The sequence below is a fragment of the Triticum aestivum genome, chromosome 3D (assembly GCF_018294505.1).
Source record: "Triticum aestivum cultivar Chinese Spring chromosome 3D, IWGSC CS RefSeq v2.1, whole genome shotgun sequence".
Lineage (NCBI taxonomy): Eukaryota > Viridiplantae > Streptophyta > Magnoliopsida > Poales > Poaceae > Triticum > Triticum aestivum.
The window spans coordinates 602,452,880-602,524,968 of NC_057802.1; the positions used below are offsets into that span (position 1 = coordinate 602,452,880).

General features: G+C 46.1%; 2 protein-coding genes across 2 annotated transcripts; one reads left to right on the top strand and one right to left on the bottom strand.

The window, feature by feature from the left end:
- The first annotated feature begins 35,464 nt into the window (after positions 1 to 35,464).
- On the top strand, positions 35,465 to 38,309 carry LOC123075830 (uncharacterized). The gene is made up of 4 exons (XM_044498344.1): positions 35,465 to 35,869; positions 36,773 to 37,197; positions 37,295 to 37,842; positions 37,981 to 38,309. The coding sequence occupies exons 1-3, from the start codon at positions 35,711 to 35,713 to the stop codon at positions 37,836 to 37,838; spliced, it is 1,128 nt and encodes a 375-aa protein (XP_044354279.1). The 5' UTR covers positions 35,465 to 35,710; the 3' UTR covers positions 37,839 to 37,842; positions 37,981 to 38,309.
- An 857-nt stretch (positions 38,310 to 39,166) lies between these two features.
- Positions 39,167 to 41,389, bottom strand: LOC123080871 (uncharacterized). The gene is made up of 3 exons (XM_044503816.1): positions 40,980 to 41,389; positions 40,645 to 40,880; positions 39,167 to 39,955 (listed from the first exon to the last, which is right to left on the bottom strand). Exons 1-3 carry the CDS (start codon positions 41,287 to 41,289, stop codon positions 39,371 to 39,373), a joined length of 1,131 nt encoding a protein of 376 aa, XP_044359751.1. The 5' UTR covers positions 41,290 to 41,389; the 3' UTR covers positions 39,167 to 39,370.
- Between the last annotated feature and the right edge of the window lie 30,700 nt (positions 41,390 to 72,089).

Consider the following 72,089-nt stretch of genomic DNA (forward strand, 5'->3'; position numbering starts at 1 on the left):
AGTCTCCCACTTGCACTAAAGTCAATAATCTAGTTCACATCGCCATGTGATTTAACACCAATAGTTCACATCACCATGTGATTAACACCCATAGTTCAGATTGCCACGTGACCAACACTCAAAGGGTTTACTAGAGTCAATAATCTAGTCCACATCGCTATGTGATTAACACCCAGGAGCACTAAGGTGTTATCATGTTTTGCTTGTGAGATAAATTTTAGTCTACGGGTCTGCAACATTCAGATCCATATGTATTTTGCAAATTTCTATGTCTACAATGCTCTGCACGGAGATACTCTACCTAATTGCTCCCACTTTTAATATGTATCTAGATCGAGACTCAGAGTCATCCAGATCGGTGTCAAAGCTTGCATCGATGTAACTCTTTACGACGAACTCTTTATTACCTCCATAACCGAGAAATATTTCCTTAGTTCTCTAAGGATAATTTTGACCGTTGTCCAGTGATCTATTCCTAGATCACTATTATACTCCCTTGCCAAACTCAGGGTAGGGCATACAATAGGTCTGGTACACAGCATTGCATACTTTATAGAACCTACGGCTGAGGCATAGGGAATGACTTTTATTCTCTCTCTATCTTCTGTCGTGGTGGGGCTTTGAGTCTTACTCAACTTCATACCTTGCAACACAGGCAAGAACTCCTCCTTTGACTGTTCCATTTTGAACTACTTCAAAATCTTGTCAAGGTATGTACTCATTGAAAAAACTTATCAAGCGTCTTGATCTATCTCTATAGATCTTGATGCTCAATATGTAAGCAGCTTTACCAAGGTCTTTCTTTTGAAAAACTCCTTTCAAACACTCATTTATGCTTTCCAGAAAAATTCTACATCATTTCCATCAACAATATGTCATTCACATATACTTATCAGAAAGGCTTTAGTGCTCCCACTCACTTTCTTGTAAATACAGGGTTCTCCAAAAGTCTGTATAAAACCATATGCTTTGATCAACTCATCAAAGCGTATACTCCAACTCCGAGATGCTTGCACCAGTCCATAGATGGATCGCTGGAGCTTTGCACACTTTGTTAGCACCTTTAGGATCGACAAAACCTTCTGGTTGCATCATATACAACTCTTCTTTAAGAAACCCATTAAGGAATGCAGGTTTGACATCCATTTGCCAAATTTCATAAAATGCGGAAATTGCTAACATGATTCAGACAGACTTTTAAGCATCGATACAAGTGAGAAAATCTCATTGTAGTCAACACCTTGAACTTGTCGAAAACATTTTTTGTGACAATTCAAGCTTTGTAGATAGTAACACTACTATCAGCGTCCGTCCTCCTCTTGAAAATCCACTTTATTCTCTATGGCTTGCCGATCATTGGGAAAGTCAACAAAAGTCCACACTTTGTTCTCATACATGGATCTCATCTCAGATTTCATGGCCTCAAGCCCTTTTTGCGGAATCTGGGCTCATCATTGTCAGTGTCAAAACCGGCGGATCTCGGGTAAGGGGTCCCGAACTGTGCGTCTAAGGTCGATGGTAACAGGAGACAGGGGACACGATGTTTACCCAGGTTCGGGCCCTCTCTATGGAGGTAATACCCTACTTCCTGCTTGATTGATCTTGATGAATATGAGTATTACAAGAGTTGATCTACCACGAGATCGTCATGGCTAAAACCCTAGAAGTCTAGCCTATATGATTATGATTGTCTCTACGGACTAAACCCTCCGGTTTATATAGACACCGGAGGGGACTGATACGTCTCCAACGTATCTATAATTTTGGATTGTTCCATGCTATTATATTATCTGTTTTGGATGTTTAATGGGCTTTATCATACACTTTTATATTATTTTTGGGACTAACCTATTAACCGGAGGCCCAGCCTAAATTGCTGTTTTTTTGCCTATTTCAATGTTTCGCAGAAAAGGAATATCAAACGGAGTCCAAACGGAATGAAACCTTCGGGAACGTGATTTTTGGAACAAACGTGATCCAGAGGACTTGGAGTGGACGTCAAGAAAGAAGCGAGGAGGCCACGAGGCAGGGAGGCGCGCCTGCCCCCTGGGTGCACCCCCACCCTCGTGGGCCCCTCGTAGCTCCACCGACCTACTTCTTCCTCCTATATATACCTACGTACCCCAAAAACATCCAGGAGCACGACGAAACCCTATTTCTACCGCCGCAACCTTCTGAACCCGTGACATCCCATCTTGGGGCCTTTTCCGGCGCTCCGCCGGAGGGGGCATTGATCACGGAGGGCTTCTACATCAACACCATAGCCTTTCCGATGATGTGTGAGTAGTTTACCTCAGACCTTCGGGTCGATAGCTATTAGCTAGATGGCTTCTTCTCTCTCTTTGGATCTCAATACAAAGTTCTCCTCGATTCTCTTGGAGATCTATTCGATGTAATCTTCTTTTGCGGTGTGTTTGTCGACATCCAATGAATTGTGGGTTTATGATCAAGATTATCTATGAACAATATTTGAATCTCCTCTGAATTCTTTTATGTATGACTAGCAAAAGAGCCTGTGCGTTGCAACCGGAGAAAAAAATACAACACACACTCTTAACCGAACAACCATCACTCAAGACCACAATAGGTCCATCTTCTTTACTTTAGCGACGCCTCATATTTGTGTTGCCGCTTATACTTCTTCTCACCCTCGCCGGCGGTGGCCTTAGTGTTCACACAAACCAAAACGTGTTAGAATGTGGTTAATCCTAAGACGTCTCTCTCTCCCTCTCCCTCTCTCTCGCTTTCTCTCACACTCGCGATGAGAAATCTCTTGTTTTCCCATGCTACGTATTCAGAGGTATGCATGTGTAGTTCTCGATGTTTTCTTTTCCCTATATGATTATTGTGGGTGTTTATTTGCAATTCGGGTCGCCGCCCTGTATGAAAGAAAAATGGATCGTGCGCTATAGTTATAAGTTTGCTTCCAAAACAATATTTAAAAAATATTTAACAGGTAAAGTTAACATCATATACAGATTTCACACATTTTTCTAATCAAATTTCATATATAACATATTAAAATCGGAGTTACGGTTTAAAAGATACGTATAATTTAGAAAACCATTTGTTTGAATTAAATATCTTCCAAAATTATATTTATAATTACTTAACAGCTTAAAATAATCTTATATTCATATTCTACATATTTTTCTAATCAAATTTCATATATAACATGTTTAAATGGGAGTTACGGTTTAAAAGATATGGATGATTTAGAAAAGCATTTGTTTGACTTAAATATGATCCGCGGATGGAATACTAAAAAGTCAGGGTTTTTTTTGAAAAACTATAAAATAACGGTTTGATGTGACTTAAATCTGGACTGCGGGTTGATTTCATGAAAACGCAGGGGCTTTTTTGCAAATTGGCACGACGGACGGACAGAAACCCTACATGCTTTATTATTAGGTAGAGATTGGTTATCTTTGCAAGTCTCTTCGAATTATTAGTTTGGTTTGGCCTACTAGATCGATCTTTCTTGCAATGGGAGAAGTGCTTAGCTTTGGGTTCAATCTTGCGGTGCTCGATCCCAGTGACAGTAGGGGAAACGACACGTATTGTATTGTTGCCATCGAGGATAAAAAGATGGGGTTTATATCATATTGATTGAGTTTATCCCTCTACATCATGTCATCTTGCCTAATGTGTTACTCCGTTCTTATGAACTTAATACTCTAGATGCATGCTGGATAGCGGTCGATGTGTGGAGTAATAGTAGTAGATGCAGAATCGTTTCGGTCTACTTGTCGCGGACGTGATGCCTATATACATGATCATGCCTAGATATTCTCATAACTATGCTCAATTCTATCAATTGCTCGACAGTAATTTGTTCACCCACCATAATACTTATGCTATCATGAGAGAAGCCACTAGTGAAACCTATGGCCCCCGGGTCTATTTTCCATCATATACGTTTCCGATCTATTTTATTTTGCTTTCTTTACTTTTAGTCTTTATCATAAAAATACCAAAAATATTATCTTATCATCTCTATCAGATCTCACTTTTGCAAGTGGCCGTGAAGGGCTTGACAACCCCTTTATCGCGTTGGTTGCAAGGTTCTTATTTGTTTGTGTAGGTACGAGGGACTTGAGCGTGGTCTCCTACTGGATTGATACCTTGGTTCTCAAAAACTGAGGGAAATACTTACGCTACTTTGCTGCATCACCCTTTCCTCTTCAAGGGAAAACCAACGCTGTGCTTAAGAGGTAGCAGGGACTAGGGTTATACAAAGTCGGTTACAGAGAAAGGAATCTTCATATCCGAACGCCAAGCTTGCCATCCACGCCAAGGAGAGTCCCATCCGGACACAGGAGAAAGTCGTCGATCTTGGATCTTGAAGGCCCATCAGTCCGGCCCATGTCCAACAGGATGGACGCCCGAGGGCCCCTTAATCCAGGACTCCCTCAGTAGCCCCTGAACCAGGCTTCAATGACGAGGTGTCCGGCGCGCAGATTGTCTTCAGCATTGCAAGGCAGGTTCCTTCTCCGAATACTCCAAAATAGTCTTCGAACACAAGAATCGTGTTCGGCTCTGCAAAATAAGTACCACACACAACCGCAGAGAGTATAATATTTCACGAGTCCAATCTGCTGACAACTTTTGTAACACGACATCACGTCCTTGCCTGGTCAATATTTCGAACCATTTTTCTAGCCTGCCGTTCCATATTTCGAGATGTCGTTTCATTGGCATGTGTTGTCAAAGCAGAGATCGTGTCCCCTTATTACGGGATTCTCATCAATACGGGCATGGGTAATCCAACCGTGTCGTCTCCACGGCCCTTGGGAATAGGCGAGTTTTAAGGCGAGTGGGGAGGCGCTTGATATTCGCTGCCTTTATAAGGGGATAAGGATTCACCCTTTTCACCCACGCCTTCTCTCTCTCTCTCTGCCCCCCATTCTCAAGCTCCAGCGCCCAAGTTCTCATCTTTTCCGCCTCAAGAAAGCAATCCGACCATGTCCGGATCCGGAGCGCAGGGCAAGTGGATGGTCTCCTCCGTCAAGGAGAAGGACATTACGAAGCTCCGGAAGGCGGGGTACTTGGCCAAGGAAATCGCCCATCGGCTTCCGGCCGAGGGGCAGATCATCCCCACTCCGGAGCCCCATGAGAGGGTGGTGTTCATCCCCCACTTCATCCGCGGGCTGGGATTTCCTCTCCACCCTTCTACTACGGGCTGGATTTCCATGATCTAGCCCCAAATTCTTTCCTCAACATCTCGGCATTTATTGTCGTGTGCGAGGCTTTCCTCCGCATCCCACCCCACTCCGGATTGTGGCTAAAGATCTTCAATGTGAAGCCGAAGGTGGTGGGTGGCCAACATGCAGAGTGTGGAGGCGCCATGGTGAGCAAGATGCCCAACATCACATGGCCCGAAGGCTCCTTCATGGAGACCGTCAAAAGGTGGCAGCAATTGTGGTTCTATATCACAAAGCCCCGCGACGCCACCTGGGCCGCGGCTCCCGAATTCAAGTCCGGAGCCCCAATGCGCCTCACCTCCTGGCTAGAGAAGGGCCAGAACTGGGCTTCGTCGGACGAGCTGCCTGCGCTAATGACGCGCATCCAGAGTATGGTGGACAAGAACATCAAGCTTGTCAATGTGATCCAGGTGATGCTAGTTCGCCGGATCCTTCCATGCCAGAGCCGGGCTTGCCATCTATGGGAGTTCGATCCGGCCGAGCACCAGACCTTGCAACGGCTCTTCGGAACTACGCACGAAGATATCTAGAAGGTGCTCTTTAAGGCCAACGAGCCGTGGCCGAAGACGACCGAGGACCGTGGGCACGCCCTGTCCCATCCCGCCAGTCCGGTAAGTCTTTCGCATTTCAAGGTGTATCCTTTACTTGCTCATTCAGGGAAGATGCCTAAGCCTCCCTATTTATTTTCCAGGGCTGGTCAAAGTAGGCAGAGCAGATTCAGTGTCCAGCTCCGCTGCCTGAGGAACCAGCCATCCCGCTTCCGACGAAGATGCTGGTTCCGGCGCCCTACCAGGCGCCGGAGAAGAAGGCCAAGAAAAAGGCCAAGGAGACCAGAAGTGGTCTCCGCCACAAGGGCACTTCGGACGTGACGTCCGAAGAGGGCGAGACTCACTCCTCCGCCACCGAGGACGACGACGAGGAGGAGGAGTGATACGTCTCCAACGTATCTATAATTTCTGATTGTTCCATGCTATATTATATTCTGTTTTGGACATTAATGGGCTTTATTATACACTTTTATATTATTTTTGGGACTAACCTATTAACGGGAGGCCCAGCCCAGAATTGCTGTTTTTTGCCTATTTCAGAGTTTCGCAGAAAAAAGAATATCAAACGGAGTCCAAACGGAATGAAACCTTCGGGAACGTGATTTTCGGAACGAACGTGATCCAGAGGACTTGGACCCTATGTCAAGACATCAACCAGGAAGGCACGAGGTAGGGGGGCGCGCCTACCCCCCCCCCCCCAGGCGCGCCCTCCACCCTCATGGGCCCCACGTTGCTCCACCGACGTACTTCTTCCTCCTATATATACCTACGTACCCCCAAACTACCAGATACGGAGCCAAAAACCTAATTCTACCGCCGCAACCTTCTGTACCCGTGAGATCCCATCTTGGGGCCTTTTCCGGAGCTTCGTCGGAGGGGGCATCGATCACAGAGGGCTTCTACATCAACACCATAGCCTCTCCGATGATGCGTGAGTAGTTTACCTCGGACCTTCGGGTCCATAGTTATTAGCTAGATGGCTTCTTCTCTCTCTTTGGATCTCAATACAAAGTTCTCCATGACTCTCGTGGAGATCTATTCGATGTAATCTTCTTTTGCGGTGTGTTTGTTGAGACCGATGAATTGTGGGTTTATGATCAAGTTTATCTATGAACAATATTTGAATCTTCTCTGAATTCTTCTATGTATGATTGGTTATCTTTGCAAGTCTCTTCGAATTATCAGTTTGGTTTGGCCTACTAGATTGATCTTTCTTGCAATGGGAGAAGTGCTTAGCTTTGGGTTCAATCTTGCGGTTCCCTTTCCCAGTGACAGTAGGGGCAGCAAGGCACGTATTGTATTGTTGCCATCGGGGATAACAAGATGGGGTTTATATCATAGTGCATGAGTTTATCCCTCTACATCATGTCATCTTACTTAAAGCGTTACTCTGTTCTTATGAACTTAATACTCTGATGCATGCTGGATAGCGGTCGATGTGTGGAGTAATAGTAGTAGATGCAGGCAGGAGTCGGTCTACTTGTCGTTGACGTGATGCCAATATACATGATCATACCTAGATATTCTCATAACTATGCTCAATTATGTCAATTGCTCAACAGTAATTTGTTCACCCACCGTAATACTTATGCTCTCGAGAGAAGTCACTAGTGAAACCTATGGCCCCCGGGTCTATCTTCCATCATATTAATCTTCCAACACTTAGCTATTTTTATTGCCTTTTATTTTACTTTGCATCTTTATCATAAAAATACCAAAAATATTATCTTATCATATCTATCAGATCTCACTCTCGTAAGTGACCGTGAAGGGATTGACAACCCTTTATTGCATTGGTTGCGAGGATTTATTTGTTTGTGTAGGTGCGAGAGACTCGTGTGTGGCCTCCTACTGGATTGATACCTTGGTTCTCAAAAACTGAGGGAAATACTTACGCTGCTTTACTGCATCACCCTTTTCTCTTCAAGGGAAAACCAACGCGGTGCTCAAGAGGTAGCAAGAAGGATTTCTGGCGCCGTTACCGGGGAGGCTTACGCTAAGTCAAGTCAAGATTTGAACTCCCGACAACGAGCCATTTCTGGCGCCGTTGCTGGGGAGTCTACGCAAAAGTCAACATACCAAGTACCCATCACAAACCCTTATCTCCCGCATTACATTATTTGCCATTTGCCTCTCGTTTTTCTCTCCCCCACTTCACCCTTGCCATTTTATTCGCCCTCTTTTCCGCTCACCTTTCCTTCGCCATGTCGGAACCAAAAAGAGTTGGGGGTTCTCTCCCGAGCTTTAGTACTTTGGACGATCCTTCTATTCTATCTAAACTCATAAATAATGCTATGGGAAAACCTGCCGGAGTTGTCAATGAGAGTCCTAATAATTTTGATGAAGATGATTCCGGAATTTTTCGTTATTTACTCGATGAATCTTTGAAAGTTGCTTGGGATAGACTGTTAAGGACCGGGCTAACTATGTACCCCAATACCAAATTGAAATTTACTCGAAGAACTTTTATGTTGCCCTACCTTCTTCGTTTAAGCATGTCTTAGATTCTATATTTGAAGAAGGCTTTCTTGAAGGGGATGCCGTATATACTTATGAAAAGATGAAAACCACATTTGGGCACCCCATGAACGAGAAAGTTGAATCTACATATGTTTTGCTCTCCTACCAAAACGAATCTATCAAAGAGATAAAAGCTAGCCTAGATGCAAATTTCCGCAACGTGCTTAATCTTTCTTCTACCATTAATAGCCACGTGCTTTATCAAAATAGAAAGATTAATTCCATATATAACAAGTTTGCTCTTTTCTTCCCTAAAACCAAACATGGCAATACCTAGATCTATCCTTGCTTTTATGCCTAGCTAGGGGCGTTAAACGATAGCGCTTGTTGGGAGGCAACCCAATTTTATTTTTAGTTTTTTTTTGCTTTTTGCTTCTGTTTAGGAATAAATATTTGATCTAGCCTCTGGTTAGATGTGTTTTTATGTTTTCATTAGTGTTTGTGCCAAGTTTAACCTACAGGATCTTCTTGGATGATAGTTATTTGATCTTGCTGAAAATTCCAGAAACTTTCTGTTCACGAAAATAATTGTTAAAAATCACCAGAACGTGATAAAATATTTATTCCAATTGCTGCTGATCAATAAACAAATTATCTAGGTAGTCCTATTTTTTCTGAATTTTTGGAGTTCCATAACTTTTGTGTTAGTTACAGATTACTACAGACTGTTCTGTTTTTGACAGATTCTGTTTCTCGTGTGTTGTTTGCTTATTTTAATGAATCTATGGCTAGTAAAATAGTTTATAAACCATAGAGAAGTTGGAATACAGTAGGCTTAACACCAATATAAATAAAGAATGAGTTCATTACAGTACCTTGAAGTGGTGTTTTGTTTTCTTTCGCTAACGGAGCTCACGAGATTTTCTGCTAAGTTTTGTGTTGTGAAGTTTTCAAGTTTTGGGTAAAAGATTTGATGGATTAAGGAACAAGGAGTGGCAAGAGCATAAGCTTGGGGATGCCCATGGCACCCCAAGATAATCTAAGGACACCAAAAAGCCAAAGCTTGGGGATGCCCCGGAAGGCATCCCCTCTTTCGTCTACTTCCATCGGTAACTTTACTTGGAGCTATATTTTTATTCACCACATGATATGTGTTTTGCTTGGAGCGTCTTGTATGATTTGAGTCTTTGCTTTTTAGTTTACCACAACCATCTTTGCTGTACACACCTTTTGATGAGAGACACACATGATTCGGAATTTATTAGAATACTCTATGCGCTTCGCTTATCTCTTTTGAGCTATATAGTTTTTGCTCTAGTGCTTCACTTATATCTTTTAGAGCACGGCGGTGGTTTTGTTTTATAGAAACTATTATTCTCTCATGCTTCACTTATATTATGTTGAGAGTCTTAAACAGCATGGTAATTTTCTTAAATTGGGAAATTAATCCTAATATGTAAGGTAATCAAGACTAGTGAAAAACTTTCTTATGAGTGTGTTGAATACTAAGAGAAGTTTGATGCTTGATGATTGTTTTGAGATATGGAGGTAGTGATATTAAAGTTGTGCTAGTTGAGTAGTTGTGAAATTGAGAAATACTTGTGTTGAAGTTTGCAAGTCCCGTAGCATGCACGTATGGTAAACGTTATGTAAGAAATTTGAAACATGAGGTGTACTTTGATTGTCCTCCTTATGAGTGGCGGTCGGGGACGAGCGATGGTCTTTTCCTACCAATCTATCCCCCTAGGAGCATGCGCATAGTGCTTGGTTTTTGATGACTTGTAGATTTTTGCAATGAGTATGTGAGTTCTTTATGACTAATGTTGAGTCCACGGATTATACGCACTCTTACCCTTCCATCATTGCTAGCCTCTTCGGTACAGTGCATTGCCCTTTCTCACATTGAGAGTTGGTGCAAACTTCGCCGGTGCATCCAAACCCCGTGATATGATACGCTCTTTCACACATAAACCTCCTTATATCCTCCTCAAAACAGCCACCATACCTACCTATTATGGCATCTCCATAGCCATTCCGAGATATATTGCCATGCAACTTTCCACCGTTCCGTTTATCATGACACGTTCATCATTGTCATATTACTTTGCATGATCATGTAGTTGACATCGTATTTGTGGCAAAGCCACCGTTCATAAATTTTTCATACATGTCACTCTTGATTCATTGCTAACCCGGTATACCGCCGGAGGCATTCATATAGAGTCATACTTTGTTCTAGTATCGAGTTGCAATCATTGAGTTGTAAATAAATAGAAGTGTGATGATCATCATTCATAGAGCATTGTCCCAATAAAAAAAGACAAAGGCAAAAAAAAAGAAGAAGGCCAAAAAGAAAAAAAAAGGGACAATGCTACTATCCTTTTTCCACACTTGTGTTTCAAAGTAGCACGATGATCTTCATGATAGAGAGTCTCTTGTTTTGTCACTTTCATATACTAGTGGGAATTTTTCATTATAGAACTTGGCTTGTATATTCCAACAATGGGATTCCTCAAATGCCCTAGGTCTTCGTGAGCAAGCAAGTTGGATGCACACCCACTTAGTTTCTTTTGTTGAGCTTTCATGCATTTATAGCTCTAGTGCATCCGTTGCATGGCAATCCCTACTCCTTGCATTAACATCAATCGATGGGCATCTCCATAGCTCATTGATTAGCCGCGTTGATGTGAGACTTTCTCCTTTTTTGTCTTCTCCACATAAACCCCATCATTATATTCTATTCCACCCATAGTGCTATATCCATGGCTCACGCTCATGTATTGCGTGAAGGTTGAAAAAGTTTGAGATTACTAAAGTATGAAATAATTGCTTGGCTTGTCATTGGGGTTGTCCATGATGAGAGCATTCTTGTGTGACGAAAATGGAGCATGACTAAACTATATGATTTTGTAGGGATGAACTTTCTTTGGCCATGTTATTTTGAGAGGACATAATTGCTTAGTTAGTATGCTTGAAGTATTCTTACCTTTATGTAAATATTAAAATTTTATCTTGAATCCTTCGGATCTGAATATTCATACCACAATTAGGAGAATTACATTGAAATTATGCCAAGTAGCATTCCACATCAAAAATTCTGTTTTTATCATTTACCTACTCAAGGACGAGCAGGAATTAAGCTTGGGGATGCTTGATACGTCTCCAACGTATCTATAATTTTTGATTGTTCCATGCTATATTATATTCTATTTTCGACATTAATGGGCTTTATTATACACTTTCATATTATTTTTGGGACTAACCTATTAACCGGAGGCCCAGCCCAGAATTGTTGTTTTTTGCCTATTTCAGAGTTTCGCAGAAAAATAATATCAAACGGAGTCCAAACGGAATGAAACCTTCGGGAACGTGATTTTCGGAACGAACGTGATCCAGAGGACTTGGACCCTACATCAAGACATCAACCAGGAAGGCACGAGGTAGGGGGTGCGCCTACCCCCCCAGGCACGCCCTCCATCCTCGTGGGCCCCACGTTGCTCCACCGACGTACTTCTTCCTCCTATATATACCTACGTACCCCCAAACTACCAGATACGGAGCCAAAAACCTAATTCCACCGCCGCAACCTTCTGTACCCGTGAGATCCCATCTTGGGGCCTTTTCCGGAGCTCCGCCGGAGGGGGCATCAATCACGGAGTGCTTCTACATCAACACCATAGCCTCTCCGATGATGCTTGAGTAGTTTACCTCAGACCTTCGGGTCCAAAGTTATTAGCTAGATGGCTTCTTCTCTCTCTTTGGATCTCAATACAAAGTTCTCCACAACTCTCGTGGAGATCTATTCGACGTAATCTTCTTTTGCGGTGTGTTTGTTGAGACCGATGAATTGTGGGTTTATGATCAAGTTTATCTACGAACAATATTTGAATCTTCTCTGAATTCTTTTATGTATGATTGGTTATCTTTGAAAGTCTCTTCGAATTATCGGTTTGGTTTGGCCTACTAGATTGATCTTTCTTGCAATGGGAGAAGTGCTTAGCTTTGGGTTCAATCTTGCGGTGTCCTTTCCCAGTGACAGTAGGGGCAGCAAGGCACGTATTGTATTGTTGCCATCAAGGATAATAAGATGGGGTTTATATCATATTGCATGAGTTTATCCCTCTACATCATGTCATCTTACTTAAAGCGTTACTCTGTTCTTATGAACTTAATACTCTAGATGCATGTTGGATAGCGGTCGATGTGTGGAGTAATAGTAGTAGATGCAGGCAGGAGTCGGTCTACTTGTCGCGGACGTGATGGCTATATACATGATCATACCTAGATATTCTCAAAACTATGCTCAATTCTGTCAATTGCTCAACAGTAATTTGTTCACCCACCGTAATACTTATGCTCTCGAGAGAAGCCACTAGTGAAACCTATGGCCCCCGGGTCTATATTCCATCATATTAATCTTCCAACACTTAGCTATTTTTATTGCCTTTTATTTTACTTTGCATCTTTATCATAAAAATACCAAAAATATTATCTTATCATATCTATCAGATCTCACTCTCGTAAGTGACCGTGAAGGGATTGACAACCCCTTTATTACGTTGGTTGCGTGGATTTATTTGTTTGTGTAGGTGCGAGGGACTCGTGCGTGGCCTCCTACTGGATTGATATCTTGGTTCTCAAAAACTGAGGGAAATACTTACGCTGCTTTACTGCATCACCCTTTCCTCTTCATGGGAAAACCGACGCAATGCTCAAGAGGTAGCAAGGAGGAAAGCAACTCTCCCCCTGAGGGGGGAAGGAAGAAAAGGGCGGCCTCCACAAATCTGGAGTCAGAGGTGTCCAAGAAGGGGGAAGGTCTCCCTCGCAGATAACTCCGCGTGGGACATCGATAGCAGCACAGAGCGGCGCCCCCGGGATAAGTCCCTGGCCGAATCGTGAGTACTCAAAGACCCTGACGCATTCATATATCCAGCCTCTTTACTTCCTTGTTTTAACATGTTAAATCATGCACTTGCAGTCCGGCTCGCTGCGACCTCGAGCGATCCTCATCTTCGGGGAATTCGCTGGACCCGAAGGCGATGGACAGCGGGTCCCTTCAGGCGGCCTCCTCTCCTAGGGCCATGGATGACACCGAGGTGTTGTCCCGAGGGATCCCAGGCCAGGGAGAGATGCAGGAGGCCGTCAAGGCGGCGCCAGAGGGTAAAACCTCTGTGGCACCCCGGCTCAGAGAAACCGGAACGCCCCGTATTCCAGCCCAGAGATCGAGGAGAAGTCTTGTGGAATACGGCACTACTTAGCATAGAACAAACCAGCTTTCTATTATTACACGAATATGAATACAAGGTCTCCGATATTAAAATGAATAACGTCGGCATGACGACACTACGCCATCCTCAATTGCTCTATGCAAGCAGCAGAACAACTCGAAGCAGCGGAAAAACTTCTAGCAGCCGAACAACGACGACGGTGGTGAACTCCACTCCGCAGGGACTCTGGCTGGAACGCTTATCCTAGCTCGCACTAACGGAAACCACGACAAGCAATCAAGCAATCACAGCATGACCTGCAAACTGGCATGACATGCCAGGTCAGTACATTGAATGTACTTGCAAGCTCACAGTAACCAGAAGAATTCAAGACAAACAACAGCATGGCAATTACAGGTTAAGCAGGAATTATCATGAGATCGGCAGGATAACATGGCATGAACAACATGATACAACTAGAACAATACGATCATGGCATGAACATATAAACATGATGACACTATCATGCAACATGATGACGTTATCATGCACCAACTTACTCTGTTCAGGTTATCTCGTAACCATCACATGCATCACATACCAACCTCGGACATCACAAGATCATCTCAGGATCAAATCAAGCTTGGTATAAACAATACCGGAGTAATCATTAAATGACCACAAGGAGCTTGATCTTTACCCATGATTCTCGCAAATCATCACGAATATCCAACAACTCGGTATCCTCGATACCACGGTGATCATTCATGGATCACAAACGGAACCACTCTGGTTCAACGGGTTACCTCGTAACCAAACGGTGATCATTCACGGATCACACAACCAACTTATCTCATCATCGAACCGGGGTTGTTATTAAGCACATTATTATTATTACTGTTGACCCATAGTGTGACCAACTACAAACTAGGCCCTTATCCGCTGGCGCAGCTATCGATAGATTTAGTATACACTCTGCAGAGGTTAGTACATTGTACCCAGACCACGGAACCCATGGCCTCGCACTCCCATTCGGGTGGACCAACGGCATTCCGACAAAACCGTCCTACTGCCATGACACCCTCCCGGCCACTCCGACAAACTCCCCTCTGGGATAAGTCCTGGGTGGCCCCGTGCCTACAAAAGGCACCAACGACCACTATCGTGGCAAAACAAAACGGTCCCAAACGGGGACAAAAGCGCTTATCATCCAACTACGGGCACACAAGGTTATGTCTGCTTACCGGGCCAGGGTACCGCACGCCCATAACCTTCCCTCGTTGGAGGAACCGGCGAGAGGCATGACAATAGGCCCAGTTAGGGCCTTCCCATAAAGACAAGCGTGGTTGCACTGGTCAGCTCGATATGGTGGCACCATGACTCAGCCAACAGTTGTTCAAGTTCAATTTAATCCGGTTAAACTTGAATGCAAATATGCTGAGGCATGATAAAATAACATAATGCAATTACAATGCATGAGCATGATATCAACATAAGCATGGGGGTGCAACATAACTATCATCCATATCAACATTGAATCATATCCAACTGAGCATGGCATAATGACGAGCATGAATATCATAAGTACATCACTACTCATAGTATAACATGACCATTAGCATCAACAATAAGTACCATGCAAGAACACATCAATAACATAACCGAGTAAACACATACCCAACTAACAACAAGGAACAATGCATATTAACGGTACTCGGTAACTGACGTTAGTCATGCACCGAAGAACATGACCAACCCAACAAGTACTACTATCAAGCATGACCAATATGAAAGTAATACTAGCAGGTAGAACAGAGTGCAAGAAAACATAGCATGACGGTAATCACCGATCCATAAGCATAACCGAAAGAACGACAGCATTAGCAAAACAATCATACAGTTATTAAAGATTCAAGTTGAAAACCAATGCTACTGCATGGCTATCATGGAAATGGTGGTTGTGGCTTGCCTGGGGTGGAAGAAACCACCGGGACAAAGTGCAAGAAGCTTGCGGAAAGAATTGCCAGAAAACATTCTCTCGCGGAGGGGGCTGATTAAGTGCAAGGGCAAAACGGTCATTTTCAGAATGTCAAAATATCATGAACATATTACCAACAGAACGGGCTCGACGAGACGAAGATGTGGGCTTTGGAATCACCTCATTTGGAGCTGTGAGCAAAAAGTTATAGTTGTTTTTCTGCCAGGGACCTATCTGTAATGAAATCATCACAAACAAGCCCTCAGCTGGAAAAACCGAAAACGCCTTTTTCCGAAAATACGTTTTCCAGAACAGAAAACGCATTCTTCTCCGAAGAAGACCAGAGTAAGCTTTAGTGTGCGGGAGACGTATTCACGGGAATACGCCTCCACTTATCCACGTCAGCTGAGGTGCGAGGTCAACGCTGGGACGCTGACGGGTGGGGGCCACGGGTCCCACCGCCCAGCTGGCAGGGAGAGGCCGTCATCTTCGTCTTCTCCCCCAGCCCGCCCGCGGAGCAAAGGACTGGGCTCGGCGCCGGCGAGGCCTGCCAGCGACTCCGGCCACCCAAGGCGGCGCCCGACCCACCGTTGGACTCACAGGGCCGAGGGGATCCCGTCCAGCTACAATGCAGCCGCGGGGGAGAGCTCGGCGGAGCGGGACGCCAGCCGCGGCGGACGGCGGCCTCGGGCAGAGGTGGAACTCGGGGATACCCAACTAAGCCATGTGCGCGCGCATGAGCTCGGAGGCAGGCGACGAGAGGGAACAGGAGGAGTGGCTCATGGGGAAGAGGCGGCCAAGGGAGCGCAGGAAGGAAGAGGACGGCGAGCTCCGAGCCAAACCGCCACTGTTCGTCCGTGGGCGTGCGGCGGCTTGCGTCGGTGAGGAAGCGGACGAAGGGGGAGAGGGGTCCAGGAGAACGGCGACGACGAGAGGAAGCTAGGGGACATGCCTGTGCTCGCTGAGACGCCGAGCAGAGGAGGGGCCCGAGCAAGAAGACGCCCTGGAAGCGGCCAACGCCGGCAGAGCGCGCGCATTGCATGCCAAAACTCATGATCACCGCGTGAGCTGGAGAGGAGAAGGCGCCAAAGGATGGCAAACGTTGTCTAGTGGTAAGTCCTTCCTGGGTATGTTCCTACTGGAGTGGTAGATCGGTTAGAAGTCCTCTGGTTAAAAGGTAATCACCCTCTGAAGTTTACTGCAGTAAACTTGGACGTGCACTGGTGATCCACAGGAACTTGATTAGAAGCAATGAAGTTGTCTAGGATGATTAGCTTAGGAGGGACTATAATCCTGGAGAGTTTGAGGAGATTTGGATCAAGATTTAATGTAGTTGCTTAACAACCACATAAACTGGTCCAGAAGCAAGAACAGGAAGAAGCACTGACATGGAGAAGCCACTTGAGCTCAAATTTGGCAAGGCTTAGTTATTTGGTCATACAATGATGCTGTAAAAATTTCATACCAATTGGATTTACCAAAATGGTACTTGCTTCACAAACATCTCCTCTGGACAGAAACTTGCAATAATTTTGGAGAAATATTGGCTCAATGAAATGGTGCCAAATTTGGTGGAGAGTGGTTATTTGGGTAGGAGAACAATCTGGTATTTTCTCATAATTAATGAAGCAATATAAAATGCACTTGCTTCACAACCTGAAAATATTGCCAGAATCAAATATTTGGTCCTGTGCTCACATAGAGGATTGGATGAGGCTTAAATTTTGAGGAGGGTAATTATATGAGCACATGAAGAGGCATGCCAAATTTCAACTCATTTTGATAAGCCTAGCTAGTACTTCCTTCACAAAGCATTCTGTCTGACAGAAAGTTTGAAAAATTGCTAAGGAAGATTGGCTAGGCAAATAAAGTTGAATTTTGGCATGAGGTAATTATTTGGACCTAAGAAAATGCCCAGCAAGTTTGGGAGCAATCAGGAAAGGATAGGTGGCACTTCCTTCACAGAAAGCCACACTGGACAGAAATGAAGAATTTTTTTGGAGATTTATTCTTGGGCTAGGACAGGAAAGTTTGGGCATATTTGAGCAACATATGACCCAAAGGAATTATGAGAATTATTTGGGAATTTTTGGATGGACAGAAATATAGGTTGCTTCACAACCTAGGGCAGACACGGTTATTCCTTTTATAGAAAAAGGAATATTCCTGAGAAAAAGATTTTAGGGTTTGGTCAAGGAGTGAAGTGACATGACCTTGGCAAGGTTTTGGGAATGATGAGCCACTTGGGAGGGGGGATGAGGATGATTTCCCAGGTGGCAAGACCACAGAACCACTCCAAAAAGAAAAAAAAAACAGAGAAAAAACAAAATAAATCAAAAGAAAAATAAAAGGGCAAAAATCCAGGCTGTTACAACCTCGGCCACCGGACACATGGGGGAGCAAATCCCCATGGAGACTGGCGATGGGGGCATTATCCAATTCGCCGCCCAGCCGAATACGGTCCCGGAGACCTGTACGGCTCCGGAATCCGGCAAGCAGCCTCCTTCGAAAGAAGGAGGTGTGCCCATTCCGCCGGTGACCTCTGTCCAACCAGAGGCACCGGATACTCTACTGGAAGCGCTGCGAAGTGCTTCCATTGTTGAGGAACACCGTACCCTCATGGGTACGGTGAGTCAGAAGATTCAGTCCGCGAAGAGCGGACTGACCGAAGCCTGCACAAGCCTTCTAACAGGCTTTGAGGTAAGCAACGCAATTATGTAAAAAGAATATCACAGTATAGAGAGTAACCCCTGAGACTCTGTCCGGTGTTCGGAAAGAAAAAGCCTGACAGAGGATCAAATAATTTTCGCAAGAGACTAACCATACATGTCTATGTGAATAAGCAGGCGTCGTTGCTGGCTGCGACCTCCCACGCTGCCGAAGTCTCCGGACTGAAGCAGAGTCTGGAGCGGGCCGAGGAAGAGCTCGGCCGTGTAAAAAAGCAGCTGGAGGACAAGCAAGGTATGCCATGACCTTCTGTATATCAGAAAGGATAGATGATTTGTATTGACCGTAGTGCCATGATATTTGTAGGAGCGGCGACCGAGGTGGAGGCCCTTAAAAAGGCGCTGGCCGAGGCCGAAAAGAAAGCGGCAAAGGAGCAAGCCCCCGTGAAAAACACGAGGCCAGGGTTGATGAGGTCCAGCAGGAGCTCCAGGACGCCGTTAAGAAATGTGAGTCCTTGGAGCGCAACTTTGCGGATCAAGAGACCGAACTCGCCAAGGCTCGCCACAGCGCACAAGATGCCCGGGTTGAAGCCCAGGGCGCTCTCCAGGAAATCTAAGACGCCATGAAATTCGCGGCGGGTAAGGCCTTTATTGTGCAAAGCAAGTATGCGAAGAAAAGGTACTTCTTACTGACCCGGATTTGGAGTTCTCCAGGGGCGTTTGCGGATCTGCCGCGCAGTGTTTCTGACAATGCAGAGTTCTTCCGAGCCGAAGAGGGGAGCTCAACGAAGAAGCTGTTCTGGTCGCAATACCTTGCGCCAGAACATCCGGTGCCCTTTTGCGATCAGCTGAAACAGCTGGTCGAACTGCATAGGGTGGCCGAACTAGCCATGAAGGATTTGATAGTCCGGCTGTGGCCTGCCGAAGCCATACCCAGCAGGTACTTCGGGATCGTGAAGCGGCTGGTCAATGCCTGCCCCCGGCTTGACGCCATCAAGCGGTCTGTCTGCATCGAAGGTGCGTGGATGGCCTTCGCCCGTGTCAAGGTGCAGTGGGCAAAGATGAATGCCGTCAAGCTCGCGACAGAGGGACCGCCCGCTGGCAAGGAGCACCGCATGCCCGAGTGGTATTTTGATGATGTCCTGGAGGGATCCCGCATTGTAGCAGAGCAATGTGCTAAGGACATTATCTTTGAATGAATACATTCATGTTATCCCGTCCTGTGTTATGGAACAAAGCCGTTATGTAATATAATGCTTGTTTATTATTTGAAATTTTACCTTCTGTGCGGCCGTTTTTATTCAATCTGAGAGTTGGCCAGTCGTCGACTTCAGCCCCCACGTAGGTAGTACGGGGGTGTTCGGCATGAAATCTAAACACTCTTGATCCAAAAGTTTGGTCCTTGAAGGAGGTGTTTAGCGCAACGAACCAGGCAATCGGACTATGTGCCATTATCACCCTCACTTAGCCATAGGAGTTTGACAATAGAATGTAAGGCGCAGCCCCTAGTATTCGTGAGTCCGAACTAGGGTGATGTAAACACCTGATCGGGTATAGACCGATTCGTCGCATAATGCGGAAAAATCCGCAAAAGATTTGTAACCTCTGAACAGCTGACCGGCTCACGCCACATCATGACAGTCAGTTTTCGGCTTTCTCTATTAAGGTGCTCATCCGGATAAACCAGGACACAATCGTAGTAGTTCTCCTTTTACTACCCTAGCCTATATAGCGGAACGTAAGGTAGTAAGCACAGGAGCCGGGCAACCCAACTATTGACCAAGGACATGATTCGGAGCCGATGCATATAATGCTAAAATTCGGGGTGCTCAACTATACTATAAAAAAGTGTTCGGACTTTGTTGTCGTAGTATGGGGCACAATGAAGCCCCTGGCAAATTAAGGCGTACCAAAGTGTACGGGTGCAATTGATAAGATTATCAAGAAAAAATGAAGTAGTAAGCTAGTGCCACAAAAGCTGGGCCGCAAACTGTTTCCATTATATTTTGATTAATACGTCAAAGTGTATTTGTACAAATAGTGCGATAAGCAACCTGGCTATTTAGCATGCCAAGACCAAGGGGGAGCTGCATGCGGGTCCTGAAAACAGGTAGAATGATCGTCGAGAAGAACATCTAAAGATTCCCCCACACGTCTGTGCTACTTGCCACCTTGGTGTATCCGTCCTTCGAAAGAACCGATGAGCATGCCGCCGCGAGGGGCCTGTGGAAGAGAAACCTGAAAAGTATAAAAAGGAAAAGTGAAAGTATGTGTGTCCAGGGGAGGTCGAGCCGTATTATGGACCACAATCTAGTTATGCCTCCGTCTATGCCCATGGTATTTTAAGTGCGTAGTTATGTACACGCGGTACGAACGCCGCCGTTTGGTCAGGACTAGGATGGAGGCCGAATTGCTAATCGAGCTCTTGACGAGCTGGACTGTCCTGCTGCAGAGTATTCCGGACTCGCTTGACAGTGTCCGGGAGCTTGGCTGCCGAATTAAGGTTCTGCTTGAGAAGGCCGCTCTGTACTTCTGCTGCCAGGGCTGCAGTGTGCTCCTCGGTACGAAGGGAGCGTTCCGTATTTTCATTGACTATTATGACACCGCGTGGTCCGGGCATCTTGAGCTTGAGATAAGCGTAGTATGGCACCGCATTGAATCGAGCAAATGTGGTTCGTCCGAGCAGTGCGTGATAGCCACTACGGAAGGGGACAATATCGAAGATCAACTCTCGCTTCGGAAGTTGTCCGGGGATCCGAAGACGACCTCCAGTGTGATTGAGCCCGTACAGCGGGCCTCTACACCCGGTATGACTCCTTTATAGGTAATTTTTGTGGTCTTGATCCTTGAGGGATCGATGCCCATTTTGCGCACTGTATCCTGATAGAGCAGGTTCAGACTGCTGCCGCCGTCCATGAGGACTCGCGTGAGACGGAATCCATCAATGATTGGGTCGAGGACCAGTGCGATTGGATCACCATGACGGATACTGGTCGGATGGTCCCTGCGATCGAAGGTGATCGGGCAGGACGACCATGGGTTGAACTTTAGGGCGACTGGCTCCATCGCGTAGATGTCCCTGAGCGCGCGTTTGCGCTCCCTCTTGGGGATATGGGTAGCGTATATCATGTTCACCGTTTTAACTTGGGAGGAAACTTCTTCTGTCCTCATGTGTTCGATGGACGGGACTCCTCGTCATCGTCCTCGCTTTGCGACCCCTTCTCCTTGTTCTCGGCATTTAACTTGCCGGTCTGTTTAAAAACCCAACAATCTCTGTTGGTGTGATTGGCCGGTCTATCAGGGGTGCCGTGGATCTGACATGGACGATCGAGTATGCGGTCCAAGCTGGATGAGCCCGGATTGTTTCTTTTATATGGCTTCTTCCGCTGACCGGACTTGGAGCCACTGAATCCGGCGTTGACTGTCGTGTCATCAGTATTGTCACCGTTGCTTCGACGCTTGTGTCTGTTGCGTCGGGGCTTGCCGTTGCTATTTCTGGCTTCAGAAATGCCAGGTTCGCTTGTACTGTTATTGCTATGGGCTCGCCAGCTGTCTTCGCCCGCGCAAAAGCGGGTCATAAGCGTCGTGAGGGCTGGCATGGACTTCGGTTTTTCTTGGCCGAGGTGTCGGGCGAGCCATTCGTCGCAGATGCTATGTTTAAAGGCCGCTAGGGCTTTGGCATCCGGACAGTCGACGACTGGTTCTTTTTAGTTAAGAACCTAGTCCAGAATTTCCTAGCTGACTCTCCGGGCTGTTGAACTATGTGACTTAAGTCGTCGGCATCTGGAGGTCAGACATATGTACCTTGGAAGTTATCACGGAAGGCGTCTTCCAGGTCCTCCCAGCTGGCAATGGAATTTTCTGGCAGGCTGTTCAACAAGTGTCGAGCTGGTCCCTTGAGTTTTAGTGGGAGGTATTTGATGGCATGGAGATCATCACCGCGGGCCATATGAATATGGAGAAGAAAGTCTTCAATCCATACCGCGGGCCATATGATTCAATGTTTACGAGTTTAAACCCTTCTAGGAATTCGTGCTCCATTACTTCATCAGTGAAGCAAAGGGGGTGCACGGCGCCTCTATATCGGGCCACGTCGCGACGTAGCTCGGATGGAGTTCGTCTGCGGTTTTCGGCCCGGGCGTGATTATGCTTGTCGCGTCTGGCTAGATAGCCGTCGTCGCGTATCGGGGCATGCCCCCGCGATCCATAGATTGATCTGGTCTGTCCTGCTCTGTTGTCCAGGTCTTGCCGCAGGTCGTATGTATATCCCCGAGCTGCTTTATCTTTGCCTTTACGGCGAGGTAATAAAGGCTGGTGTTCGGCTTGAGTTGCCGCTTTGTCCCGGCCACGTGGTGGTCGATCAGCCGCATTACGCGCTGATGGGACGGGTCCAAGTGCCTCGTCCTCGAATTGAGGTAGCAATTTGCGCTTCGGGTAACTTTTGGTTGGGCGCTTGAGGCCGTATTCCTCGGCTACCAGGACATTAGTCCATCTATCGTTGAGCAGATCTTGATCAGCTTGAAGCTGCTGCTGCTTCTTTTTCAGGCTCCTTGCCGTAGCTATTAGCTGGCGCTTAAAGCGCTCCTGCTTGAGAGGTTCCTCAGGCATGATAAAATCCTCGTTGCCGAGGCTCGCCTCATCCTCGGAGAGCGGAAGATAGTTACTGTCCTCCGAGTCTTCATTTACGGCCTGTTCATCAGGGCTGACTCGCCCATCTTCCCATTCGTCCTGTTTGGAGGTTGGGTTAACGGGGTCTTCATTGTCTTCGGCATCGTCGAGAGTATTGTTTTCTCCTGTGCCGGTATTGTGTCTTTTTCGCGGCGTGGCTTAGAGCGGCGCCACTGACGTGTGCGCTTTGGCTGTATCTCAGGAGGCTTGTCCTCGACTGGATCTTTATTGTCATTGTTGTTATTCTCTTTGGGTGTATCCACCATGTACACGTCATACGAAGAGGTGGCCGTCCAGCGGCTGGTAAACGGCGGGTTTTGGGCTTGTTCTTCTCCGGCATCGTCATCCATACCGTCGATGTTTTCGGAGCCGTAATCGAGCATGTCGGTTAAGTCTTCGACAGTGGCTATGAAGTGGATGGTGGGTGGGAAGCGAAATTCTCCGTTGTCAGCCTCCAGTTCGAACCGGATATAATTCGGCTGAGAGTCCTCTGCTAAGGAGAGGGTTTTTAATGAGTTTAGCACATCGCCTAAAGGTGAGTGCCGGAAGATGTCCACGGAGCTGAATTCAACGATCGGCGCCCGATCAGGCTCGATGAGCGCGGATGCACGTGGTTCAGAACCTGTGGCTGGAGACGAATCCGAGGCTCGATGCGCACGGCCACCGCATCCCAGGACAGACCCGGACACGATCAATTGCCCTACCAAAACGGACATAATCTGGGCAAAACGGACGTCCGTTTGGGATCGTGCGCTGGAGTTGGCTTTAATTGCTCTCTGTTGCATCCACGGGAAACCGGGGAAGATGATGAGACATTGGCGTGGAGAGAGAGCACGCGCTAGACAGCCAGGGACCGAGGAGGGAAGGAGAGAGATGGGTAGAAGCTAGAGACAAGGCAAAGGCGAATTCAAGTCATGAGCCCGCGCGCTTTGATAGACTGAGGATGCATGCACGGCGACACGACAAGGGGGAGGTGTTGCTCAGCTCCGGTCCTTGTAGTTGTACACACGGCCAACAGGCTCTCCTAGCTTGTCCGTCACGGAGGAGCCGGCGCTCCAGCCTACGGTGAAGCCGTGCCCATGCGTCGGCACAGAGACAGAGGGCAGCCATAGACATGGTGGTTGTACGCGCGCGCGACGGCCTCGCCTTCTTAACTTGTTTGTGGCCGGCCGGCCGGCTGGTTGGGTTGGCGTTCAGCCCGTATCCTGACTTGGACGGCCGACGCACGGGTTGGTACATGCATGTCTACGTACGTTTGGTTTGGACGATGCCACGAGGCACGATACGTATGTCCGTCTGCATGTATGCATGCACGCGGCGGGTCCGTGCCGTGCATGGCATGTGCATGCGTCGAACGAACAGCTTGTCGAGCGAGCAGGAGAGCGCCATTGATCGGGCACGACGACGAATTGACGGGGTCTGTTAGTGATTGAGTGTACTGCATGTTAATTAGCTAGAGGGCCCTCGTGTCTTTCTGTAAACCGCTCTGATAATGTCATGCATAGTATCCATCGCAATTAAGCAAAGAGTAAACTAGTAACAGTCAATGGACTGGGAACACAGCACCCCGCTCCGATAATGTGCTGCACTACTGTACCCGCGTGTTGAACCTGCAGCACTTTTGTCGAGATATTTTAGTAGACCCTTGAGGTCCTCGTTTATTTTATTGGCCCTGTCCTATTTTGTGCCAAATTTTAATCATAAATTTAATTAAGAAAATGTTAATGCATGTCATCAAAAATTATATCGCTGCGTTCGTATTTGAATATAGTTTTTCGACAATATTATTTTTACTATGTATAACTTATATTTTCTTAGTTAAAATCATGGTCAAAATATGGCCCCAAATATGAAGGGACTAGTAAATCAAATATGATCCCAAATTGTAGAAACTTTAATTCATAAGAACCTTTTCAATAGAGGGTGTTTTATTTATATGATTACAAACCTTAGCAAATCTAAGGGATTTGTGATTGCAGTCACTCAAAAACATGGGAAACCACTTAATTTTGTGCTTTACCTAAAAAAACTTAATTTTGTGCTTTCTCACACGTGATATTTTATCTACCATAATATTTACGGTGGCACATAATTGTATAATTTCCTATTGCACGATGTGAATATACATGAACTACAAATATATTTCTCAGTCACTTTGACACATTAAACATGATCCCCTCGTAATATGAATTTATATCACAATCTCTTGTGTTCAGTACAATAGACAGAATTATAGAAAGAAAAGATATATATACTACTAAAACAGAGAGCAGTGGCGTCATCTGGACGTAGTCATTCGAGCTCCGTCGTAGATTCCTGCTGTCTCCTTGGGACGGTGATGTTAGGGTTTCTCGTTATGTGGCGGGATTTGGTGTCAGCTTTTTCAAATCTTTTCAAGGGTTCAACGACAACGGCTACGGCTTCAAGGCACTAGTCCTTACTCCTTAGGGGGCATGTGCACGAAGACTTCTCGATTGTCATCGACAAGGTCAAGCCGACTCCTGTAGGGGAGCGGTGACAGCGGAGAGATAGAGGCGTGTAGGCGGCTTGTTCTGGCGACTGTAATGGTCATTCGGTGTTCTTGGGATCTCGATGTAATTTTTATTATGTTTGAGGTGCTTTTTTACTTTCAGTGAATTTTGATAATAATCAACAAAAAAACAGAAAGCAGCGTTTCTTGGCGGACTGAGGAATAGGGAGAAGAGTGGTGGGGAAGAGGAACAGTGGATGAAAGGTAGGGGTGGGGAGTGAGCGTGTATGCAATAGAAGGGGGGGGGCTAAATTTTGTGTTTTGACCCTTTTGACAAAGAATTTTAGGATCTGACCCCGGTTTCAAAAAAATTCGGGATTTGACCCTTTTGCTACCGCCAGGGGCTCTGGCAGTAGGGTTAGACAACCTACCGCCAAAGCACCTAGCGGTAGGGTGTGACGGAGGGGGGCGGCGGCCGTTTGACTGCGCTGACATGGATAAGTACCTACCGCCAGGTGGCCTGGCGGTAGGCTGTCTAACCCTACCGCCAGATCCCCTGGCGGTAGGTTGTGGCAGGGTTTTGCAGTACAAACCTTCTGTAACGAAATGTGCAATGGACCTGGCGGTAGGTTCACCCTACCGCCATGGGGGCAGGTGTGACCCTACCGCCAGGTCCCCTGGCGGTAGGGTCCTGTGTTTTTCTAGTGTAAAGCTTCTGTAACGAAGAATGCAAGGGCCCTGGCGGTAGGTGCGCCCTACCGCCATGGGGGCTGGCGGTAGGGTGTCTGACCCTACCGCCAGGCGCCTTGGCGGTAGGGTCCTCTATTTTGTTGTTTCTAGTTCATTTGGTTGCTTGTTTTCGAATTCAATATGACAGCAATATCACAGCAAGTTTTACAAATATGACAGCAATATCACAGATTTTAAACAATTAAACTTGGGCATCACATAGATCCACATTAGATAACTTGTGCATATAACATTTCAAACGAACTTCAACGGAGTTCCACATAGTAGCAAACACATAGATCCACAAATAGCAAACACATAGTTCCACGTAGTTTCACAACCACTAGACAAGTTCAACCAAACGAAGTTCAACCAAACTAAAAGAGCCAAGTATCGAAGAGCATAATCAGTTGCTCCTTCCCCTCTTTGAGGTATGGTCCTCGTTACTCTTTGAACGAGTCTCTACGGTCTTCTTCTTGGGCCGGCGAGGAACCGGTTTCTGGAAAGGGTCCGGACTCAGCATATCCTTCTTCTTCGGATTCCTCTTCTTCGGCAGCTGAGATGCTTGAGATGTTTGAGTTGGTGGAGGTCCATAATCTTCATCAAACTCCTCCTCCCCGTTGCTCTCATCCTCCTTCTCCTCCCCTTCTTCATGTGTGGCCTCCTCCTCCTCATCCTCTTCCTCCTCCTCCTCCTCCTCCTCCTCCTCCTCCACCTCCCCAACCAACCTAAACGACGAGGGAGCATGGCTCGATGTGCCGATGAGACCCTGTGTGGCTACAGGCTGATAAGCTTCAACTGACCCAGCTCCAGCACACCCAAGCAGCCCTACCAGCTTGCGACAACGCTGCACGAACTTCTGCACTCACAATGAAACAAGGTCATAATAAGTATCAGATCGACTGGTTGCAAGTGAACAAGATGCATCTGTTTCGAGGAGGCTGAAATTGTACCTTCATCGTCCCCCTCACTTTGTTCTCCGATTGTGTGCTCCCGAGGAGATCACCTAGTGCATCTGAGGCTTCAAAGATGCATCTGTTCAGCTCACCAGACTACAACGGCATAAGTCAGTCATGATGACGAATGAACTAATTTAAATACAACCGTCAGTTCAAACTTACCACTCTGTTGATGAGGGGTGCAAACTCCATAAATCCACTGTGCATGTCTCTGATGCCGGTCTGGTAGGCCTCTTCCTCGGGGTCATCCCTCTCCAGCTCCGCGATGTCTTCCGCCGTCCACCGAGGCCTGAGACGAAGACGGTGCTTCTGGCCATCATCGTACCACCTCATGTGTCGGCCCAGGTAAGCATCCCAGTCAGTCACTTTCCTCTCCCCATCTTTACGGAACCTCCGTCGGTTCCACTCCGTCACATGAGTTTTATGCTCCTCTCCCCAGTCTGTGATCGACTGATTCTTCTGCCGGCTCATCCTGCAAGGCATAAGCAACAAGAATCATCATAAGCGCAATAAGATCATCATAAGCAACAAGAAACATGATAATCGTAATGAAATCATGGGCACGGAGAACAAAGCGCTCACAGGTGGAGCGCGTGGCCGCCGGTATCGGTGGGCTGGCCCGGTGGGGTATGCTGATAAATCCCAAACTGCGTGGCCACGCGGTGTGGCAAGTGCCACTCGACGGCGTACACACAGATCATGGGCACGATGCACCGCCAGAGACCACGGTCTGCATCGCACATCACGTTCAGATCAAAGTCCCACTCTCGGTCTTGTCGATACGGCCACCAGTTTACCTATTACATATACATTGGTAAGTTCCCACTCTCGGTCAAAAGTGGAATCAAAGAGAAATGTGTTGAGCGAGTTCATATACATGCGTATGCGTCAAAGCGTCCAACTCGTTGGTGTAGGTCTTGTACGAAGTCTTGTTTAGGCCCGTGTAGAGTTTGACAACGTCCCACTCGTAAGCTACGGTGGGGTTTCGAGTCTCGTCGCCGTCTTCGCTATAGTCTTCCCATGAGCGTCTTGGCATCTTCTCCGGACGCCCCACCGGCAGCCGCTCCCACATCCAAATGGAGAAGGCCCAGACAAAGCCACCCATATTGGACTTGTCTCCCGTCCTCTGCGTTGCGTCGTCAAGCTGCAAAACATCAAATGAGTATCAGACATAAGAAAATGTCATGGACACACTTTCGTAGGTAGGTAGGCAATTAGACACTCTCTTACCGAAAGGTATAGGTAGGCGAGAGATGCGGTCCCCCAACTGTACCCTGCATCCCAGTCCGCTAGGAAGAACAGATACGCCCAGTTGGCAGAGTTCCCGGAGCTGTCTGGAAACACGACCTCTGAGAGAATATACCACAGATAGGCCCTCGCGTACAACTCCACAATCACCTCATCTGCGCCTTGGGGGCATGTCTTCCGGTGCTCCGAGAGCCAGGTCAACGGCACACCGGATGTACGATTACTCTTGGCACCGGGGCAGTCACCGATGAGGGTGGTGACCCTCTCCTGCCAGTTGGTCCTCTCCACTCGACCGGTGAGTGCATGACCCTCGACCGGCATGGCAGTAATAATCCCCCAGTCCTCGAGGGTCACCGTCATCTCCCCGCATGGCAGATGGAAAGAATGGGTCTCCGGTCGCCACCGGTCAATCAGAGCTGTGAGAGCTGCGTGGACAAGCGTCGGTGGCTGACGCTTGAACTGCAACATGAAACCCAACAGACGGGCTTTCTTGAAGAACGGCGCGTAGCGCTCGTCGTAGTCCATATGCCCATGAACCCCGTGACCCCTCATGCGCAGTGGCTGGAGCATCTGTCAAATAGTGAACGCCAAAAGTTAGGAAATCATTTTCATCAATCCGAAAACTTTGATCAATATTTCATTCATATCACTTACCTCTCCGTTCTCTATGGAACGGGCACGATGACCCTTGTCGAATGCCCAGTCCAGCATGGAGTACCGTTGGCCGATGTTGTCCGCAAGAGGTGGCCGCCTTAATAGAATTTCATAAACAAAAGCACCATAAGCATAAGCATACATAAACAAACAATGAACTCAAATCATATCAAAATGCATCATATCAAAATAAAATTTTAAGCATATTCCTCCAACAACATCTACTACACATGATGGATCAAATCATATCAACATGCATCATATCAAAAAAACCTCCAACATACATCATATCATCATATTTTTAAATAAATTTTTCCAAACAACATCTTCATATCATCATATCAACATGCATCATCAAACTAGGGTTCATCTTCACACTAGATCATATCATCATATCAACATGCATCATCAAACTAGGGTTCATCCTCATATCAACATTACATCATAATTTGCTTAACAAAAAAATTTATGAACTAGGGTTCATCTTCACACTAACATATGAACTATTGATTAGAGTTCATATCCAATACCACTAGTTACTAAAGAACTAAGAACTACAACTACAATCAATCTTAGGTGAAAAAATCCAATCTAAGTTCAAAAATATGAGGGATTTCAAGCAAATAATGTGTCGAATCGGAAGCAAGTTTGCAAAAACTAATTGGAGGGATTGGAGGAGCTTACGTTTCTCTCTTCGGGGCCATCTCGATCCGCAAAAACGGTGAAGAATCAGTGAAGATCCAAGGGGGGAGTGGAGGAGATGAGAGAGGGACAGAGGGCCGACTTGGGGGAGAAAATGAGGAACTGCCGACGGGGGGGGGGGGGGGGAGGGGGAGGGGTGGGGAGATGGGCAGGGGCGCGGGGGTTTCGGGGCAATTAACTGCCCGGACCCTACCGCCAGGGGCTCTGGCGGTAGGGTTAGACAGGCTACCGCCAGGTCCCCTGGCGGTAGGGTACTTATCCACGTCAGCCGCCGTCCCCCTCCGTCGCACCCTACCGCCAGGGGACCTGGCGGTAGCCTGTCTAACCCTACCGCCAGAACCCCTGGCGGTAGGAAAAAGGGTCAAATCCCGAAAAAAATTCAAACCAGGGTCAGATCCTAAAATTCTTCGTTAGAAGGGTCAAAACACGAAATTTTGCCGAAGGAGAGGGTGGGAGAGAGAAATGGCTTGTCCTGTTTTCGTGGCATGCAGTAAAAAGGTCAGGTTTCCGTGGCATGCGGTAGAGACAAGAGGAGTGAATGCATCTCCTCTGTCCAATCTTTCGTGCTTGTCCTGTTCGTCCTCTCTCTCTCTCCATGGAATGGAATGGGTGGCCCTTTTTAATTGCGCTCTGCTGCATCAGCGGGAAACCGGGGAAGATGATGAGACCTGGCCGTGGAGAGAGAGCGCGCTAGACAGCTAGAGAGAGGGAGGGGGGGGGGGGGGGGGGGGGGGACGGCGATGCCGCGTCCGATTGTCGATGGGTTGTACGCGCGCGGGATGGCCTGGCCTTCTTTGTCGCCGCGTACAGGTTCACGACAGCGTGCCGGCCGGTTCCTCGACGGCGTTCAGCCCGTATGCCGACGAGGCGTGCGCGCTGGTCGGCATGTACGTTTGGTTTGGCCGAGGTTACGTCCGTCCGTCCGTCTCCATGCATCCATGCATGAGGTAATCATTGGCATCTGCATGCGTCGAACAGCTTGTCCAGCGATTAGGATCAGGGCGCGTTCTTGTTGCGCAATCGCGTTTGTCGGCGTCTGCGAGTGATCGACTGTACTTTTTTTAACAGGCAGAAGCACTGTTTTTTCTTACAGGAAAAACGATAAAAATGTAATGTACAAAGTGGCGCACGATTTTTAAGGAAGGCATCAAAAAAACCCCGAGAAAAGACAAAGAAAAGACGCACTCAGCCAATGCCCACACATGGCATGGCCCTAACAAATGCCAAATCCCGTTGCTTTGTGGCCTCCAAGGTCAGCATGGCAACCTCTCGGTGATCATGCGGAGACCCGTGAAGATGCGCATGTTTCTCTCTTTTCAGATAGACCACAAAAGGTGTAGATGATCCTCCCGCTTCGTCGTCGTGATATTTGCTTCTAGTTCCGGAGAGGTTTGAAATAAGGACGTTGTGTGGAGGTGGGCAGTTCATCCTGTAGTAGTGTAGTGCACGGGAACCAGTCCTAGGTGCATGGATGGAGCACGCTGCTTGAGCCACGGCGCCGATCGACTTGCTCTCCCGTGTGTGTTGTGCGTGGGGGCCCGGCCCCAACCCAGTGCATGAAAACTGACGCATGCATGTACGTTTGGTTTTGCCGAGGCCACGTACGTACGTCCGTCCCTCTACATGCATGCATGGCACGTGCATGCGTCGAACAGCTTGTCCAGCGAGTAGGATCATGGCGTCGTTGATGCCGGCGTCGGGTCGAGCATGACGAGGCCACGCCACCGGCTCAATCACGCTTGGTGGCGTCTGCCAGTGATCGATCATACTGCATACACGACATGTTGGTTAGTACTTAGTAGGTAGAGGGAGTGAATGTGGTGGTGGATCCAAGGCGGTCCCTCCGTAGGACACGTCACACGTACGTAAGTTAAGTGGAAGAATCCGATAAGCTAAAAACTCATTGCAGAGACTTAAATCTTAATACCCGCGCCTGCTATACCCAGCACATCCACGTCTTTTTTTCTTCCGTTCCGGTGCGGTGATGTCACTTCTACCGCACTACAGTAAACGCGTCTGCTACTACTGGAATAGTAAAACAGTCAAGAATTCTACATCTACTGTAGTAGTAACAGTGAATGGACTCGACCAGGGCACATGTGCTGCACTACTGTTGCGTGTATACTACTGTCCTTCCTACTTTGTGAGAGAGGGAGGGGGAGGGGGAGGGAGAGAGAGCACAATAGTTAAACCTCAGTCAAGTAAAAATCCAATTTGGATCAGTCGATTTTCCCTAGAAGGAAGCAGTCGCAGGAGTGGAGGAAGAAGCCGCTAGAGTGAAGGAAGGAACTCGTTAGAGGGCTACCCGATCACCTGTAGTTAGGGGGCGGCAACACGGTGGTGGTGCAAGTTCGCCGGAGAAAAAACCGGTCATTGCCGGGGCTAGTGGGATGGCCGGCGGCAGTGGCGGGAGGTTCAAGGGAGGGCAGGCCATCTAGGCGGTTGCGGGAGCGCCGCCGGCCGCGGGTGGTGGTGACGGTGACCTAGATTGGGGTGTACTCACCACGTCGGCCTATCATTCATGGGCCGGGCCAAGGGCCACCGACAACCAAAGAATGGGCACATAAGCTATGGCCATCGGCATACTCAAGATGGAATCCTCCGAAGACTTTGCGTATACTTCAAGGGATATTCAAATATTCGGCATGTTTATATCTAGATGCAACCGACCATGTGTAGCCCTAGGTACCCCGTCGGCCCCTATATAAGCCGAGGGTTTAGGTCAGTAGAGGCAAGTTAGATTCATTCATACGATCTCGAGGTAGATCGTCATGTACTTTGTACCCCATCTACAATTAATGCAATACAAGCAGGAAGAAGGATTTTACCTCTTCGAGAGGGCCTGAATAGTGTGTCTCAAGCCGAGACCACCAGATCGGGGCCCCTACCCGAGATCTGCCGGATTAGCTCCGACATTGGTGGCCCATACACGTCCCACTGTGTGGTCATGCAGGCTCGATGGAGGTATCGGTTAACAATCATACCCACACCGGCATAATCTCTATGTCGTAACATCAAAACCTCGGCTCAACCGAGACACAAGAACGTTCAAAACTCCTATTCATCGTGTGGACATAAATCCCGACGTTTCAAATCTGGCGATCGGATCCCCTACCGTATCTTTGGATCTGGCCGAGGATCCTCAAGCGGTCGCCACCCGGGAGCTGGTTTCGCACCTGTCACCGGATAACAGTAACACCTGGTCGGGCCTAGCCTGGAGCTCAAACCCGAAGATTCATCATTGGAACCCGATCGAGGTGGCCGCACAGTCCAGCCCAAGGCCGACATCAAGCCCGCCTCGTGAAGATCTCTCCGGGAAACCGACATTAGATCTATCCGGGATGAAATTTTCTGTCCCACCCACCCCCACGTGGCGTACTGCCCTGATAACTTAGGGCCAACCGACGTCAGGGATTTGGCTTAAGTTACACAAAAACCAAAAGAAACAGTCTGGCAGTTATGGATGAGATTCATGTTCGTAAAGAACAAAATCCCAGAATGTTGTAATGCGGAGGCTTTAGCAGCATTGCGATTCAATTGCCAAGACGCAGGACTCACAGACACTTTGGCATGAAGACACATTAGAACGTTCCTGAGCTATCAGACATCGTAACAAGATATTGCGTCATGGAAGACGACTGGCTAGAGCAGAAACAACAAAAGAATTCGATTCAAGACCTATTAGATTCTAGCGATGACAGGTGCCCACGTCTCAGCCGGCGCCAAAAGCGCTTAAGGGTTGACAAGACAGTTGATCAGTCGAAACGTAAGAAGAAACGGTCGGGCAAGGGACCCAAGTCTGGTTGGACGTGATTTTGGATGGACCATGTGCAATCCACTCTGTCTCCTTGAACACAAATCCAACCCACTGGCTTCAAGCATGTTGGGCCGTCAGACAGGTGACAAAAGGAGGAATAAACCTCCTAGATAATCTCAGAACTCAGAAAAGCCGAGCAAAAGCACCAAGCTGGAAGCAACAGTCCTCTGATGCGACGAGGTCCTAATGCTCTATGAGACTAACCCCTCACGAAACAAGGACAAGGTAGCTCTTCGGGAGATCAACTGCGTTAATCACGTGGTATCCTCGGACAGAAGATAGTCGGACATCCGAGGAGTCGCGGCCTTGGTCCTCAACCCTATAATAGGCTGCTATCGATTAACCAATGTCCTAATGGACGGAGGTAGTAGCTTAAACCTCATTTACGAGGATACTTGGAAAAGATGCAGTTCGACAAGTCGAAGATTGAGCCAAGTCGGATTGCCTTCAAAGGAATAATCCAAGGAAGAGAAGCACGATGCATCGGCAGGGTCATGTTAGACGTGATATTCGGTACACCCGAAAACTACCGAACCGAGGAGTTAACCTTCAACATCATACCTTTATGAAGTGGTTACCATGCGCTCCTCGGACGAGATGCGTTCGCCAAGTTCCACGTTGTCCCGCATTATGCTTATGCCAGAGCCAAACGGTGTAATCACAATCCAAAGCAACGCGGCCAGATTGCTTAAAGCTGAGAACAAAATGACATGATTGTGTGCGCCCGTCAACAAGGATGCCGTCATCCTCGACAAAAGATCTAAATCCACATCATTCAAACCAGCCGACAAAATAGTTAAATATCAAGTTCATCCCGATGACCCATCTAAAACGGCTTCCATCGAAACTCAGCTGGACGCAGAGCTCACTGAAGCACTGCGCAATTTCCTCCTGGAAAATTATGAAATTTTATCCTGGTATCCATCAGACATGCCAGGAGTACCGAGAAACCTCGCAGAGCACAACATCAACATCGAAACCAAAAAGACACACAATGGGAGAAAACTAGCCAAGCTGCTAGAAGCCGGAATCATCCGAGAAATCAAACACCCAGAGTGGCTGGCAAATTTGGTCATGGTGCCAAAAAAGGAGAACTCATGCCGCCTTTGTGTTGACTTTAAAGACGTCAACAAGGCCTGCCCAAAGGACCTGTTCCCGCTACCACGGACCGACTAGATCGTTGATGCCACAGCCGGGCATGACTTCTCTGCTTCCTCGACACCTACTCAGTCTATCACAGATAAAGACGGAGGGATCCAACCAGGCGTCCAATGAGTTCATGACTCCCTATGGGCAATTTCGTTTCAACACAATGCCCTTCGGCCTAAAAAACGTTGGCGCTACTTACCCGCAAATGATTTAAACATGTCTAGAGCCACAAATCGGCAAAACAGTCGAAGCATGCGTGGACGATGTGGTCGTGAAAACTAGACAGTCCAGTAATCTTGGGGAAACATTCAAAAATCTCCAAGCATACAATATAAGTTAAATCAGAAAAAATGTGTCTTCGGTGCGCCATCCGACAAACTGCTCGGCTTCATCGTATCCCATAAAGGAGGGAAGCAAATCCTGACAAGATCAAAGCACTGGCACGATTAGAGGTGTCAGTGATGACGAGATCTATTTCCCGGCATTGGCGACGGCGCCTAGCCCTGGCCAGCAGCGGCGGAGAGGGGAAAGAAGATCTACGGTCACGATTGCCCACGAGCACGCGGCAAACCGGCGCAAACTTCAGCCGGTCGCACGGCCAGAATCATTCACCTTTCCTGATTTTCCCTAAACACAAGAATTATTTTGTTTTATGCCACGCACGTAAACAAATGGTCGTCCATCGAGAACGCCCAATCTCTCTATGTCTCTCTCATCGTGGATCTCTCTCGCCCACTCTCATTGGCAATGGAGAGCAGTAGTGGGAGAGTACCGTGGGAGGAGGAGGATCATATATCATAAACTGGCAGCAAAGCAGCAGCAGCTAAGAATCTTTTCTTTTGATCCGCCATGATCACATGCATGGGCATGGCAGAGTACTAGAGTGACTCCTCCCTACCCTCTCCTCTTTATACCTCTCTCCCCGGTTTCCCGTTGCAGCTCGCTCTCTCTCTCTCTCTCTTGCCAAGCTTGGTTTCCCGTTGCAGCTCTCTCTCCCTCTCTAGCCAAAGGTGGTGGCAGGCTTTCTCAGTCCCTCCCCACTGTCCATTGCTCTCTCTCTCTCTCTCTCCACTGTGTGCTTGACTGCTTGCTTTCGGTCAGCACAGCAGGCTTTCCCCACCCCTCCTCTACACACACACCGACGCGGCCACTCCATCTCACTCCCACTCCCACCTCGTCGCCTCCGCCTTCCTCTCATCCCATTCATCCACCAAGAAAGAGGAGCCCCTTGTCTCTGCTGTGCTGACCGAGATGCTGGGTCGGAATCGGAGGGGTAGGGGGAGGGGAAGGGGTAGGGGAAGAGCCGGGGCGGAAGCGGATCCGCCGGGCGTCGGCGTCGAGGAGGTGACCACGCAGCTCGTGTTCGAGCAAAACAGGCCCATTTGCGCGCCTCTGCAGCAACAACTTAGTGTGAGTACTTCTTTCGCCTTGTCTCACAATCTCCACCACCGCCGGTGCAAAACTTGGCGCCCTAGGCTAGGACTAGGACGCTGCTAAGCTCGGCGGTCCTCTCACCTTTTTCTTGTCTTCTTGGGAAAGTTTGTTTGCTTGTTTGTTCAAGAACCATGAGCAGGAGGAAGCTGCCGTAGTGCCTGTGCCTCAACCTGTCATTGCCCCGTGCGTTCATGGCTTAGGCTAAATAATTTACTGGTTTGGGCGTGCGTGATTTGCGGGTACCACCGGCCAGCGCAATAATGGTAGCTTTAGTCTGAATGTTGCTCTGCACTTGCGCTGGTTCAGTTTTGACATTAGGATCTTTAGTCTGAATAATATTGTCCTGTAGTTGCGCTGGTTCAGCTTCGACAGTTTCCTTCAGCTTATGCTGTTCTGCTTCTGCACGTTTGGCCATGGCATGAGCAGCTAGATCACGCTGCATTCTGGCGTGACACAAACAACCTGTCCGCATCAATTTCTTGGAATAATGTTTTTCTTTCTGCTAGCTTACATTTACCTCACAAGGTTGCTCCTTTCAAACACCTAGTGCTACTAAGTACCAGTTGCTTGATGAGTGTATGCCACGGGCCACAGGCACTTAGTGATATATGTAAGCACACATCGGTTTCAAAATTTTCATAGACGGGTAATGGAGTTTTCCTGGCCATATCCCATATGTTTCCTTTAGCAGTTCCATTTAGTAAGAGTAGTGAGGTATCAGTTCTGCTTTGTTGCTAATCATCTTTACATCATTGTTTGGACCATGAAAATTTTATATTCTTGTATCATTATTGTTTCTCTCCTGGCAGTATATATTAGCAGCCAACTAATATATATGGTAATAAATATATAATGCTGAATTTGTTTCTTGCATTTTAGGATGTCCCCGTACTCAAATTTAACCTGGGAGCAGAAATTTTGGAAGTTGAATACCATAGGGTCATCACAGAGATTAACAAGAGAGCTAGCAAAATAGCCCCTGGGCTGTACATGAACAAACCAATAACACCCATCCAAAATCCACAAAACTGTCCAAAGCCCTATAACTATGATGATCGAACCAAGTGGGGACATAGCTACTATACCGTTGAGATGAGGTTCCACCGCAAATGTCCGCATCCATTTCGTGGAGTGAGGATTCAGATCATCTTTAGGGACTATGATGGTTATATGCTGGGGTATGGGAGGCGTATGAATGGACACTGGACCAACTGGTACTACTGCAGCAAGAAAGAGTTCCCAATCCCTTTCTTTATTCAAGAAGGCGCGATAAAACTACCATTCCGAGAAGACTATGTCATGAAGTAAGTAAATTTTTCAACATTGTCCTTATCTCATCAGTTCAATTGTGCGTGCTTATGTGCTTAACAAACCATTGCTCTCACTTTAAACATCACGTAGGCCTCTTATTGGTGGAGCTGCAACGTTTATGAATATCTTTAAACAATTTGCACGATACCCGGAAATGGGAAACTCACAAGAGCTATTAGAGGCGTTTCTCTCCGCTGTGGTGGTTCTGTCAGAGGCAAGGCGCATCATTTGGGTATTTAGGGAAGTGAAGAATCGGATCCGACGAAATGAAGCACCATCAGATCTTGACTGTAAGGTCCCTGGAAAGGAACTCCCCACTGGATTGGCTTGGACCTCAATTGGAGACTGGACCATGGACAGTAAACAGGTTTTAGGTTCTGCGTTCAAGGGAGAATATACGCCACGTACCGGTCAAAAATTCGCGGAAACTGTGGTACCTGTCAAGACGTTTGGGCAACTTATCTCACAAGATGAAGAATCTGGACACCTAAGCCTACTGATGCGCGTGGAGAATATAGCAGCTCCGGAGGGTGGGTGGGTGCTCACAAGGTTGAAGATGAAGGTGAATAATCCTGGACTTCGAGTCATTGACCCAGGATTCCCTGACGATCCAGAATTATCTGATGATGAGTGATCAGGTTTGCACTTCAAGTACCCACATGTTAATCAAATCAAAGGAAACTAATTCTGCTTGCATCTTACTTACTAGTACAACCTAATTCTGTACATGCGAACCTCAGGTTCTCACACATTATCTGTTTCTTTAATTTGCCCAGTTAGCTTGCTGCTACCGCATGCCCAAGGAGGAGGAAAGGAGAAGAAAGAAGATGGCCAAGAATTGCGGGGTGGGTTTCAGTCTGATCATATCGTCGCGTGTCAATTGTCAAGTCGCAAGTTTAATTTCGTCTTAGTTAGTGTTGAACCCTAAAGTTGCAAGTTTCACTATTATCCTCTTGGAAAGAATTATGTTGTTTTCTACCTTGTGTGTACTCGAGAACGTATCGTTATGTGATGCACCTGGTTATTTCTGTATTGTATTGCATTGCATTGCTCTGCTTTTGCTTTTGTTTAATAGTGAAGCCAACAAGATAGATGGTTTCGATAATGTGTTCCGTTTTATGTGTTGTGTTGTGTATGTCCCTCTGAAAAGAATTCAGCCTTACCATGGGATTGGCACAGGCTTCCATCCTACTTATTTTTTGGTCTGCTAGCCGAACCAGAATGGTACTGTGATAACTGCTGATCGATCATTATCTGGAGCGTGTTATGGGAAGCCCTGTGAAGTTTCTTCAGAACATGTTTTCCTGCTTTTAATGTTTGCATTCTCTTTTTTCCTGCAATCTTGCTACGCCAACGATGGTGCTCACGCAAAAAAACTAGGATGAAGCTTTGCTTTGGGCAATCATGAGTGCCAAGCGTGAGTAATGTAATGCCACAAGAGTAATCTTCTTTTTACCCACCTTGTGGGGTTATGTCTAAAATTATCTTGATCAATGAAAATCGCAAATCTTTTGTCTTATTTAAAAAAGTCTAAAATTCCCTAATTCTACTACATCAGCTTGCCATGGTTAGCACGAACACTGAATATGGCGGTAAAGGTACTACACGGAAAGATCTATACTGGCCTCATATTTTCACAAAAAAAGATAAAGTGATTCTGATGACTTTGAACCGAAATTACAAGTTTAAGGACAATTTTATTTTGCCCTCAAAATACAATGTGTGCTGATTAACAACGCCTTCTCTCTCAGAGAGAACATTCCAGTTATAGATAAAATCTCTGTGAGCTTCTAAAAAAGACTAACCAAATTACAAGTGTAAGGACAAATTTATTTTGGCCTCAAAATACAATGTGTGCTGATTAACAATGGCTTGTCTCTCTCAGAGAGAACATTCCAGTTATAGATAAAATCTCTGTGAGCTTCTAAAAAGGACTAAAATCAGAACAAGACATGGTTCACGTTACTTAGCAGAATTAGAAAGAGAATCCGAGAATACTTAAAGTGGTATAAAACTTTGCCCATGCAAAAGCATCGACCACCAGTTACTAGTTACTACACAAACCACACACCAGTTCACACTAATTGACAAGCCACTTCTCTACAGTTACATAAACCAGTCTAGCAACGAAAGCAAACATAAATTTAACTAGTCACGAGGATGAGATCAAATGCTGAAAAGAGACCAGGCAACTGTAACTTCCATCCAGCAGTCGAGCGCCTCCACAGGCATGTAATGAGTGGCTTTTCCAGCATCTTCAGCTGCAATCCAAATACCTGCTATCGCTCGGCCTTCTTCCCCACCAGCACCACGTTGTAAGATAGACAGCCCCAGCTTCCCATCCTTTTCAACACAAATAACACTTCTTGATAACTTGACAAAGCCATCGGCATCAACAGGCAATTTATCACAATTAAGTTCAAGCAGTGAGATTTGGATGTCTCTTTTCTTGGAGGTGCTAGCAGTTAGTACACCTCGAAAACCATGTGGCCATCGCCCTTTAAAGACTCGAACAAAAATTGTGGCCTCCACAGAACTAAAAGCAGTGTAGTATTGCATCTCCACTGTGCAAAGCTTGCTAGTGTACTCAATAGGAAGGAAGCAGCCCAACCTGTATGAGTCCACAAATTTGTTTAAATCTTTATCTTCAGATTCAGTAGTACCCTTCACTTTGAGCTTAACCTCCAAATGTGAGTTATCATGCGACATGACAACACCGCGGCTAGGACCTGTCAGTGTTAGGTATGAATCCTGCATGCATCAATAACAAATTAAGTAAACAATGTACGTAATATATTTATCTTTCATCAATAATTAAGACTCACAATGGAATATATTCAATAAATCCAATGTTGGTAAAAAATGAGGATGTACACATTGAAACATAATCATCTATCAACTAATTACAAGTAAAAAAAGTTATTTTCATCAATAATAGGACTGTAGAGAAATATATTCAATTCATCTAACATTGATAATAATAAATAATAATAATACGATAATTGTATACTCAAACAGAGGAAAGCAAATCTAATTTGAAGATCTGCAAATGCGTTGCAAGCAGAGGCATTACATATCTCATAGCAAAAACTGGACATATGCATCATGTTAAAAATTCCCCTTCAAGATCGTACAGGTTTATTTAGCATCTTGTTATCTTCGAAACCATTAAGCAAAAGCTACTAGCAGATTTACATCTATGTAAACTCGAGTTGCGATCAGTATTGAGTTGCGATCAGTATTGCAACAACTTTGTTCAGAAACACATTGTTTGTGGGCATGAATTGTAAAGCTTATGACTTGATTCTAGATACACATACACTACACTAGTAAGACCAAGTTTGATAAGTAATGAATGTCTGGTGAAGCACAAAAGATAGTGAATTTTGCTGCCATTGCTATTTGTCCATTGTAATCCATGTCCTAGAGTGGGAAAATACCTGCTCAGTGATACTTTGGCAGTCGTCCCTTTCACGGCTGAAAGCCACATTTCGCATGCGATCCACCCCATCGCGCACGGCGACGACACCGTAGACATCGAGGGGCCACTGCAAGCCACCAGTAAGGTCCTTGACTTGGACGGAGACGATCTGCAGTGTGTCCTCCGGCATGACCATGTACGGGAAACCAGGGCGCCAGAAGTTGGCGTCCGTGAAACGCATGCAGGGGATTTGTGCTGCATCCATCAATCAATCATAGGATATTACACGAGCAATCAAGGATGCAGGCAGGCAAGAAGGAAACTGAAAAGAGATGAGCAGGACTGGCCGCTTACTGACGGCATCGAAGGGGATCTTGCCGTGCGACCAGACATCGATCCATCTCTCGCGGAACCTCTCCCACGATTCGCTGCAGAACTTCTCCCAGCTCTCCTCGCGCTCGCGCAGCTCCTCGGGCGTCGGAGGGTTTGCCAGCCCTCTCTCGAACTCCTCCCACCACTTCCAGGACCTTTCTTCTTCTTCTTCCGCCGCCGCCCTAGCAGCTTCCGCAGCCGCAGCCTCCGCCTCTGCCTTGGCAGCTTTTCCACTCGCTTTCCTAGGCCTCTTCTTGCGCTCCATCTCAATGCCCACCTCCATCACCTCCATCTCCGCTTCCGAAGAACCGATCTAATCTCGCCACCGCCGTCCGCAATTTGATATTTTTGGTATCGCAAAATGGTAAGAACCCTAGATCGGATTGGGGTCGCGTTGTATACTCCAGGGCCATACCCACATGGGCTGCGCTACTTTTATGGGCCTACCAAAGAACCGACCCACACATAGCTCATTCGTAAATAAAAAGAAAAGCGAACAGTTCAAATTAGTATGTTTTTATTTCACTAGTTAAAAATACTCCTGATCAGCGTTTGTTCTAGGGTTTTCCTTCGGCCGCCGTCGCCGCCGCCATCTAAGAAATTTAGGTCCCCTCGCCTTCAGCTGCCATCTTGGCGCTGAGAGGTGGGGGACCTCGGATCTTCATGACCTAAGAACCGACCCAGTGATCATCATAGTTGTGTGAAAATAAGTTTCCTTTCGTTCTTTGATGGTGCCATGAGGTTAATGAGTTTTCTGTCCTCTCAGGTCCAATTGTTCGAATCTGATGATTTTATGTTGTTGTGTCAAGCTTTTTTTTGTTGGTTTGATTCTTTGTGGAGGTGAAATCTTTCATCGGCACCATGGTGAAGATATAGTGATTCGACGACCTGCACTTCTAGAGGATCATCCCGGACCCAAATACATTTATTGATAAAGGCTTCCCATCTTTCTAGATGGGCGACTCAAGGCGCTTTCAAAAACCATTTTTAGTAATGTTCGTGCGGGTGAAAGAGTGACAATGTCATTGCTCAAGTCTAATTGCAGACTCTTTACCGAAGTTTTTGGAGTATTTCTTCGAGAAGAGATTGATACCGCGAAGAAGGTGTTTACAAGAGATTTCATTTTAATTCTTAGTTATAGAAGTTACTTTGTATTTTCTTAGATCTTAGGTCCAAATCATTGTACCTGTAATTGTTATGGCTATCAATAATGTTACAAGTGTTTCTCGAAAAAAAATACTCCTTCTGTTTTAATTTACTATGTATAATTTGTTATAAGTTTAAATTTATAAAGTTTCACAATGTTCATAAAATATAAATGACCATTTACAATAAAAAAATATATATGATGTGAAAATATATTCAATAATGAATCTATGATATTGATTGATATTGTAGCTGTTAACATTTTTTATATTTATATTCAAATTAAAAAAATTTAACTTAACATAAAGTTAATATGTAGACTAAATAAAAATGGATGGAGTACATTCAACTAAACGAAAATGTCAAAACATTCTTTTTTTTAGCAAAAAAAGGCGTATAAAAATGTTGATGCAACTAAAAAATCTTGCATTTGTTTAAATGTTCATGTAACTAAAAGATTTTTTGAAAAAATTAACAAATGCCCATGTGTTTAATAAAATATTCATGTGATTTTAAAAGTGCTCATACCTTTTCCAAAAATGTTAATGCAATTTTAAAAAGATTTTAACTATTAGAACCTATTCCTGCCTCAGTCCAAAGTCTAAAAACCCTTTGTTATAAAAAATCAAAGCAAAACTTAATACTAAAGTTTTAAGTGATGGGTCGCTTGACAGTTTAGTCACTAGTAGAAAAAGGGTCATTTGTCCCGGTTCATAAGGCCCATATGTCCCAGTTGGGGAACCGGGACTAAAGGATCGTTACTAATGCCCTAGGCCTTTAGTCCCGGTTCTTATACCATCAGGGACAGATGGGCCGCCACGTGGCCGCTCCGGCGAGCCCAGGCAGGAGGGCCTTTCATCCCGGTTGGTAGCACCAACTGAGACCAATAAGCTTCCACGCGTCAGCATTTCAGGGGCTGGTTTTTTTTTGAAAGGAGGTGGTTTAGGGGTTTTGGGGGTTAATTTAGGTTGTTATAGGTAGCTAATAGAGAGATGTGTCCTCTCTTATCTCCGTGCTACTGCTATACTGCTATTTCTAAACATGACTTAGATTGAAATGAGGCAACATGTGGTGCATGTCGAAAGTAATACTAATCCTAACTTGATCAAGTTTGGATTGTACTACTTTCGACATGCACCACATGCATGTTGGCTTCACTTCAATCTAATCCATGTTCATTTCACCCACAGATATATAATAACTCTTCATGCTCGCATCATGCATCATCATAATAACAAGTCCTACTAATCATCATCATACAACTTCTACTCGTTATTAATAACAAGTCATACGATCATCATCCTGATACTCATCGAACCAACCCTACTTAATTGTTCTTAGCACATGATCATCAGTATTATGTAGGACCTAAATACTCTGTTTAAGGTAAAATAGCATAAAACAATATAGACCCTGACTCTCCATTATGGAGAATGGAGATCATCCTGTCTCCAATTCTTGCGCGGCGCTTCCTTTTGCTTCCAAGAACCTCCTTATGACTGTCCATACATTTTTTCCATTTTCTGATTAGCATGTCTCCACTTCTTTTAGAAATCCGGTATGGACAGTTGAGATTCGTAGGATGACCTGGATATATGTTCAAAACACGAAGGTTGCCATTCTGATACATCAAATGAGGCACACAATCCTGTGGGATTCTCTGTTGAAAAACATAGTAATAACTTCATAGTTAGCAATGATGTACTAGTTTTAGAAGTATGTAAAAGATGCACGGATGTCGTAATAGTAAAAAATCTTACCAGGGTATCTCCATGGTAGTTACCGTAGTTCAACACATGCACTAGTGGCAAGTATTGACCATAATGTTGAGGAGTTTGATTGTAGATATTGTAATTCTCAAGATCAGTACAAAATCCGACCAGATGATTTTTCTCCTGATAAGTTAACTCGGAGCCATCGGTGTAGTGGGTTTTGTCTACCATGTTCCGCACATTGTTTGAACAATCAAAATAAGCTGTCAATGGAAATAAGCTGTCAACTATTTTGAATTAAATAATATAAATTAGTTAATAATTAAATATGTTTGAGAAACTCACATAGCGGTAGAACTGGAGGCGTATCAACAAGGACTCAAATGTCCATATTGTCTTGGTCGATGTCAGGATCACCAAGATCCATGGTGACAAGCATACCCTCATCAAAACCATACATCTTGCAAAGTGCTTCCCATTTTTTGCAACCAAAATGGGTTATGCTCTCAGAATTGTAGAGCTTTACTTCAAAATCCACACCATGATGGGTCCTTAGGTGAATTTTCTTTGTTTCGAAACTTTCATGGTCTTCAAAACCCATCCTCTCCAAGACATAGCGTCTTGCATGGCATGGGATAAGCTAGTCGAATTGTAAAAGATGAAAAGTACACGTTGAAATATTTGAAGTCGTGCTTAATTACGAAAAAATAACACTTGTCGTCGTTGCGTACCGTTTCAACATCGAAGGTCTCCTCCAGCTTAATGCTGAAGCGCCGATCTTCGTCCACGTGAGGCCTGTCGCACTGACCTCGGTCGTCGTGGCACCAGTCGCACTCCCCCGGGAGACTTTCGTCGTCCGAGTACGACATTTCCTATGTTCATAATTCAAATGTTAAACATCTACAATTAAATATATGTACTAAAAAACCTAAGTTAGATCATTATTATTCATCACGGGTTGACTATCGGTTTGTCGAGTCTTTTATTGAAAACTCTCAGCTCACGTGCTGTATACATTCGACCGTTGGTGATGGTCGCTCCTCCTTTCATCCCCGAGTGCATTACACCAAAATGTCTAGCACACGGGAATGAGGGAGAAGCGACCCCGACGACAACAGTCGGGATTATTCGCCTTCTCATATATATATGGTGGAACTCTCCCTCACTGATTCCTCTCTCACATTTGCGACCGTCGGTGATGGTAGCTCCTCCTTTCGTTCCCGAGTGCATTTCACCAAATTGTCTAGCACACGGGAACGAAGGAGAAGCTACCCCCACGACAACAGTTGGGATTCTTCGTCCTCTCATATATGGTGGAGACTTGACAGACTTAAAGTCAACCCGAAATATTGTTTAATTATCTTTCTAAAAGAGGATTTGGCTGGTCTCACCTCGAGGTCGGAGGGGGTCGGTGACGGGGACGACGGCGGGGATGATGGAGGGGCCGGGGGCTCCTAGATTTCTGCGAAAACAAAAACCCTATAAGCTATCAACTAATCATATGCATACACCTTGCATAGTGCTCTCCAATTTTAGCATTCAAAGTAGGAGTAGTTTTCCAATTTGAGCATTCAATAAGCAAAATCAAATCGCAAAATAAAGTAGTATTCAAATTAGGATGCATTCAATTATAAACAAAACTACATCATCTCCATGCGTCCGTACATCGTCGAATATTATCACTAATACACCTCGAATACTTTCATACATATAGCATCGCCAGTACAGCTAGAACCGTAGCACCCGACGGGTATCGGCGCAGGCGGTGGACACCCAAAGAGAAGGAACCATCACAGGATCGCTCCAGTGAGATCCCTGAAGAACCTGCCAGGTACTGTCGAACCTGCCCTCCAACGCAACCATGTAGCGACGGACGTGCTCGTCCTCCTCGCTGACACGGTGACGTACCACCTCCGCGGTGTCCGGAAGCCTCGGCACCGTCACTGGCCCACGCGACCGCCACCAAACAAGGATCGGGTCAACGACGGGCTGGCTCGTCACCAAGCTACGCCCCCCGGAAGGTAGCATCTCCCAAACCAGCCCGGCGGAGCCTAGTCCCGGACATTGCCCCTCTGATCAAGCCGGCCTCCTCCGCCGAGTCGACGACGAGGATGCGGGATAGGCATCATCGACGTCGATGCGGGAATAATTGCTTTAACTAAAAAAATAAACTAGTTCTATTCATTTCCTTGCTAAAAATAAACTACTTCTATAGTAAAATAAACTAGTTTTGTTAAATCAACTAGTTCAACTACTAAGCACTTACTATAAATAGAATAAAGGAGTACTTACTAATTAAAAATAAACTAGTTTAACTAGTTCTATATTTTTCTAACTAATTATATTAAACACTTTCTCTTCTTATTCTATGAACAAAATTACAACAGAAAAAAATCATAAAAATTCTATGAACAAAATAAAAATTCTATGAACAAAATTACAACAGAAAAAAATAAAAAAATTCTATGAAAAAATTGACATATTCTTTGCATATATATGAACACACAAAAATTTGCATATTCAACAATAATATCACCAAAAAACTCTATGAACAGAAAAAAATTCTAACTTTTGCATATTATTCATTTATGAACAAATTACAACAACTCAATTAACTACACATCTAAACTACGCATCTAAATTAACTACACATCTAAATTAGGAAATTCATATATGGAGCTCTCACTGCGCAACGGGGCGGCGATCGACAAGGAGGCAGGGCACGGGGGCGACGGTGAGGGGCGCGGCGACGACGACGGTGAGGGGCGCGGCGACGGGCGATGAGGAGGCAGGGGGCGGCGACGGCGACGGTGAGGGGCGCGGCGGCGGGCGGCGACGGCGACGGTGAGGGGCGCGGCGGCGGGCGGCGACGGCGACGGTGAGGGGCGCGGCGACGGGCGGCGAGGAGGCAGGAGGGCGCGGGGCGGCGACGGCGTTTGGGCGGCGCGGGACGGCGTCGGAGGCAGGGGTGACGACGGCGACAACGAGGCGCAGAGGGGCAGCCTGGCGGCGGCGTCGGGCGGGGAAGACGAACTGAATGAAAATTTTCACAAGAGCTAGTTATATAGACGAAGCATTTGTTCCGGTTTGTGACAGCAACCGGTACCAATGCCACCCTTTAGTCCCGGTTGGTGCCACCAACCAGGACCAAAGGGTGGCATTGGTACCGGTTAGTGCCACGAACCGGTACCAATGCACACCTTTAGTCCCGGTTAGTGCCACCAACCAGGACCAAAGGCCTTGTGCTGCTGTGCCCGCGTCGAAAGTTTAGTCCCACCTCGCTAGTTGAGAGGGGCGCGCAGTGGTTTATAAGCCCCACTGCCGCACCCCTCTCGAGCTCCTCTCCATTGCAGGCTTACGGGCCTAATTGACACTGCTATGCCTGATGGGCCTACTGGGCCTTCTGCTGGCCTGAATCCTGGCCCATGGGTTGGTTTCTAGTTGTATTCACGCAGTGGTGGTCCAGTAGGTGGCATATTTTTTATTTTTTCCCTTTTTTTTGTTTTCTTTTTTGCTTTATTTATTTTGTTTTGTTTCTACTTACAACAAAAAACTTATTTATTTTATTTTATTTTGTTTCTGATTACTTATTTATTTCACTTTATGATAATTCTGGATGCACTTCGTGCAAGAAAGTAGAGAGGGTTATGGCAAAAACTGGATGCACTTCGTGTACAAAACGGACAATCTGTTTCGAAGTATCAGGATTTCATACGAAAACTCGTCCGTTACAACAGACATTTCAAATGAACTACGAAAAGGTTGAAAGTTGGCATGATATCATCATAATAGTTGTGGAGAGAAAGTCTTCACTTTTTTTCGCTTGTGTGCTTTGCTTATTGCGCCGTAACCAAGGATAATCTTCATCGTTTATCAAGATGCTTGGGTTAGCATTGACTTTGAAGGGAGGAATTTCATGAAACTTTTCATAATCTTCAGACATGTCTGTCTTGCCCTCCACTCCCACGATGTCCCTTTTTCCTGAAAGAACTATGTGGCGCTTTGGCTCATCATATGATGTATTCGCTTCCTTATCTTTTCTTTTTCTCGGTTTGGTAGACATGTCCTTCACATAGATAACCTGTGCCATATCATTGGCTAGGACGAACGGTTCATCAATGTACCCAAGATTGTTCAGATCCACTGTTGTCACTCCGTACTGTGGGTCTACCTGTACCCCGCCTCCTGACAGATTGACCCATTTGCACTTAAACAAAGGGACCTTAAAATCATGTCCGTAGTCAAGTTCCCATATGTCCATTATGTAACCATAATATGTGTCATTTCCCCTCTCGGTTGCTGCATCAAAGTGGACACCGCTGTTTTGGTTGGTGCTCTTTTGATCTTGGGCGATCGTGTAAAATGTATTCCCATTTATCTCGTATCCTTTGTAAGTCAATACAGTCGAAGATGGTCCCCTGGACAACGAGTACAGCTCATCACAAACAGTGGTGTCACCTCTGAGACGTGTTTCCAACCAACTGCTGAAAGTCCTGATGTGTTCACATGTAATCCAGTCGTCACACTGCTCCGGGTGTTTGGAGCGCAAACTGTTCTTGTGTTCATCGACATACGGGGTCACCAAGGTAGAGTTCTGTAGAACTGTGTAGTGTGCTTGAGACCAAGAATGCCCGTCCCTGCATATTATTGAGTCCGCTCCTAGCGTGCCTTTTCCAGTCGGTCTCCCATCATACCGCGATTTATGGAGACCTATCTTCTTAAGGCCAGGAATGAAGTCAACACAAAACCCAACGACATCCTTTGTTTGATGGCCCATGGAGATGCTTCCTTCTGGCCTAGCACAGTTACGGACATATTTCTTTAGGACTCCCATGAACCTCTCAAAGGGGAACATTGTGACGCCCCCAATTTGACCGTACACTAATCATGCACACAAATGTGTACGATCAAGATCAGGGACTCACGGGAAGATATCACAACACAACTCTAAAACATAATTAAGTCATACAAGCATCATAATACAAGCCAGGGGCCTCGAGGGCTCGAATACAAGTGCTCTATCATAGACGAGTCAGCGGAAATAACAATATCTAAATACAGACATAAGTTAAACAAGTTTTCCTTAAGAAGGCTAGCACAAAAGTAGCAACGATCGAAAAGGAAAGGCCTCCTGCCTGGGACCTCCTAACTACTCCTCGAAGCCGAACTCCATGTAGAATCATCCTCGGGATCTCTAGCTCCTGGACTCCAGCATCTGGTTGCGACAATCAGGTATAGAAAGGGGAAAAGAGGGAGAAAAGCAACCGCGAGTACTCATCCAAAGTACTCGCAAGCAAGGAGCTACACTACATATGCATGGGTATATGTGTAAAGGGCCATATCAGTGGACTGAACTGCAGAATGCCAGAATAAGGGCGGATAGCTAGTCCTGTCGAAGACTACGCTTCTGGCAGCCTCCATCTTGCAGCATGTAGAAGAGAGTAGACCGAAGTCCTCCAGGTAGCATCGTATAGCATAATCCTACCCGGCGATCCCCTCCTCGTCGCCCTGTTAGAGAGCGATCACCGGGTTATATCTGGCACTTGGAAGGGTGTATTTTTTTAAGTATCCGGTTCTAGTTGTCATAAGGTCAAGGTACAACTCCGGGTCGTCCTTTTACCGAGGGACACGGCTATTCGAATAGATAAACTTCCCTGCAGGGGTGCACCACATAACCCAACACGCTCGATCCCATTTGGCCGGACACACTTTTCTGGGTCATGCCCGGCCGCGGAAGATCAACACGTCGCAGCCCCACCTAAGCACAACAGAGAGGTCAGCACGCCGGTCTAAATCCTCTGCGCGCAGGGGTCTGGGCCCATCGCCCATTGCGCACCTGCACGTTGCGTACGCGGCCGGAAGCAGACCTAGCCTAGTGGCGTTCCAGTCCAATCCGGCGCGCGCCACTCAGTCGCTGACGTCACGAAGGCTTCGGCTGATACCACGACGTCGGGATACCCATAACTACTCCCGCGTAGATGGTTAGTGCGTATAGACCAAATGGCCAGACTCAGATCAAATACCAAGAACTCGTTAAGCGTGTTATGTCGAAGTAACCGCGGACGCCGTCCAGGGCCAGGCCCACCTCTCACCTAGGCGGTCTCAACCTGCCCTGCCGCTCCGCCACAAAGATCCACTTGCGGGTACTCCTACGAGCCGACCCGACTTTAGTCACCACCTGTGTCATGTATAGAGTATATAAGTATATACCCGTGATCACCGCCCAGGTGATCACGGCCCGATAGTATAGCACAGCAGACGGACAAGAATGTAGGGCCACTGATGGAAAACTAGCACCCTATACTAAGCATGTAGGATTGCAGGTAAAGGTAACAACAGTAGAAGCAAGGGCAGGCTATGCGTCAGTATAGGATTAACGGAAAGCAGTAACATGCTACACTACTCTAATGCAAGCAGTATAGAGAAGAATAGGCGATATCTGGTGATCAAGGGGGGGGGCTTGCCTGGTTGCTCTGGCAAGTAGGAGGGGTCGTCAACTCCGTAGTCGAACTGGGCAGCAGCAGTGTCGGTCTCGTAGTCTACCGGAGAGAAGAGGGGGGAAGAAACAGTAAATACAATGCAAACATAAGCATGACGATGCGTGCCATGACAATGAGTGGTGCTAGGTGTGTCCTAACGCGGCAGTAGGTGGTACCGGCGAAGGGGGGGGGAACATCCGGGAAAGTATTCCCGATGTTTCGCATTTTCGGACAGATGAAACGGAGGGGGAAAGTTCCATTTTCGCTATGCTAGGAACGTGTGGCTGACAAACGGACTGCGTATTCGGATTCGTCTCGTCGTTCTGAGCAACTTTCATGTACAAAGTTTTTCCATCCGAGCTACGGTTTATTTTATATGATTTTCTAAAGTTTTAAATCATTTTTACAATTTATTTAATTTATTTAATTCAACATTATCTAGAATAGTGTTTGCTGACATCATCATGACGTCAACATGACGTCAGCAGTCAACAGGGCGTTGACTGGGTCAAACTGACGTGTGGGCCCAGCGGGACCCACCTATCATACACTGTTAGATTAATTAGGGTTTAGGTTGAACTAATTACTATTTAATTAAACTAACTAGTTAATTAAATTAATTAAACAGGATTAATCAACTTAATTAATTCACTAATTAATTAATTAACTTTATTATTTCATTTTTATTTTTTTATTTTCCTTTTTTTATAAAAACTTTCTGGGCGCGGGGCCCGTCGTCCAGTGGCACAGAGGCCATAGTGGGCTATTGGTGTGGGCGGTTATGGGCGCTCGACAGGGCAGACCCGGGCGCCGACGGCGGGGCACCGCGGGGCGCCGGCGAGGCGCGGCCTGGGGCCAAGCGGCACCGGGCGAGCCGGCGGGGCACGCGGGGGCGAGCGAAGGCACGGGGGTGGCCGGTGGGAGCAATGCAGTGCGGCGCGGAGCTCCAGTGAGCAGCGGCCGGGCGGAGAAGGGGGGTGGACGCACGGCGCGGTCCTGGCTGCAGCGCGCGGGAGCACGCACCGGCACAGCGGCGAACGAGGGCAGCGGCGGAGTGCAGTGGCCGGACGCGGCCACGACGGGCACGCGCGGGCCGGCTAGTAGGGGCCGTGGGGAGCGGCGGTGCTAGGCGGGAGCAGTGGTGGTGAGCGCGAGGGGCCAGCGGTGAGCGGGCGGATGGCAGCGTCGCGAGGCCGGGCGCAGGTGGGGCGCGGTCGCCGCGGGCGCGCGTGTGTGAGGGTCCGTGCTAGGGCGCGCGGACCGAACGGTGTGGTGGTGCGGGCGAGCGCCGGCGTGAGGGCACGGGGAGGAGGAGGACCGGGGTCCTCACCGGGATTGTAGGGCACGGGCAGTGGGGGACGAGGAGGAGGACGAAGACGACGGTGCGACGAGGAGGCAGTCCGGTGACGGTGTCATGCAGCGGGGGCGAACGGGTGGCGAGGCGGTCAGAGGGGTCGCGGACGCGGCGTCGGGCATGAGGGAGCTCCTCTCCCTCGAGGACTCATGTGTGCGCGGGAGCGCCCCTGTGGGTGGCGGCGGATCAGGGGGGAGTGGGGATAGGTTAGGGTTTGGGGCTGGACCCGGTGGTTATAGCCAGGGGAGCTGGGCCGGCCTGGTGTAGTGGCCAGCTGGGCCACTTGGCCCAGCGGGGGGGGGTGGCCTTTTCTGTTTTATTATTATTATTATTTTCTATTTCTATTTTATTATTAGTTCCTTTTTGGTTTAGTTTTATAAACTATAAAGTAGTCTCTAAGTTAGCATTACTAAATATAATACTCCCGCTACAATTTGGTTACCCAATAGAAAGTAGTTTAACATTTTATAAATATAAAAGGCTTTTAATAAATTTTTTGCTGTTGTTTTATTTATTTTTAAGCATTTAAGCATTTTATAACAAAGTGGTTGCTTCACCATATTTACTTATGAATTATTTGGCACATATAGAACATTTTAGTTTTAATGTTTGAAAACTTTTGTTGTTTGCCTTTAATTCAATTTTGAATTTGAATCGGTTTTGAACTAACCCGAGATTAACTACAGTGATGGAGGTGATGTGGCATCATTAGCAGGGAATTACTATAGTCTAATTATCCGGGCATCACAATTCTCCTCCACTACAAGAAATCTCGTCCCGAGATTTAAGAGGGGAGTTAGGGGGAAAGTTCTGGTTACGAAATTCGAACGATTCTTCTCTGTCTTGGTTGCTCTTCCCGAAGTAGTTGATCCCTTTTGGTGATGTATTCATTTCTCTGCTCCAGGTCATCATGATGAAGTGGTCATCCTTCCTTCGGAGTCTTCATCATACTAACGAAAGATTAAGGGGGTATACCGGAAGAATGGACCTCTGCAGGGTAGACTATCTGGTAGACAACAACGAGGAAGGTGGCAGAAAGTAACTATCGAATTGAAATTTAAGACAATATTGAGAGCAAAGTAAGAAGGTGCAAAATAGAAGTTTCAAGCGCATAGGCAATTGTTCGTTGCCTGAAGCGAAGTGTGAAAGGGGTTCAGAGCAATGGGAATAAGTATTGCGTCTGATACCAGATTGATGATCTCATCGGAAGGTGGCTCGTGAATTAGATACAAGGCCATGCGCGAGGAACAAACATTGGGAACAGGGGGTGTACAGGAGAGTCAGGTTTCGATCCTGTGAAACTGTGGGTTATGGGCCCACCATGTGGGTTAAAAGTAGGAGGAACGGTGACATCTTGCACGGTCATGATAGCAAGACATGTCAGAGGGTAGCCTGTCGATTATGTCGGTAACAACGTCGGTACCAAGGGCGAGGGACGAAGAGAACCATTTTCCTGCTCGTTGAAACGAGGCGGACCAGTAGGCAAAGTTCTCGTCCATCGGCGGTTACCGAAATGTCATCAACAAAAGTAACGGGGTCTTACTGAGAGAGTGGTACAACGAGGTGCTCAACTAAGCAGGGAATTACCTCTGCTCAGCTAAGTCAGATTACAAGAAAGGTTAAACAAAACAATGGAAAGGAAAATATAATTATCAGAGTAAACAGAACAATGGAAAGGAAAATGTGTTTAAACACATATTTCAGGGGTATATCCTTCCCAAGGACAAGCAGAGCATGATATCCATGACAGGATATAATGTAGAAAACCCTTTAGGTAAGGGGAGAGAAATTTCAAGACATTACCCATACAACGGTGTCTGGATAATTGAGCAGGAAACAATTAGCTTTGGGCTTCAAATGTTCCTGTTGAAAATCGGAGTACCATAGACATGCTTCGAGATAACATTGACATGGTCAACAGGTGAAGATCAGAATTTGGAAACAAAAAGGATCCATCAGGAACAACTTATAGAATAAGTCTTACAATTTCCTCATGGAAGAATAGCTAACCTTGCTAAAAGGGAAAACTTATAACAATAGGTCCTCCCGCCAGGCGTGCTGGGTATCATCACCTTACTGGGTCATAATAGACCAGTGTTATAACTCTTGGAAAAATGTTCCAACCATCATATATGACCGAGATTCAGATATGATCGGTGTTTGGATACCTCAGGCTCAGGGTGCCTGAGAAGAAAAGGTGCAAAACAAATTGACGAGACGACATTGTAAGATTCTCGGGAAATGAACTATGGAAGCGAGTTCCGAACAAGGGTTCATCACTAAATCAAGGGGAGATGAGGAGGTGACTGATTGACTCAGCGACAATCCATTGAGATTTCCAAAAGATGGATTTCCACAACTATGTGACCAAGGAGATAACATTAGCTAGATCGAATGATATAATGAGGTATGCTCGAGGAAAACATACCCAATTAAACATTGGTGGAAAGCTGCACCCAAAATATGGGCTTAGGTAGCATCATCGATGTTGGAACGGTGATTCGATAACCAATAGTCTAAGAATGAACTATCGACCATTAACTCCAAAGCAATAGGATTGCTAGAAGTTTTGAATTCACGCATCATAGTTCAATTGTCGGTATTCAGGTTAGAAACAACACGGGGATCAGAAAACAAATGGAGATGGCGAGAAGTATTACTATATCAAGAATTCTCAAGAGGTGGAGAAATTCTCACAATATCCTTGACATAAAAGATGGTAATACTCCAAGGTAGAACATAACATAAGCTGGTTAGCAAGGAGCTCCATAACATGATCAAGTTTGTGATGAAAGGAATGTAAGGATGTTGTCAATGGTAACTCAAATTACCAAGGAACGAGGATGGCACTTATCATCAAGAATTCCATTGATATCCTAGAAGGAGTCAAAATGTTGATGATGATCACGACATTTTGTTGTCGAGGGGATCCACGAAGAAGCAATTGATCAGCGACTGCATCAAGCAAAAGGACTGATGCAACAAAAGATTATTGGAGCCACAGATACTACACAAACTCGGGGTCAAGTTTGTTGTTCGAGGTGAAACGATATGATGAGGAAAATCGACGTAAGCTTAGCTCATCGTCGAAAGTGGTGCTCCGGGAATAAGGACCAGGTAGCACAGTTAAAATCATCAAGATAATGATATAGCCAAACAGGCTAGGAATGGCGTGATCGGGTACAAACTCGTAAGTAATGAAGGTCGCCAAGAGTTGTTTACTCGCGGTGTGGACTCGAGTCAGTTATCGGTGTCTTTGAGTGTTTAATAACCCAGAGCCCGTGAAATATTGGAATCAGTGAGAATGTAGCACTTGATGAAGAACTCATAAGAAGTTATGCAGTTCCATGATAATCTCGAGATACCGGGGGGGGGGGTAATACTCGACGACAGATCAGAGTAGAGGTTGGACTAGGGTATTGCTCTGCAGAAGACAAGTGCTCAAACTAGCACGAGAAATTGAATCAAGGAGAAACATGGTCGGAACCACGTCCACGGATACCAGATGAACTTATTACAAGGGGATAATTATTTTAAGAGAAGCTTCCGTGATAAGGTATACATCATGTCCATGGGCATGAACACAGGGTTCAAGGTCGACTCCCACTTGTTCAACGCATAACCTTTCATTTACCTCTCATATTTCGAAAATGACATTAGTTGTTGAAAGTTTTTACCTGATGCAATACCAGATAAGTATGACCCGTGAAATCTTTCGGGTTCACACGGATTAGGGAAGGCGTAGGTTCAACCCATCTGGGCATCTTAGGAACATATACCACAAACTTCGGAGTAAATAATACAAGCTCGAAAGTAGAGCATGGTTCACAAAGCAGAGGATACAATTTACCAAAGGCATCAGGTATCCGAGGAAAAGCTCACAAGCTTATTTAATATGAAGGACATTGTCGAATAAAATCCGACAAAAGGGTCTGATGGTCCACAAGGGATCTGATGTGAGCATCAGTACTCAACTAGAGGAAGAAAGAATGCAAGGAGATCAGATTATAGAAACAACTGACTAACTCAAAGCTCAATGCAAAGGAATTATAATTTCAAATTCAAGGGATCAGAAGCAAACACTCTGATTGAGGATGGATAAGTCAAGTAAACTTACGGGTACAATCGATGGCAAATTTGATTGGTCGAGATCCAGCTCACGTTTAAAATGACGTCTGAGCTGGAAGGATGAATTCTAGGATCTGATTGAGGATTGCGAGCTTTCGCAACAAATTGAATCAACAGACTCAAAATGATAATGACAAGAGATGCCAATAAGATTTAGACTTATGGGATTAACCATAATGCAAGCAAGTAAGAATTTCAAGAGCAATAGGCTACTCAGGATTTCGGAAGTTCAAATAGTATTTTGAAGACTTTTGTGAAATACATGAATCAACTGGGGATGAGCAAATATCCGGTGAGTGCTAGAAATTATCCATTGGTATTCATGTGGCAAAGAACAGCAAGGCAGTAAGCTCAAAGGATTCTCGGAGCAGCAAAGAGAATTTCGGGGTATCTTGTAATAACAAGATCAACTGGGAAACATTGTATGAATGGCGAGTATACGTGGCTATCCATAGGAGTTTATCGATGAAAGGGAATTGCAAAAGCGATGAACACAAGTTCTCAGGTTATCAGCGGAGAGTATCTTCAGGGTCTTCACGTGCAGCAGACGATCATCAGTAATAAGGGGCTCTCCGGGTGAAAGTGCTAACGAGATCCTAATGTCAGATTTAGCAAAATTCAATTAACCCGAATAGAAGAGAGATCAGAGTCCCAGAGTATAGACAAGGAGTAAAAGATCCTAGTACAACCCAATGGCGACGTGGGCCCGTAAGACACACAACCATGTTAGTAAAAGTTTTGCAATGACTAGACTCAACTTCGGCCAAGGAGTTGGAAAGGGGACTCCTACAGGCAGTTGGCTCTGATACCAACTTGTGATGCCCCCAATTTGACCGTACACTAATCATGCACGCAAATGTGTACGATCAAGATCAGGGACTCACGGGAAGATATCACAGCACAACTCTAAAACATAATTAAGTCATACAAGCATCATAATACAAGCCAGGGGTCTCGAGGGCTCGAATACAAGTGCTCGATCATAGATGAGTCAGCGGAAGCAACAATATCTGAATACAGACATAAGTTAAACATGTTTTCCTTAAGAAGGCTAGCACAAAAGTAGCAACGATCGAAAAGGCAAGGCCTCCTGCCTGGGACCTCCTAACTACTCCTCGAAGTCGAACTCCATGTAGAATCATCCTCGGGATCTCTAGCTCCTGGACTCCAGCATCTGGTTGCGACAATCAGGTATAGAAAGGGGAAAAGAGGGAGAAAATCAACCGTGAGTACTCATCCAAAGTACTCGCAAGCAAGGAGCTACACTACATATGCATGGGTATATGTGTAAAGGGCCATATCAGTGGACTGAACTGCAGAATGCCAGAATAAGGGGGGATAGCTAGTCCTGTCGAAGACTACGCTTCTGGCAGCCTCCATCTTGCAGCATGTAGAAGAGAGTAGACTGAAGTCCTCCAGGTAGCATCGTATAGCATAATCCTACCCGGCGATCCCCTCCTCGTCGCCCTGTTAGAGAGCGATCACCGGGTTGTATCTGGCACTTGGAAGGGTGTATTTTATTAAGTATCCGGTTCTAGTTGTCATAAGGTCAAGGTACAACTCCGGGTCGTCCTTTTACCGAGGGACACGGCTATTCGAATAGATAAACTTCCCTGCAGGGGTGCACCACATAACCCAACACGCTCGATCCCATTTGGACGGACACACTTTTCTGGGTCATGCCCGTCCGCGGAAGATCAACACGTCGCAGCCCCACCTAAGCACAACAGAGAGGTCAGCACACCGGTCTAAATCCTATGCACGCAGGGGTCTGGGCCCATCGCCCATTGCACACCTGCATGTTGCGTACGCGGCCGGAAGCAGACCTAGCCTAGTGGCGTTCCAGTCCAATCCGGCGCGCGCCACTCAGTCGCTGACGTCACGAAGGCTTCCGTTGATACCACGACGCCGGGATACCCATAACTACTCCCGCGTAGATGGTTAGTGCGTATAGACCAAATGGCCAGACTCAGATCAAATACCAAGAACTCGTTAAGCGTGTTATGTCGAAGTAACCGCGGACGCCGTCCAGGGCCAGGCCCACCTCTCACCTAGGCGGTCTCAACCTGCCCTGTCGCTCCGCCACAAAGATCCACTTGCGGGTACTCCTACGAGCCGACCCGACTTTAGTCACCACCTGTGTCATGTATAGAGTATATAAGTATATACCCGTGATCACCGCCCAGGTGATCACGGCCCGATAGTATAGCACAGCAGACGGACAAGAATGTAGGGCCACTGATGGAAAACTAGCACCCTATACTAAGCATGTAGGATTGCAGGTAAAGGTAACAACAGTAGAAGCAAGGGCAGGCTATGCGTCAGTATAGGATTAACGGAAAGCAGTAACATGCTACACTACTCTAATGCAACCAGTATAGAGAAGAATAGGCGATATCTGGTGATCAAGGGGGGGGGGGCTTGCCTGGTTGCTCTGGCAAGTAGGAGGGGTCGTCAACTCCGTAGTCGAACTGGGCAGCAGCAGTGTCGGTCTCGTAGTCTACCGGAGAGAAGAGGGGGAAAGAAACAGTAAATACAATGCAAACATAAGCATGACGATGCGTGCCATGACAATGAGCGGTGCTAGGTGTGTCCTAACGCGGCAGTAGGTGGTACCGGCGAAGGGGGGGAACATCCGGGAAAGTATTCCCGATGTTTCGCATTTTCGGACAGATGAAACGGAGGGGGAAAGTTCCATGTTCGCTACGCTAGGAACGTGTGCTGACAAACAGATTACGTATTCGGATTCGTCTCGTCGTTCTGAGCAACTTTCATGTACAAAGTTTTTCCATCCGAGCTACGGTTTATTTTATATGATTTTCTAAAGTTTTAAATCATTTTTACAATTTATTTAATTCAACATTATGCAGAATAGTGTTTGCTGACGTCATCATGACATCAGCAGCCAACAGGGCGTTGACTGGGTCAAACTGACGTGTGGGCCCAGCGGGACCCACCTATCATACACTGTTAGATTAATTAGGGTTTAGGTTGAACTAATTATTGTTTAATTAAACTAACTAGTTAATTAAATTAATTAAACGGGATTAATTAACTTAATTAATTCACTAATTAATTAATTAATTTTATTAATTAAATTTTATTTTATTTTATTTTCCTTTTTTTTATAAAAACGTTCTGGGCGCGGGGCCCATCGTCCAGTGGCACAGAGGCCATAGTGGGCTATTGGTGCGGGCGGTTACGGGCGCTCGACGAGGCGGACCCGGGCGCCGACGGCGGGCACCGCGGGGCGCCGGCGAGGCGCGGCCTGGGGCCAAGCGGCACCGGGCGAGCCGGCGGGGCGCGCGGGGGCGAGCGGAGGCACGGGGGTGGCCGGTGGGAGCGATGGAGTGCGGCGCGGAGCTCCAGTGAGCAGCGGCCGGGCGGAGAAGGGGGTGGACGCACGGCGCGGTCCTGGCTGCAGCGCGCGGGAGCACGCAGCGGCACATCGGCGAACGAGGGCAGCGGCGGAGTGCAGTGGCCGGACGCGGCCACGACGGGTGCGCGCGGGCCGGCTAGTAGGGGCCGTGGGGAGCGGCGGTGCTAGGCGGGAGCAGTGGTGGTGAGCGCGAGGGGCCAGCGGTGAGCGGGCGGATGGCAGCGTCGCGAGGCCGGGCGCAGGTGGGGCGCGGTCGCCGCAGGCGCGCGTGCGTGAGGGTCCGTGCCAGGGCGCGCGGACCGAACGGTGTGGTGGTGCGGGCGAGCGCCGGCGTGAGGGCACGGGGAGGAGGAGGACCGGGGTCCTCACCGGGATTGTAGGGCACGGGCAGTGGGGGATGAGGAGGAGGACGGAGACGACGGTGCGACGAGGAGGCAGTCCGGTGACGGTGTCGTGCGGCGGGGGCGAACGGGTGGCGAGGCGGTCAGAGGGGTCGCGGACGCGGCGTCGGGCATGAGGGAGCTCCTCTCCCTCGAGGACTCATGCGTGCGCGCGAGCGCCCCTGTGGGTGGCGGCGGATCTGGGGGGAGTGGGGATAGGTTAGGGCTTGGGGCTGGACCCGGTGGTTATAGCCAGGGGAGCTGGGCCGGCCTGCTGTAGTGGCCAGCTGGGCCACTTGGCCCAGTGGGGGGGGGGGGGGGGTGGGGTGGCCTTTTCTGTTTTATTATTATTATTTTTTCTATTTCTGTTTTATTATTAGTTCCTTTTTGGTTTAGTTTTATAAACTATAAAAAGAGTCTCTAAGTTAGCATTACTAAATATAATACTCCCGCTACAATTTGGTTACCCAATAGAAAGTAGTTTAACATTTTATAAATTATAAAAGGCTTTTAATAATTTTTTTGCGGTTGTTTTATTTATTTTAAAGCATTTAAGCATTTTATAACAAAGTGGTTTCTTCACCATATTTACTTATGAATTATTTGGCACATATAGAACATTTTAGTTTTAATGTTTGAAAACTTTTGTTGTTTGCCTTTAATTCAATTTTGAATTTGAATCGGTTTTGAACTAACCCGAGATTAACTACAGTGATGGAGGTGATGTGGCATCATTAGCAGGGAATTACTATAGTCTAATTATCCGGGAGTCACAAACATATTGGGTAGAAATACGGGGCCCAGATTGACAATCTCGTCGACTAGATGAACTAGGACGTGCGTCATGATATTGAAGAAGGATGGTGGGAACACCAGCTCGAAACTGGCAAGACATTGCGCCACATCACTCCTTAGCCTTGGTATGATTTCTGGATCGATCACCTTCTGAGAGATTGCATTGAGGAATGCACTGAGCTTCACAATGGCTAATCGGACGTTTACCGATAGAAGCCCCCCTCAATGCAACCAGAAGCAGTTGCGTCATAATCACCTGGCAGTCATGAGACTTTAGGTTCTGGAACTTTTTCTCTGGAATATTTATTATTCCCTTTATATTCGACGAGAAGCCAGTCGGGACCTTCATACTGAGCAGGCATTGAAAAAAGATTTCCTTCTCTTCTTTGGTAAGAGCGTAGCTAGCAGGACCTTCGTACTGCTTTGGAGGCATGCCGTCTTCTTCGTGCAAACGTTGCAGGTCCGCCCTTGCCTCAGGTGTATCTTTTGTCTTCCCATACACGCCCAAGAAGCCTAACGGGTTCACGCAAAGGTTCTTCGTCACGTGCATCACGTCGATTGAAGAGCGTACCTCTAGCTCTTTCCAGTAGGGTAGGTCCCAAAATATAGATTTTTTCTTCCACATGGGTGCACGTCCCTCAGCATCATTCGGAACAGCTAGTCCGCCGGGACCCTTTCCAAATATTACGTGTAAATTAGAGACCATAGCAAGTACGTGATCACCGGTACGCATGGCGGGCTTCTTCCGGTGATCTGCCTCGCCTTTGAAATGCTTGCCTTTCTTTCGACATTGATGGTTGGTCGGGAGAAATCGACGATGGCCCAGGTACACATTCTTCCTACATCTGTCCAGGTATATACTTTCGGTGTCAGCTAAACAGTGCGTGCATGCATGGTATCCCTTGTTTGTCTGTCCTGAAAGGTTACTGAGAGCGGGCCAATCATTGATGGTCACAAACAGCAACGCCTTTAGGTCAAATTCTTCTCCCATGTGCTCATCTCACGCACGTACACCTGTTCCATTCCACAGCTGTAAGAGTTCTTCAACTAATGGCCTTAGGTACACATCAATGTCGTTGCCGGGTTGCTTAGGGCCTTGGATGAGAATTGGCATCATAATGAACTTTCGCTTCATGCACATCCAAGGAGGAAGGTTATACATACATAGAGTCACGGGCCAGGTGTTGTGATTGCTGCTCTGCTCCCCGAAAGGATTAATGCCATCCGCACTTAAAGCAAACCATACGTTCCTTGGGTCACTCGCAAACTCAGCCCAGAACTTTCTCTCGATTTTTCTCCACGTCGACCCGTCAGCGGGTGCTCTCAACTTCCCGTCTTTCTTACGGTCCTCAGTGTGCCATCGCATCAACTTGGCATGCTCTTTGTTTCTGAACAGTCGTTTCAAACGTGGTATTATAGGAGCATACCACATCACCTTCGCAGGAACCCTCTTCCTGCGGGGCTCGCCCTCAACATAACCAGGGTCATCTCGTCTGATCTTATACCACAATGCACCGCATACCGGGCATGCGTTCAAATCCTTGTACGCACCGCGGTAGAGGATGCAGTCATTAGGGCATGCATGTATCTTCTCCACCTCCAATCCTAGAGGGCATACGATATTCTTTGCTGCGTACGTACTGTCGGGCAATTCGTTATCCTTTGGAAGCTTCTTCTTCAATATTTTCAGTAGCTTCTCAAATCCTTTGTCAGGCACAGCATTCTCTGCCTTCCACTGCAGCAATTCCAGTACGGTACCGAGCTTTGTGTTGCCATCTTCGCAATTGGGGTACAACCCTTTTTTGTGATCCTTTAACATGCGATCGAACTTCAGCTTCTCCTTTCCACTTTCGCACTTTTCCCTTGCATCAACAATGACCCGGCGGAGATCATCATCGGGCACATCGTCTGGTTCCTCTGGATCTTCAGTTTCCTCTTGATCTTCAGCTTCCCCCGTTGTCATCGTCCTCTTCTTCTTCGCTGTCTTCCATCATAACCCCTATTTCTCCGTGCTTCGTCCAAACATTATAGTGTGGCATGAAACCCTTATAAAGAAGGTGGGTGTGAAGGATTTTCTTGTCAGAGTAAGACCTCGTATTCCCACAATTAGGGCATGGACAACACATAAAACCATTCTGCTTGTTTGCCTCAGCCACTTCGAGAAAATTATGCACGCCCTTAATGTACTCAGAGGTGTGTCTGTCACCGTACATCGATTGCCGGTTCATCTGCGTGCATTATATATAATTATGTGTGTCAAAAGTAAGAAAATTAGACAAGTATCTATCTAAAGTAAGATTTTCTTTCTTTCAGAAAGAAGATAAGAACAAGAGGCTCACCACGGTGGTGACGGCGACGAGATCGGCGCGGGCCATCGACGGCGGTGAAGACGAGGACGGGGCGTGACGGACCGCTAAACCTAGACAAATCTCAGAAAAAATGGAGCTCGGAGATCGAGCTTCGAGAGGAGAAAGCTTAACTAGTGTGGCTCGGGCATTTCATCAAACACCTCACATGCATAAGAGGTGAGCTAGAGCACCCAAATGCCCTTCCTCGCCGGCCAGCAAAAAACAGAGCACTATGGAGTGCTCTGCTCGCCGGTGATGGGGTATATATAGGCAACTCATTTGTCCCGGTTCGTGGCTGGAACAGGGACTAAAGGCCATCCTTCTGTCCCGGTTCCTGCCACGAACCGGGACCAATGGTTGTGGGCCAGGAGCGAGGCCCATTGGTCCCGGTTCGTGCCAAGAGCCGGGACAAATGGGCCCAGATGAACCGGGACCAATGCCCACGAGGCCCCGGCCGGCCCCCTGGGCTCACGAACCGGGACAAATGCCTCCATTGGTCCCAGTTCGTGGCAGAACCGGGACTAATGGGCTGGCCAGGCCCGAACGAAAGCCCCTTTTTCTACTAGTGAGTGTTCGTTCTTAGGTTGCTAAGCTCGACCCCCTTTTACCTGATTATTTTCGCATGCGAACTTTAGGAAGTTCACCCTTCTGAACACTTACTGAATGGTCTTCTTGGAAGGTGGCATGTACCTTTCATTACATTTTGGTCTCTTGGGAAAATATTTGTCAATCTTGTCATTGTAAACATTGAAAGTAGTTTTTCCTTACGGGTAATCAATTGTTTTTTCCTTCCAAGGTGGAATGTACCTTTTGCTGCATTTGCATTTCTTGGGAATTCACGATCAATTAACCTTGTGTTGTTAGTTTTGGATGGTGCACACGTCCTAGATATGCTAAGTGTGCATGAGAGCCTTCAAAGGTGTGAAATGAAGCAAGAAGTTCATACCAACCCAAAGATCGCCTGCTTCGTCATGATCTACCCCAAGTGAGGCTAGACCTTTGTGGTCCTTCGTGGTCGTAAGCTATTGTCAATTTTTTGGTTGCTCCTTCATGGACCCTACGTGGGTATTGTCCTAGAATCTCTTTGATTTGAAGCCTTCATCAACGTCGAGTAGGATAGCGTGAATTATTCGAAACATAAGGAAAGATATCGTCAAGCCTCTATGTGTTTGTGTTCTCCTAACCCTTTCTCCTTACTTGTGCAAGCTGTTTATTTCTGATGCTTTAATCTTTGTAGACTTGTATGTGTCGGGTGTATTAGGAAAACACTAGCTAATCTTAAAATTGCAAATAACTTTAAGATTGTGAAAAAGGTCCTCTTGGTTGTGCTAATAATAGATACGTAGGCACAATTTATTATTACTATTCTAGACTAACATACTAATTTAGTGTCAAAGTGTCAATTGTTGTTTCCTACTAATTTTTATTTACACGAAAGGGTATTTTATGGAGATATAAAAGATGGAAAAATATGATTGAAGTTTTAAACAAAGGAGCAAGATGGGACAAACCAGCACATGAGGGGAGCTACACAAGGCCCATGGCTTGAGCTTGGGGGGTGTGAACAGGAGTGTGGTGCCCACATGCACCCCCTGCCACCTATTCACCCCGATGGCTTTATCTAACCAGAAAACCCTACGTCGTGTTTATTTCATGTATATTTTTTCAACGCCACTTCGAGGTAATCCAAGGAGATCCAATCTAGAATCCTTTTACTGTACTTTACTGGAGGGGGCAATCGTCACCGACAACTTCTTAATTTACTTTGCAACCAATGGATATAAAGATATAATTCATATGTGTAATCATGACATATATGGTCTATCATAAAAACAAAATTGAATCAATACGCAATAGTAATTTGTTTACTATGCCTACGCTACTTGCAGAGATGTCACTAGGGAATTTATTGATCCTGGCCTACTTTACCTCGTAAATGCAAAACTTTCTTTTATGTTTTCTTCCACTTTGATATTCTACAATTTATTGTTTTCCACTAATACTCAATACATTAAACATTATGTAGCTTGCAAAATTAGTGGGATTGGCAACCCTAGAGAACTTGGGTGCACAAGTTAAGTTTCTTAGTTGAGTGCCTGGTGACCACTCTTTGTGGATGTTCCTTTAATTGAGGGGAAAGTTGCTATAAAACCTTGTGCTTCAGGGTCCTACATTATCATTTTGGTACCATAGCCAGTGAACATAGGTAACCTTCACCCCCTCTAGACATACTAAATGATCCCACTATAGCGTCCGTTCCTTCTTATATCGGTGCACCATAATTACCAACATCAATAGGATTTGAAGTGCTGCTTGATGAGCGCGACGACGCAATAGCAGAGGAATCGATGACTGTGTGCGAGGATCTCTCCGTGAAGGGTTTGGCGACGGTGCTATGAGAGGCCATTGTGCGTGAATGTGAAGGAAATGAGGAATTCAACTCAATGACTTTCGGCCATGATGCAAAAGGATCGAAGCGACACTCTGGAAAGAGGGTGATGGGAATATAAAGCCTAGCCTCCATGTGTCCTAGGAAACTTAAGTGACAAGTGATAAAGGCACGTTGTGAATCAGGGCGACGAGAAGCGCACCACAAAAATTTGTATCAGGGCACTACTAGTACTCCACGTTGGAATATATATTAGCGTTGATATCTAGGCAAAAATATGATGTGACACCCTATTTAGCGAGGAACGAGAGAGCCACCATATCTTAATCTAGATATAGCTCTTAGCCTCAAATCCAAGACTACTCATAATTTATCTCTCACAAAACACATTAAAATGAAAGCTCCTTTAGATATAACAATTAGTACTCCCTCCGTACCAGTGCATTAGGCACATTACGAGACTGGATAATCCCAAAACGCTTAGGCTCGTCATAGCAAGGAGTAACTTAAACTAGCTAGTAACATGCATATGTTACTAGTCTATGTTACTACATCTATTGTGGGTAGTAACATATGTGTAGTGTCATGCACCACTTCATTTATTACTCTGTAGACCCATTTTGCATTGGTAGCCTCTATGTGATGCTAACATATTATGTTACTCTATTTGTCTCTCTCCTCTTTAATTACTTGCCACATCACATTTGCTTATACATCATGCATGTTCCTACCTATGTTACTCCCACTATGACTAGCCTTAGACTAGTCATAGTGGGAGTAACTTAGCTAGTAACATAGCGCAGTTCAATACAAATTTGCTTATGTGGCATGTATTTAATGAGGAGAGATGTGTTTAGAGTAACATAATATGTTACTGTAACATGACGCTTTTCAAGAGATGATGAGTCTACAAGCTAATAAATGAAGTCATCTATGACAGTACTAGTACTACCTCCGTCTCGGTGAATAAGTCATTCACGTAGTTCTAGGTCGATGATTTAACTATCTAAACCTGTATTATATATGACAAAAAAATATATATTTAGAAACTACATCCGTGTAGAAATCTGGTGATATACTTTTCATGACATATAACATATTTAATTCCTCGAATCGATGGCCTAGAACTACGCGAATGACTTATTCACCTAGACGGAGGTAGTATGTTACTTTGCACTATGAAGGTAGTAACTTTAACGTTTTCTTCCACTTTAATATTCTACAATTTATTGTTTTCCACTAATACTCAATAACCATTATGTAGCTTGCAAAATTAGTGGGATTGGCAACAATAGAGAACTTGGGTGCACAAGTTAAGTTTCTTACTTGAGTGCCTGGTGACACTCTTTGTGGATTGGTTACCTTGGTTCCTTAATTGAGGGGAAAGTTGCTATAAAACCTTGTGCTTCAGGGTCCTACATTATCATTTTGGTACCATAGCCAGTGAACATAGGTAATCTTCACCCCCTCTAGACATACTAAATGATCCCACTATAGCGTCTGTTCCTTCTTATATCGGTGTACCATCATTACCAGCATCAATAGGATTTGAAGTGCTGCTTGATGAGCGCGTCGACGCAATAGTAGAGGAATCGATGACTGTGCGCGAGGATCTCACCGTGAAGGGTTTGGTGGCGGTGCAATGAGAGGCCATTGCGCGTGAATGTGAAGGAAATGAGGAATTCAACTCAATGAATTTCGGCCATGATGCAAAAGGAGCGAAGTGACACTCTGGAAAGAGGGTGATGGGAATATAAAGCCTAGCCTTCTTGTGTCCTAGGAAACTTGAGTGACAAGTGATGAAGGCATGTTGTGAATCTGGGCGACGAGAAGCGCACCACAAAAATTTGTATCAGGGCACTACCAGTACTCCACGTTGGAATATATCCTAGCGTTGATATCTAGGCAAAAATATGATGTGACACCCACTCGTAGAAAAAGGGGCTTTTGTCCTAGTTGGTAAGGCCCTTTAGTCCCGGTTTTTGAACCGGGACTAAAGGGTCGTTACTAATGCCTCTCCCCTTTAGTCCCGGTTCTTACACGAACCGGGACTAAAGGCCACGGCCACGTGGAGCTCCACCTTTAGTCCCGGTTGGTAACACCAACCGGGACTAAAGGAAATTTTATGAATTTTTTTGAATTTTTTTTTGATTTTCAAATTTCTGAATTATTTTAACCCTTAATCTCTAATCATCACCCCTCATCACTGCTCAGTTTATCCTCTAATCTCTAATCACCCCTCATCGTTCCAAATCATCTAACTTCCCGAACGGTCACCCATCCTCCCACTCCCCCAGCCTGAGCACGCTTAACTTCCGGGTTCTATTCTCCCTCGTTTCCAAGTCTGCAATTATTGTTTTCCTGACAATAGTAAGATGTCAATCCTATTAACCCTCAGGAATTTTGCTTGAGCATGAAGTGACACATTTCACTGTTTGAGTTTGAAACTATTGTTTTAAAAAACAATAATTATTTAGTAACACTAATATTTCTTGAATAATTAGTTTGACCATTGTTTGACCATAGTTTGACCAGATTTGACCAAAATTCAAAATAACTGAAATAATTATTTAGTAACACTAACATTCTAGAATAATTAGTTTGACCATTGTTTGACCACAGTTTGACCAGATTTGACCAAAATTCAAAATAACTGAAATAATTATTTAGTAACACTAATATTCTAGAATAATTAGTTTGCCCATTGTTTGACCACAGTTTGACCAGATGTGACCAAAATTCAAAATAACTGAAATAATTATTTAGTGACACTAATATTCTAGAATAATTAGTTTGACCATTGTTTGACCACAGTTTGAAATTTTTTCGATTTTTTCCACTCTAGATCTTAAAAGCCCCGTAACTTTTTTTCTGTTAGGTTTTTGAGGATTTTGAAAATGTTTAACAAGGTTCCCCCAGTTAAATTCGGATGTAACTTTTCGAGTAGATGATTTTTCATATAAAAAACTTTTTCATCCGAGTTCGTATGCAAAAGTTATGCCCATTTTACAAATTCCAGAGAGATTTTGCAAATAAAGTCGAAATTCATATTTGTAAATTTTCCCAACAACTAGACCACATATCACATGGGAAACTTATTTTATTTTATTTTTTTGACGTTTCCATCATTTTCTTTTAGTTTTTTCTAAAACTGAAAAGGCGGTCGGGGGGGGGGGTAGAGTTTGAAAATGGGACCTTTAGTACCGGTTCGTGCCATGAACTGGTACTAATGCCTCAAAGCCCATTAGTCCCGGTTGGTGGCACCAACCGGGACTAAAGGTCTAACCTTTAGTCCCGGTTGGTGCTACCAACCGGGACTAAAGGTCTAACCTTTAGTCCCGGTTGGTGCTACCAACCGGGACTAATGGGCATCGCACCCTTTAGTCCCGGTTTGTGGCACCAACCGGGACTAAAGGGCCCAGGTGAACCGGGACTAATGCCTTAGCCGCACGAACCGGGACGAATGCTCACATTAGTCCCGGTTCGTGACTGAACCGGGACTAATGTGAATACTGCCCTGTGATCAAAGCCCTGTTTTCTACTAGTGACCCTATTTAGCGAGGAACGAGAGAGGCACCATATCTTAGTCTAGATATAGCTCTGAGCATCAAATCCAAGACTACTCATAATCTTTCTCTCACAAAACACATTAAAATGAAAGCTCCTTTAGATATAATAATTAGTACTCCCTCCGTACCGGTGCATTAGGCACATTACGAGACTGGATAATCCCAAAACGCTTAGGCTCGTCATAGCGAGGAGTAACTTAAACTAGTAACATGCATATGTTACTAGTCTATGTTACTATATCTATTGTGGGTAGTAACATATGTTGTAGTGTCATGCACCACTTCATTTATTACTCTGTAGACCCATTTTGCATTGGTAGCCTTTGTGTGATGCTAACATATTATGTTACTCTATTTGTCTCTCTCCTCTTTAATTACTTGCCACATCACATTTTTTTACTCCCACTATGACTAGACTTAGACTAGTCATAGACTAGCCATAGTGGGAGTAACTTCAGCAGTAACATCGACTCCAACTCAGCAAACTTACTTATGTGGCAATAAATTAATGATGAGAGAGATAGTTTCAGTAACTTAGCTAGTTACTGTAACATCACATGTCCCAATGCAATATGAGTCTATAATCTATGAAGGTAGTAACATAGTCTAGGGATACGTGTATGTTACTCTCCATTGTGGCTAGTCATAGTGGGAGTAACTTAGCTAGTAACATAGCGCAGTTCAAGACAAATTTGCTTATGTGGCATGTATTTAATGAGGAGAGATGTGTTTAGAGTAACATAATATATTACTGTAACATAGCGCTTTCCAAGAGATGATAAGTCTACAAGCTAATAAATGAAGTCATCTATGACAGTACTAGTATGTTACTTTGCACTATGAAGGTACTAACTTAGACTAGTGTCATATGCATGACACTAGTATATGTTACTCCCCACTATGACCAGCCTTAGGCGCAAAGCATTAACTCCCCACCTCGTTCCTTGTTCTTGCCACGAAAAAAGGAATCTACCAATAGAGAACGTGGGGCGTTTTAATGACTCGGGACTACCTATCACGACATGCAATGGTCAGTTCTCTACATGCAATAGTATTAATTAGCAAATAAATACCAAATTCTCTTTTTTTCCTCTGCCTTAGTCACGGTGCACAACATAAGATGCCTAATGCACCGTTACGGAGGGAGTAAGATACTATATATTGCAGGGGTTATATTTAATTGCACGTTTAACGTATATGACATTACTTAAAATATAATGCATTGGGAGTGCCCTCACATCACCATTTGCAACTCATGCTGGCTCCCCGCTTACAGGGAATGCCACGTGGCAGCGGATCGCAAACAAATGTACTCACATTCAGGCCCTTGCAGCCTACCCAATTTACCGAGTGGCGAGGACGCAGACGTTGTCAGGACCTGCTCAGTGAGGCACACGTGCAAATAAGTTTTGTTGATGCCGAGTTGATGCATGAGGCAACGAAGCATATGAAGGCCCGCCTTTTAAATACATGAGAAAACATCTCGAAGAAGTCCACACCAGCATGTTGAGGCCCTTTCCAATGCTCCACATTCTACATGTGCTAAGAGTATCAAGCAGGGCAAAAAATCTGATGTGGCAACGGAATTTAGAGAGAGGAAGGGGGGGGGGGGGGGGAGTGTGAGAGAGAGGAGTTTTCTGACCCCACAAGGAAACGATGCAGGCGTATGTAACTAGGCAAAAACATAATTTACTGTCTACCGTTAATTAAATGCAAGAAGCTTAGCAAAAAAACACCTATGCATTGGGCAGTTAGTTTTCTTTTTAAGGTGCATCGGAGAGTTAGTTGCTAAGCCATTTCATGTACTTAGCATCTTATTTAAGCACATATACATTGAAAGAGGCCCGAGCAATTGAGCAAAGTCCCATACTACCCAACAGGCCTGTAAATTATACATGATCGAATGAGCGTACCGTCGAGATGGAATTTGCGACAGAATATCCACTTGCCGGTGATCACGTTGACGCTATGTGGACGGGAAACCACAAACCACGACTGATTCGCGTGGAGGGAGCGCATTGAACTCGGCCGATGGTACTATTGTGGTGTACTAATACGTCTACAGCACACGATACTGTCGCCTGTCCCCTGTTCCTCCTCTTTGGACCGGCCTCGCCGGCGTGGCCGGGTGAACAGCCGCAGCAGGGACTGTGTTGCCAAGGAACACGAGAAGAAAAAAAAGCCACGCCGGAATGCATAAAAGATGCACGTGCACGTCAGTTTGCATGCAGATTGTCCTGCTCTTGCACGGGGTAGGAGCAGATTCGATCGGCGTCGTGGCTCAGGGGACGTGTTCTGCACCTAGGAGTGGTTCCGGTGCACTGCACCACTGGCCACCTCGTCGCCTTGTCTGGATTTCAACCTCGCTGGAACTAAACGAGAATATCTCGAGCACCACCGTAACTTGTCTATATTGCAACTCCAAAAGCTCTTGTATTGTGTGAAAAACGACAAAACTAACCCTTTTCAAAACGGGCTTGCTAAAACTCACTCGACTGAGATTTAACCAAGTCTTAGTCGACCTTGCAACATTTTGTCCCAACGTTTGCACCTTTTCTTTTCTACCGGTTGCAGCATCCGTCTTGTTGGTTGTAGCATGTTGTCCCTCATCGATTGTAGCACGTCGTCTCATCGGCTGTAACATTCGTCATTGACGGTTGCAGCATCAGTTGCCATTGCTTGCAAAACCGTCGCAACATTTTTCATCATCGGTTGTAGCATCTAGCTGTGCCGCTTGCAAGCAAAACAACAATGCCGACGTCACTCGACTGAGACTTCGACTAAGTTCTAAATAGACCCTTCGACTGAGACGGCGGGCGACGCAAACCGATCTTAGATCGAAAAATCAAAAAGAAAACACCGATCAAGATGACTGACGCGAGAGAAAAATCCGGATCAAAAGGTCGGGAATAAGACTCCCTAGGGCAGCCGATCAACACGACCAAGGGACGAACCGTAGTGGCGATCATGGTGATCGACCGCCCCGGGTGCAGCGAGGTGCGGAAGCGGCTGTGACGGCTAGGGTTTGGGTCGAGATTAGGCGGATCCCATGTTAGAAGGGATAGTGAGGGATTGGTGGAATTGTTGCCTATTGCTCGAGTCTCGTGGGCATATATATATTGGAGTACTGTATGACCAACTTGGATACAAGATAAGGTAGAAAAGATCCTACTCTATTTTATCTGCCCTAATAGTCATAATACTCAACCATGCTTAGTAGTAGGGCTGCAAACGAGTCAAGTTCGAGCGAGTTGGCCTAGGCTCAGCTCTACTCATACTAAAATTCGAGCTCGCTCAAAATATGCAATGCTCGAGGTCGAGCTGTAGATTGTGGCTCATGCTCAGCTTGTAACGATCTCGAGTCAATCTTGAGCTAGTTTCGAGCTAAATAAGATGATTTAAAAAATTATTTT

Coding starts and splice junctions, on each gene's coding strand:
- LOC123080871 (XM_044503816.1), bottom strand. CDS start 41,289: ATGGAGGTGATGGAGGTGGGCATTGAGATGGAGCGCAAGAAGAGGCCT. Junction 40,881..40,979: donor GATCCCCTTCGATGCCGTCA/GTAAGCGGCCAG, acceptor TGATGGATGCAG/CACAAATCCCCTGCATGCGT. Junction 39,956..40,644: donor GCCAAAGTATCACTGAGCAG/GTATTTTCCCAC, acceptor TGATGCATGCAG/GATTCATACCTAACACTGAC.
- LOC123075830 (XM_044498344.1), top strand. CDS start 35,711: ATGCTGGGTCGGAATCGGAGGGGTAGGGGGAGGGGAAGGGGTAGGGGA. Junction 35,870..36,772: donor CTCTGCAGCAACAACTTAGT/GTGAGTACTTCT, acceptor CTTGCATTTTAG/GATGTCCCCGTACTCAAATT. Junction 37,198..37,294: donor CGAGAAGACTATGTCATGAA/GTAAGTAAATTT, acceptor AACATCACGTAG/GCCTCTTATTGGTGGAGCTG.